We start from the raw sequence: 63,792 nt of genomic DNA, 5'->3' as shown, positions 1-63,792 counted from the left end.
TTTTCTTGCATTCCTCCTGAGCCACATTCCTCAGGAGCAAAGAGTGAAATTTAACCCCTGCATATGGAAAGGGTGTATTTCTAGTATTGTCATAGAAACTTTGTATTTACAGAGTCACAGAATCAATCCATGGGTTAGAAAAGACCTCTGAAATCATCAGGTCTGACCTCTGACCAACCACCACCGTGTCAACTGGACCATGCAATGTCCTGTCTTTCCTTAAACAGCTCCAGGGACATTGATTCTGCAACCTCTCTGGTCAATCCATTCCAGCATTTAATCAGCCTTTCTGTAAAGAAATTCTTCCTAATGTCCAACCTGTCATGTGACCTTTATGTGAAAAAATATGTTAAAGTCAAGTTGTGATAATGCAAATGTCTGGAATTTCTGTCTCATATATTCAGTAATTCAAAATACATCAAGGAATACAAGTTCTAGTGCCATTAGTTTAGGGCTTAAAATAATCACTACAAATCTTTATCTAATTCCTTCTTACAAGAGAAGTAGGCTGTCCTTTATACCTGAACAGAGCAGGGCAGACACTATGGTTATTCAAGAGGAATTTGGAGTCTCAGGTTCAGCACCAAACAGACACATTTTTAGAGGATCTCTTAAGCTTCTGTTAGACTTCATTATCCAACAGATAAAATATAAAATAAAATACAAAATAAAATACAAAATAAAATACAAAATAAAATCCACATACCAGTGGGAAATTCCTAGTGAAAGATTGTGCTCCTGCATTTTGTCATGTAAGCAAAAGGTTATTTTTCCCGGTCCTTGAGGTGCTCATTGCAGCAGTGTAAGGGACTTATTAATGGCTTGGGATTGGTCTGCACAAGGAGGAAAAAGGAAAAGCTCTTTAGCTCAAGGTGATGCCTTGTTAAATGCTGAGAAAGTGTTACACGTTCACAGCTTCTGTTGGGCGTTTTCCACAGGAAGCTCACCCATGGCTATTTAGGCATGGTGTGAAGTTGCATAGTGTGTCATCTATTTGTATGACCCTGTACATCATTTCTGCAGCCCCTGTGCTGACACATGTTATGCTGCCTGGGGTAGACATGCAAAAAGTCTCCCCCTCCCCACAGACTACCACAAAAAATACCAAGAACAAGCAAAACACAGCATCTTTTTGTCCCTTTTCAGGGCCCTGTGATATTCTTCTCCTGCCTTTTGTCCCTCCTCCTCTCTCAAAATGAGCCAAAAACTTCCACCCCCAAAAGCAAAAACACCCAACCCTCAAAAAACTTCACCCCACTCACCACAAAAAAGCTCCAAACTTTTAGGAAGGCATCTCTTAGAGGGAGTAGAACAGTTGATTGAATAAGTCATCCTCCTCCTCCTCATTTGCAGTTTTCTTTTTTCCTTTTTATTTCCCCATTTCCCTCCATTTTAGGTTATCTTTAGTTTAAGTTAATTCAAGAATTTAAATTAGTCTATTTTTTGCCTCATTTCAAAGGATAGTTTTTTTCTAGAAGTGAGAAAAATCAGAACATGAGGCATGTGTGACTGCTCTTTTTCCCAGAGAAAGCAAGTATATCTTCTTGTTATGGATCCATGCACTAAGACACGTTCATTTTAAAATGTCTCCTTAGACTGTAAGAATATTTTATACAGGGTAATTCAGATATCTTTATGTAATGAGTCTGGCTAACATTAACATTCAAGCAGTGATGACAGAACATATACTCTTCTGCATTTTGATATTCATAGATACCTGCTCTGTAAATATTCAGACTCTTCAAGATGGAAGGATGCTATTACCTGTATTTAAGGATTGGATCTTTCACTTGCCTTCAATTTGGGGGAAAGGGGAAAGGAAAGTCACTGCTAACTTCCCAGTTTCAAGAGAGATGAATCAGACATTGTCCCAGCACTTTCCCATGTGGCCACCAAACAAGCATGGGCACAGAGGAGAAACACATATCACCTTTCTTCTGTTGGCAGCTAAAAGCTTCATTCCTGAATCACACAGGGAGAAAAATCTCTATCTTTAGTAATACTCAGCTACGTCTTTGTTGTGTTGATTAGTCATACAAAACACATACAGCACAAAAGCATTGGTGCACTGGGAAAACTGAATTTCTGTGAAAAGAAAGCTCAGGTTATAGTTCATGGTGTTCAACAGTTTCATGGGAGAATGAACAGTGCAGATATCTGAGAAAGAACTGCAGTGTAAGGTACATTTTACAAATATCTATCCTGACATTGCTGGAGTAAGATGATCTGCTAGCAGCCTTGTTTCTGGCTGATTCTTTGCAGGATTTCAATGAGAATAACCATGCAAGTCCCTGTCTTTTTGGTTCTAAAGGCAGCTTACCGATTTACTGCAGCTAAAAGCTCTGATTTAGAGGTATCTTGCCTTTCTGCCTTCTGGGTTTTGTTGCTGGTACCTCAGTGCTCATCCTCACACAGTCTTGCTTCACCATTTGGTGGCCTAATACCAATTTATATAAAAACAATCCTCTACCCCAACATTATACCACAGAAAATATCTCAATATTAAAGAGCTTGAGCTCTAACAGTTGTGTTTATTTTCTAGTGTATTTTCTAGTTCGTGATATAAAATCAGATCCTTGAAAGAGCTCCCTGTCTACAGCATCTTTTTTCTCCATTCAAATCCCTCCCCCTCCACAGACTCTTGCATGTTCCACATAAGACAAGCCATGAAATAATTAACAACAGTTACAGTTTGCTGAATGACTTTGTGCTTCTTCATGTAAAGCCAACTGACTCACTTTTATGTGACCGATTCACCTGAAAATTAAATAGGAAGAATATTACATGTTAAAAAACTCGATGCTCTTCAAACAAGACCAAATTATGCAGCTCTACTTTCAGCAGATATCCTTTGTGGACTATTTACAGAGAAACTTGTTGGTTATATAATCTGTCAACAAGATGTTTGCTTTTTTCCATAAATTTAATTAGGTTTTGATAGATTCATCAGTTTTCATCTAAATTATTTTTGGTGAATTCTAATTGGCTCCTGCTGTGGTTTGGCAGCCACATAACTGATCATATGCCTATTTAATCCACTCATGGGATATTTAACAAATTGTTAGCTATTTCACTGTGCACTGAAGTGTAGCTCTACCAATTCTTTTTTCCTGTCATGCTACTGGGGCTATTATGACAGTCCATTATGTGATTTATTTTGTGAAATAAATGCGAAGTGTTGCAAAAACAACAATACATCATAATCTTTACCCAAAATACAATAAGGTCAAGAGATATCCCTTTGCTTGTACATGCAAAACACTAATACCTTTTTTTTCCAAATCTATGGACAGTAGTTCACTTTTTCTGACATTAATGTACTAAGTAAGACTTATGGCAGTAAAATAGTTATGTGATAATTCATTTTATCCTTCTAAAATAAGTACTTAATTGGTTAAGAGGAAAAGGAATAGACCTATTTATCAGATGTTTAGGCTTGTCTACCTGGGGAAATAGCCTGGAATAGTTATTGCATACTAACTCTTCAGGAGGACATTCTTAATCCATAGTGAAATTGTCCCTGTGTGTTTAGCTTAACCCACATTGGGAATGAGAACAGACTGATTGTTCCACTTTGAATTCACCCCCTGCATTTATTCTACAACAACTCCCCCACACAGACAAATTTCTAATGAAAATAATGTAAGGAGTTCAGAAAAATAGCTGCAAAACTTAGTTTATCTTTTATACAGTAAATTCCCACTCTGCTGCCCATGATGCAGCTTGTTAGGCAGGACTAGAGATTACTTGGAATGTGGAAAGATGTTTCAAATAGAAGTGCCTGAGGTATAGGTCCATATGCTCCCTCTTTTCCCCCAGCTGCCCAAATCATTTATCTTAGGTGGTGTTGATTCTTCTTTTTTCTAGTTCTTTGTTGGGAGGGGTTGTGTTGTTTGGTTTAGGTTTGGTTTTGTTGCTCTGATTTTTTCTGTGGGGTGCAGAGGAGGGTACACATGGTGCTCTGGAATTTATGGTACTTGCTTCTGGTTTTCCTAGAAGAAGGTGAGCTGCTTGTGTGCTTGGTTTGCAGAACAGTCCTGCAATACTTCAGCTCTTGACTGGAGATGTGGCACTCACTCTTCCTTCTGCTAGCACAGAGAGACCTAATCAGTGAAAAAATGGTTTCTGGTCAGACCTGTCAGCATGCAACTTTGGTTCTTGCTCTCTAACATAAATCAGGGTAGTGATGCCTGTAAAATGGTGTGAAATGTTGAAAGACAAACATGATAGATGTGAAATCATAATAAATCACCTTCTCAGTAGAAATATCAAGTTTTCTCAAAATGTGGTAATTTCTGTGTGACGCAATTCACATAATATCAGACTCGAGCAATCCATAACTCAGATGTCAGAAGGCAAGACAGAGCTGTCAATATGCTAGTCCAACAAATGACGTGGTGTTAAACTTTGCTATAATTCACATGCCATCAGAGACATACAGCAGCTTCTGTATATCCATGTTTTTTTAACAGACTGTAGTAGGTGAATACACAACAAGCAGTGTCAAACCTAACCATTAGGGATGACAGACCCCAGCAGATTAAGTCATGATGGCAAGGTCAGTGGGATGTGAAACTTGGCTAATGATGTCATGCCCTTGTCAGCTTGCATTGGCTAAACACGGCAAGGTTTACCAGCAAGCCCTATGGCTTAGTGAGCACTGCTAAAGGGAATTTTGACCTGAAATAGGTCAACGTGAGCAGAATACAAATACTTGTGGTGCAAAGGCTCTTCTTGAAAGCCTGGCACTGCTAAAGGCAATGGGAGCTTGGCCAGTGACCTCCACGGGGCTAGGATTTTGCGGATATGACATTCAATTAAATCCTTTTGCTTCTGTTCTGTAGATTGGGTTTCATCATATGTCATAAGACATTTGTAGATTGCAAGCTGTGTAGCAGGGAACAGCATCTCATTAAAGATTTGTACAGATACCAGATTAACGGGACCCCAATCCTTCCAGGACCACCTCACACATGCTGAGGAACAAAGCAATAAAAGAAAGCCCATCCGCAGTGCAAGAATCATCCTGCTGTAGGAATTAGCTAACTTTTATCATCTGAAAATGACTGCCCAGGATGCTCTGTGCAGCTGAGCTGAGCAGGGTGGGGAGGTGTAGAGGGAGCCACAACCAGCTTCACCCTGTCAGAAAACATTATGGTGAGCAGGGCTCAGAGGGAGGAGATGTCTCCAGCAGTTGGTGCTCCAGGAGCCAGCCAAGTATTTCCAAAGGGGAAGGGGGCACTAAAAGAGGGGCTGGACAACAAGGCAGGGTGAAAGTAGACTGTGTCTCTCTGAGGGACAGAGATCAGTGGTGCATATTATGCTTTAAATAAGCAGCCTATCTTGAAACACATGTCTGTCTCGCAGAGGTGGTGTTTGTATTTTACAGCAGTTTGGTTTGGTTTTGAATCAACACTCAATGAATAAGTACTAAAACTAGTTCCTTCAGACAGAAATTTTGTTTGTTGCAGGTTTTTTTTACTTCTAGGCATAGGCATTGCTAGGTTTACCAGCTGAGGTGAGCAAAAAAATGCCTCCATAGCCAGAGCCACAAAAGCCAAGGAGCAAACATGCTCACCCTTAAGAGGCCATCAGCAGAGATTCTCAGACCATACAGAGCCACATCTGAAACGTTGTACAGGCAGGGTCTCCCCCTGCAATTTCACAGAAGCACAGGTCTGCCTAACTCTGCTTAGCACATCCAAGGGCAGTGGAAGGGAAAGGGTAAAGGCAGTAAATTTAGTCCTTCTTCAGTGTGTTCTGTTGTCCCACCTTTCAAAGCAGACTTCTAAACTTCTCCAAATTTATTTTTAGAAACATTTTGATTCAAGAACCTCGAAGTTCAGCAGAATCCCAATGGCCAGTGGCTATGAAGGAGCTACAAATCTCATTCTGGCACTCAGATCCAAGCTTAGATTCCAATACACTTTGGGTTTGGGTTTTTTTAATTGCAAATACACAACAGTTTAATTTCCAAGAAGGTTAAGTATTTAAATCATATCACATAACTTGCTTTTTTGGAAAAAAAACAAACTATTTTTTTCTCCTAATGAGGTAAACAAAACAGGAGAGGAGGAGATGGAATTGACTAATTCTAGAAAGGTGGGGCCGAATCTTAGATACATTTAGGCAACTAAAACTACAGAAAATTTTAGAAGTGCCCAAAAGGGGAGATGCCTTGCTTCTGCTGATGTCAAAGATTATTTTACTGTCAAACTGACAAAGAATGGCAATCTGAAAGATGAGAAATAGAGTATTATTAGTGTCAGTGTCAGAAAATGTTAACGAGTGATATTATCACAAATTAAATCAGACACAGGCAAGAAGCTAAGAAGAAGCAGAGAAGGAAAATCTTATACTTAACAAAAAATTATTCAATTAAACAATCTAGGTGTGCACATCTCTAATAATATTAATTTAAAATTTCATGGAATACAGTGACCACAAAAGATAGTTAGAGTAGGAAATTAGCCAAGAGAAATAATCTTCTAGTATGAAAGCAGATGTTGTCAATCAGGAAAATCATGAGTGAAAAAAGGAGCATGATAGGACTAAAAAGTGACAGTTTTGTTTGCTGTTTTCTCAGCTTTTCAGGCTGACTATGAACAGACCCATGAGACAGACATGGGACAGAGACACTGTGAAGTTCCTGGGACTGAAATGTGAAGTTCCTTCCCTGAAACATGAAGAGCTGTATTTTGCTACTGACTTAACCCTCCTCCCAGTTTCTGTACATGTGCAGAAAAACCTCCAAAGACAAGAATAACAGTGTAGATAGCATGTTCCAGTAAGACCAAGTTCAGCAAAATTTGAATGATTTTGAGTATCCAAAAGCAAATAGGAAATTCTGGGAATTTACTTAAATTGTAAGCAAAGGAGCAGAAAAGAGCAGAAATAAAGGTGTGAATAGGGAAGATTTCTGGGAATATGAACATTTCAGGAAGGGTAGAGAGAAACATAGAAACTTTCTCTCAACATGTACAAAGATGAAGCTACACAAGAGAGGATTGTTGCCATCAGCAGGCAGAATAGAATCATCCCAAATCACAGTACACCCCTAGCACGGAACAAGAGCCAGGAGATTATTTTAATTCACAACAGAATTAAAGCTCAGAAGCTGAGCAGAGTAGTCAAGTTGCCAACACAGAAATGCTTAAACAAAGGAGATACTAATGACCAGGAACAGTCAAGTCCCCAGACTGGGGACTGGGCAAGTACCAAACCAGAAGTACATAAAGTTAAACAGCAGATACCAGCCAGAAGCCAACATGGGGGTGCAAAGGGGTCTGTGGAAGAACAACAGAGCAACCAACTGGCATAAGCAGAAAGTGAACTACAAGTCAGATGTAAGCAGGTGAGAGAAAGTAGTTTCATCTAGCTAAAGATCCAAGTAGTTTCATCTAGCTAAAGAAAGAGAAGACTAAAATATTACTTCTGTGCATTTTACAGAAGTAATTTGGTACACTTATAAAGAAAAAGGCATCTAGTTATTTAGCATACAAAAACATGTCAGAGGAAATGAAAAAATGTTTTTACACAAAAAACCAGAATATGCTGTACAACTGTTCTTATAGATATGTATGTAGAACCAAAAGAGTAAGAAATTTGGTGTAGAAGAGCCATATATCTTAAGGATTATGAAAATCAATAAGAATTTTCCTTTTTTACTGAAGTACAAATTAAAAAAAAATTAAAAAGAGGATCAAAATGAATGCCTTCAGCGACGTTTCCTTGTTCCTTGTTCCAGGCCAGTAAAAAAGAGTTTGAAGAACAGTTTTCAGAGGGCGTAAAAACCTCATAATTAATCATTTCTTCAAACACATCAGGAGCAGGAAGCTATAGAGTTTGTAGGCCCATTAATTGATCAAAGTACAAAAGGAACTTTCAGAGAAGATGAAGCAGAGGAGGAAAATTAAATGATTTTTTACAGCCTTGAAGGAGTTTGGGGAAATATCTGGGCTGGAACCTTTCTTCATGCATCAGAGGAGATACGTCAAAAGAACTGCTTCAGAGCGAGTTCATTAGAAGAATCTATAGAAGAAATTGTCAAAATTAAGGTAAAAAATTGTCAGGTCCAGATGATTTAAAGTCTGACCTACTAAAGGAAGCTGCAAGGCATTAGAGCTGTCATTGCCCTGCAGGAATGGAGGATGGCAAAAGTGATGACAATTTTTTATGAGTTAAAGGTGTATGTGTAGAGCTGTAGCACCTCTTAGTTTGACAACTGTATCAGGAGCAAGGGTAGGACTTGAATAAGAGGATATTGGGAAAGTGCAGTACCCTGGGGAAGGAGCTTTCAAAGAGGGGAGTCATGTCTTACAAACCAGACAGAATTCTCTGGAGGCATCTGATAATAGGCCCAGCAATAATAAGAACACAGCACAAAAAAGCAGAGGAGTGGCCAGACTGGGTTTGCTAAGAATGCCATCTCCAAAAGTGAATGCCTAGGAAAGAGAAGACAACCAGGACAGATGTACAAGATGCTCCTGATGAATACTCCTAGGGCTTCCAATCACTTAAATTTCCATGAGTGCTTTAGGCAGCCTTTATTTCTCTACATTTAGTAACCTTCAACGAATTTGTGACCTGTGAACTAGACAAGTCTATCCCTTGAATCCACAAGTAACACATTAAGTGTGGCAATGAACTTTGAAAGCTAACTACACATTGCATGAAGAATCTTTTTTTTTATTATTTTTTTTTTTTTTTCCAAATATGCCTTCTAGAAGCATCCTTCAATGTCCCCAACTTTAGGTACAAGCAGAGACAGTGAACAAGCAATTCCCACCCTATCCTGCACACACTGATGGAGATTCAGTCTCTGGAATTCCTGAAAATATTTGACATTGTCCTTCACCAAAAACTCTTCCCAGCACAGTATAGGAAAGTAATGCCTTTGAGGGATAGGTAAAGAGTTAAGGTTTATAAAATGAGGAATAAGAATAAACAACCAATTTTCTCAATGCAGAGAAGGTACAAGTAGAGTCTTACTAGGGTATGTGATAAGTCTGCCCTGTTCAGCACACTTCTAAATTACCTGGAAAAGGAGGTGAATAGTAAGATGGCTATGTTTTCTGTTGATAAGAATTTAGCTCATGGAAAAAAAAAAAAAGAGAGAGAGAGAGAGAGAGAACTGCAGGAAACAAACTGACTGGATGATTAAGTGTCAGATGAAATTCAAAGTAGATAAATGTAAAGTAGCATGTACAAGAAAAACAATCCTAACTTTATATACACAGTGACAGTCTTTAAATTAGCATTCAAGAATAAGGTCTTGGAAATATAATAGACAGTCTATGAAAGTGTCAGAACTCAATGCTCAGGAGTAATAAAAAAATAAAAGCAAATTGAATGCGAGGAATTATTAAGAAAGAAAAAGAGAAGGGAGAGAGAAACCATCATCCCACACTGCATAGATATGGGGCTACCACACTCTGAATACTGTGGGCAGTTCTGATCCACCCATCTCACCCATAGTGTACAGCAGGTCTGAAAAGGGTTCAGAGCTGGAGTATTAGGATAACAAAGTTACTAAGTGGTTTCTGCATCTGAAGTGATTAAATAGATCAGGCTTTTTCAGTCTGAAAAGGGGTGGCTAAACAAGACTGTAAAAAAGGTCTATGTAATCACAAGTCTAAGCCAACATAAACATGGATTTTGTGTTCATTGTCTTTTCTAGAGCAAGAATGAGAAAGTTTCAAAGAAAGACAAAAGACAGCAAATTCAAAACAACAACAAGAAGTAAAACACACTGTCAGCTGCAAAAAATGTTTCCAATGGCTTTCACCAGAGTTTCCCAGGCTTCAGAGAGTGATGAGTCAAAACAGGAAAAGTAAAAAAAAAATATCAATCCAGGTCTATTGAATATGGAGACAAAATGTGTAGCCCAGGAGCCATGGTTCATCAGAAGCTGAGATATTATGCTGGGGAAGGATTTATGGTTTCCCTGGCTTTGTACTCCTCTCAGTGCACCAACACATGGCTACTATCAAAAATAAGATAATGGACTAAACCAATATTTTGGTTGTACAGGTTTAAACTTTCTCATGTGCTCAGTCAAGAACACTCCAGCTTTTAAGATTCACACTTAGTAAAATACTTTTAATTTTTAGTCTAGTACAGTAAACCTATTTGGTATGGGCCACACTGACAGAGTGAGCCTAGAACCCCACTGGACTATGACAATAATGGTATTTTTTAGTGGCACTTTATATTTTCACTCTTGAAAGCTGAAAGATCACAAGTTAAAGACATAAGTGAACAAACTGACACAGGAGGACTGCTTCAATAGGAGGTCTAACTAGCATGTCTTCATGGTTGCTGGAGATGGCCATTTATGCTCACCCTGGCATACTGATTTTGGTGCAAATGGAGTTTGTTTCATTCATTGAAGACATAGTTCAGTGGTGGGTATGGTGGTGGTGCTGGGCTAACAGTGGGACTTGATGACCCTAAAAGTCTTTTCCAACCTTAACAATTCTGTGATTCTACAATACTCCTCAATTTTAACTACATCAGATGTCAAGAGGGTAGCTTAAGTTTTGGTTTGTCGCTTTGTAATAACCACAGACCGATGGTTACAGAGATCAGAGTTCAAACCTTGTTCTGCTTCTGCTGAATTCAGTGATACTGGCTGGCACTATTTCATGGCATTGATGCCAGCAAGTCCTGGCTCTTTTCTGGAGTCCCAGCTGGGAGGAGCAGCCAAGGGGTTTGTAAATGGGCACACCAATGGCAAAAGTGGAGAGCCTGAGAACAGGTCACGGATTTTGTAACATTTTTATATGAACACACATGGGAATATCATTTCTTAATGTCTTCCCCACCAAAGAAATTAAGAGGTACAAAATGTGCCTGGCTTTGCTTTGCTGTGCTGCGCAGGGTGTGACGGAGCAGACACTGCTCTTCATGCCGGTGTAAAAGTGGGGACTGGCTGGGAAGTGTTCAGTGCCACAAGATCAGGACCCCAGTGCACACAAGGGTCTGGTACACCCACATGCGTGCACACATCCCCAGCAAAGAGGAAACAGGCTGCTGCCCCTCCAGGGCAGAGGGCTCTTCCCCACCACCCAACCCCCAATAGGAAACTCATCAGGCTGGGCAGAAGCTCTGTACCTCTTTACTGGGTATTTACTGTACCTACTTGCAAAGTATCTAGAGTACTTTCTTAACCTTAATTCCACAGGGGAGAGGAACAGCCCACAAAATTGTGATCAACCAGATTGCAGACAGAATTTAAAACATAGTCCTACTGTAGGCAGTATGTGCAAAGTCATCCTACCTCACATTGCCAGGCAAGTTTGATAATCCAAAGACCATCCTCCTCAGAAAGACAGCATTGTTTCAAGTTTTCAGGGTTGCAGTGCCCCAGCAGCTCCAATTACCTGCAGCTACAGTTAAAGTTAAGCACTCTGAAAATCAGAGCCTTAAGGGCTTGATTTTCATTGGTTTTACCTGAGATGCAGCTGAAAATGCTCAGCCCATTTATCCCATCAGTGGGAAAAGATACTGAAGTGGTTTGGAAATGAAAGGAAACTTTGCTAGGGCTTCTTGCTAGTACCTTAGTAAACTTCCCAAACTGGAATTTAAGAACACAAACAACTCATGGCTCAGAACTGGCAGCATGTAAAGTCTCAAAGAAAAATGAAATGTAAAAAATCTTCATGTGTCCTCTACCAGAAAATTGAAAAACATCCTGTAAATTGTTCTGGCATGTTTTTGAACTTGTATTTTATTCTGTGAATTTAATGTTAAACTGTGACCCTTTGCTGGGACATTTGCAAATAGAAAGATTGTCACATTAAATCATTCTAAAATACAAGCACATTTACATTCCAATTTTAGTCTGCATCCCCCTAGTGATGCAGACAAAATAAGAGTTTTCTTTAATTGAAGTGATTCCCCAGAATGCTAATGAACACTTGATTGAGTTTGGACATTTTCATAATTCTGATGTTCTTATTTTGCTTACAAAAAAATCCCAAGGACACAGCTGATCTCCTCTAATGTCCTCCTGTTCCATAGCAAGAAGTACACAGGAAATTGTTTTGGGGTTTGGTTTGCTGGTTTTTTTAATTACAAAGGTTGTTTCACTTGTCTGGATATTGACAGAGGGTGATAGGACAAAACAGAAATGAGCAAAGTTAACATGTCTTTGTGCTCATATTTGCCTACTGGTAGGATATTTTTCTGAGAGCACAGACTGTTAAACTTAGAAAGGAGAAATGTAATTTGGTCATTTCTGTAGTGACATAAAGCTGGCCTTCCTTATCTCTCTCTACAACTGCCTGGTTGTAGCCAGGCGGGGTCAGCCTCTTCTCCCAGGTGACCAGTGACAGGACAGGACAACACAGCCTCAAACTGCACCAGGAAGTTTAGGCTAGATATTAGAAAAAAATTCCTCACAGGAGTGGTTCAGCATTGGAATGCGCTGCTAGGGAGGTGGTTGAGTCACCATCCCTGGAGGTGTTTAAAAAAAGGCTTAATGAGACACTCAGTGCCCTGGTTTAGCTGATAAGGTAATGTTAGGTCACAGGTTGGCTTGATGATCTCAAAGGTATTTTCCAATCTGGTTATTCTGTGATTCCTTTCTTTATAAGGCAGACTTCACAATAAACAGAAGCAGAAAACATGAGGGTTTTTCAGTGCAGTATTTTGTCTTTACCACTTGAGAGATTTTGTTTTCAGCAGAAACAGTGATTAGGCCAAATGCTCCCACTTGCATTATATTCAGTAATGCACACTCCTGCAGAGCAGAGCAAGGTACAGCCTAAGAACAGGGGCTTGTGCTCTGCCTTTGCACAGCTGCAAGTGATAACCCACCCTGGGCAGCAGATGAGAACCCATCCAGTGTGTTTGCCTTCTTTGTGGTACAGCCAGCTCAGTCTGAGCTACTCCTCCTGCCAGAGCCTTCATTTCCCCACCATGACAGAGCCAGATTAGCTCCTCTCTCCAAAACCCAAGGTGTATAACCAAAGACGTAATATTACACAATCAACACAAATGAGTATTAAACAAACATTAAGAGTGATAAAATGCAAATAACATGCAAGTCAGATATTATCCAGAGCTTGTCGAGACAAGAGTCATGTCCAGGGTGGATGGTGTCCAGAGACAAAATTTAGAAAAGTCAGGCACCTGGAGAGGGAAACAAGTTGCTGACACCATGGTTGTCTTGAGCAATGGGGACTGGTGAGCATCTGGGCAGGAAGCCCTTCATACACTGGGGAAACTCCTGGAATCCCAGACTGATTTCTCTTTCAGTCTTTGAGCAAAACAGCCATGCTAACATCCTCTTTAGGGAGAGCATGATCTTTAAGCTTTGTTTTAGAAATTTCAAAACAGAGCATTGCTATGAACAATATTTTTCTCTGTTTTAGCATTTCCAATCAATGTATGTAAGTTAAAAAGTTTTAAAAAATGAAACAACAGACAAAACCAAAATATTTTTAGTCAATATTTCAACTATCTGAAGTGCTGATTGGAAAGGAGCACAGAATCATAGAATCACAGAATCATAGAATCACAAAATCATAGAATCATAGAATCATAGAATATGCTGAGTTGGAAGGGACCCATCAGGATCATCAAGTCCTGGCCTTGTGCAGGACAATCCCAAGAATCACACCATGTGCCTGAGAGTGTCTTAACCCTTTTTGAACTCCATCAGATTTGGTGCTGTGACTGCCTCCCTAGGGAGCTGTTCCAGGGCTCAACCACCCTCTGGGTCGAAAACTTTTTCCTGATATTCAATCTAAACCTCCCCTGACTCAGCTTCAGGCCACTCCCTCACATTTTGTCACTGGTCACAAGAGTGAAGAGATGAGTGTCTGGCCCTCCTCTTTGCCTTGTGAGGGTGTTGAAGGCCACAATGAGATCTTCCCTCAGTCTCCTCATCTCCAGGCTGAAAAAACCAATTGACCTCAGCCTCTCCCCATACAGCTTCCCCTCCAGATCCTTCACTATGCTCATGGCCCTCCTTTGGACAGTTTTTTACAGTTGAACATATTTCTTACATTGTGGCACCCAGAACCACCCCCAGCACTCGAGGTGAGGCGGTCCCAGCTCAGAGCAGAGCAGGACAATCCCCTCCCTTGCCTGGCTGGCCATGCTGTGCCTGGTACTCCCCCCAGGACAGGGTTGGCCCTCCTGGCTGCCAGGGCACTGCTGGCTCATGTGCAACTTGCCATGGAGCAGGACCCCCAGGTCCTTTTCCAGTGTTGCTCTCCATGCCTAGAAATAGACATTGACTAGGAAAATCAGTTGTGAGGGCAGCAACAGCATATCTGAATAAACAAGAGCTGACAAAGAATCTTCACTCTATTGCCTAACCGAAGTGCTACAGATTCAGAAAGCTGAGATCTTTCTCTTTGTCATGTCGTTGTATTTCCCTGTTTAATTCGGAAGTAGAAGTCATGAAAAAAACCAGACAGGTGTTATTTCACTTCCCCTCAATCAAAGGACAAGTGAATCTTAGTGGAAAACCTACCTCTTGAGCTGCCAGCTACTGATGTGACAGACAGAGAAGCTCCCCTGAGATTTAAATACATACCCACAAAATTTTGCTAACTGTCCAAACACAGCATTTAAGTGAATGCTGATATTGTACAGAGGTTTTCAGCTGTAAGAATAGTCTCAGTTTAAAAAGGGGAAAAAATAACAAAACAAAGTAAAAAAAAACAAAACAAAAACAAAAACAAAATAAAAACCAAAACAAATTTTAAAAAAACACTGCAACTTTTCCATTATCAACATTTTCTTCAGGCTCTATGATATGACAATATAAATATAAATATAAATATAAATATAAATATAAATATAAATATAAATATAAATATAAATATAAATATAAATATAAATATAAATAAATAAAATATAAAATGTTTTTCCTCTTTACTTAATAAGTCCTCTTACATTAAAACAAGGCAAGCACATAACATTTTACCAACAGAGAAGTGTGCTGGAACAAGGTATTCGTATAGCAAATCATTCTTAGGGCAGAAGAGGAAGAGCTTGCTGGCATCAGCAGGCTCAGCTGTTAGCTCTGCACAGACCTTAACAAACATGTGCAGCCTGCTATAGGTAATTAAATGTTGGAAGTCTTATTTTGGAGAGCAAGACCTGCTAATTCTGTGCCTTGAAAATATGCTTGTAACAATGACAGGGCTTTTTTTAGTTCTAGCTTCATGTTAGCACAAAGTGCAAGGTTATATCACACTTCAGTTGATTAAGTGCTGATCGCCCTGGTAGACAGATTTGATTATATTGCAAGTATGAGTCTGGAGAGAGTAATTAGCAGTTTCATCCTCATTCTGCAACCTCAGTTCCACATTTAGATTATGAACAGAGCCTTTCAGGCTTCTTAATTTATTTTTACAAGGTATCACAGATCCACAGCTGTTTGTCAGCAGACACAGAAGAAGGTGCATTTGTGAAATCTATTGAGCCCTTAATTATTAAGGCACTTCTTGTTTTGGTGACCTCCATCCTTGTTCAACTTATCTGTAGTCACAGTCAGCAATAGCTGTGGAAGAAATGGAGCAAAGACAGCTAAACTGTTTAGGCAGCAGCATTAATGCTGACTTTGATGCCTTTCTTCACCTGTTCACATTCTTCTATTTAAATTTGTCATGTGGCTGGCAAAGCACTCAGGAAAGCTTACATTTGTCCAGTCATGATTTTCAGGACACGGATTTTTGTCCTTGATTTTTTATTCTTCTGTCTTGCAGGGACACAGGCACAAAACCAGGGTGTGAATTGTATGCTAACCTGACATTAATAAGAGATAAGAATAGCCTCTAACATCCAGGCTATCTCTGTAAAATATTTCAGTGCCTAGTACCCAGTAATGCACAGTATAGATGCAATTTAAAGTGGTAATGGGAAGAAAAAAGGTATTTAAATACTTTCATACGTAGCATGCTTATAAGTAGCCCCCAAAAAGGATCAAAGATTTGGAAGGAAGAATTGCTGACCAATATGCAATATGCATAATTAGTAAGTCATTTACCAACCTCAGTAGATTTACTTAAATGTCACAGGTGGAATGGCAAACTGAAATATAGTTTTGGGGATAATACAGAAGTGCATTTCTTTCTGCCAGTATTTTCTTCCAACCAGTTTGGGGCTTTTAGTGCAGAACATTGGGTCATTTCCATATTTCCCAGGCAACAACTCCTACCTGACTGGCAACAGTGATCTATCTTGACTGAGCTATAGCCTCAAGAGAAATGTCTTCTGGATTTTGAACATCTACATTGATAGCAAAATCTCCCTCTAATGATTGCTTAAAATCTAAAAATACATATTCATTTCAGAAATATCTTTCCTGAAAGTAATTTGTCTTTATTGAAAACTTAAGTTGGAAATCACAAAACAGGTTTGAATATTACTTAACATATTCTTGTTTTAAAAAGCCATGTCAGCAATGTGCCACAGTCCTAATTACTGCAGAGAAATTAGCAAAGAATTATATGCAAATAAATGAAGATAATCAACGTTATTAGCACATTTTTCTAGTCAATCATTTCAATTGCTTTAGGCTATGTGACAGTATTGATATGGGAGGATCAGCTAAAAAAAAAAGCCAAGATACCTTTATCATGTGAGTACCCATCATTTGCATGAACATTTCAAATGTAGTGTTGAGCCATGAGGTTTCAAACTGGGCTGGCTCTGGCAATCCACATTACCTACATTACTATTTGGCATAAAAAGTGGGGTTGGCAGTTCAATATAACATATTTTTTGGTTTCTTCTAGTGCGTGTCTATACAGTTAAGATATTTCTATCTTTTTGCTTCAGGCAGTATTTGTTACTGGGACTGTCTGGTTTGAGTGTTGCTGCCTAAATGTTTCTATTATTTCAGGATGCAAGACTTGAAGAAATCTGTTGTTTTACCAGCATTAAAATTTCTGATGGCAGACCAGACAAATCTGGTGCTGCCATGTTTTGACACAATGGCTGGTTTCTGCTTCTGAGCTGCCTCTTTTCTGCCCTGTGATAAACCTCACCACTTCTTGTTTTTTTTATTTTTTTTAATTTCTGGGAAGAAGAATGCAGTTTGTTCTTGTTGGGTGGAGACTACTATTCTCTCAACACAATTTCCAAGAATCCACTTTTCTCTGATCTTGCTCAAACTGCTCCAATGACTGGGAGGGCACTGTTCCCTCAGCGTGATTCACAGCCTCCAGGATACCCAGCCAAGGCAGATTTGTCTTTCATGGGTGTTCTGGGCCTGGTGTTGAAGCAGAGATTACTCAAAGGCTACAGAAAGGAAAAAGATAACCAGTTCCCCAGGAAAGCTGAGGGTTGATGATGGAGGAGAAAAAGACACTGGCTGCCCAAATGGAGTGGGCTGAGCCAGAGAGAAAAGAAGTCTGAAGCAAAAAAGAGGACGTGACCAGCTGGTGAAGGAGGAGTAACTGGGAGCTCAGGAGGGCAGGAGCCAAGTAGAGAGGTAGAGCTTGGGAGATGCAACTCCTGCTCAGAGAGAGGAGGCTGTGGAGAAGGTGGGAGCAGCAGCAGCAGCAGCAAGGTAAGCTGAGGCAGGCACACAGGAGCAGTGCCAGGCAGGCAGGCCGAGGGCAGGAGCAGAGGTATTCATCTGGATATTAATCCTGCTGACACTTGCTTTTTGTTCACCACAAGTACTTGTTCACTTAATTCTCTCCAGAGATTCACTCCCCCCATCCACGGGACCGGGTTCTTGGGGAGTGTGGTTCAAGGGAATGATTGCAGGATTTAAACATACATACTTAAAAAGAAAATACAAATGTAAGACTTTAACTGTGGTACAGTTCTCATACACACCCATACTCAGCTATTATTTTAGGACTGTCTCTCTCATTGTGCCAATACTAGCAAATTAAACAGTTCAAAGGAACAGGCCCAGGCACTGGAGCTGTCAGAGTTGCCTCCAACACAAGGCTGGCCTGTGCCACCTCCTGCTTTCTCAAACCACTCCTAGACACATATTGGGAGTTAGCACAGCCTGGGCTCCTTCCCATCAGATGTGACACCTTACCCCAAGGCCTGAGGGAATTTAGTAGAGGTGGGTCAGCTGCTCTCTGGGTCCAGGTACCATCCTGGGCACACTCAGTTGACAAGTTCAGACACAGCCTTTGCAGACTGCAGTCAACTTCTGATTCATCATTCCTCTTGCTTGGTGGGGATTTTATTATTATCATGTGTTTTTAACGTATGTTATGTCTTAGGAGAGAAAACATTCCAACAGCTAATTTTTCTCAGATTTGCCTAGCTCTAATTAAGCTCCTAAAAGTTGGCTCAGATTGAGAATCCTCAGAAGTTTCTTACAGGTGTTAGAATGTAAGAACCTAGTTTGTAGTGCTGTATGATACAGCTCCAGAATGGTGTCAACGTTCCAGTAGTAATTCCTTCAATTGTTTCCAATATTTGCTCAAATCATTGTCATAATTGCAAAGAATTATGATGTTCACTTTTATCTTTGTAGATTGGATCCTCCTACCCATGACTCAGGTCTATACTTGGAAGATTCCTTTGTTCGTGGGAGCTCTGAATTCATTCATTCATTCATTCATTCATTCATTCATTCATTCATTCAGGCACATCACAAACTCATCCCTCATAATCTTCCACCATTTTTCTTCAGTGGGTCACAACTTCAGGCATTGAAATACTGAACTACTGAATATTCCTTCTCACCTGTGAAAAGAGAAAGACTTGGTTTTTACTGTTTATGGATTATAAATGACAGAGGAATCACTGTTTTCATAGCTGGCAGAATCACCATATATATATATGCAATGTGTAGTGTTTCTAATATTGCAGATATGGAATGGGAAGATTCTCCATTATATTAAAGCAGGTATATCCTGTGGCATTTTTAATTTATTTTATCTTATTATTCCATTAATGAAATTTTTAGTTGTTGCTGGATTAAAAAAAATGTTAGGTGTGTCAACAGTTTTTCTACCACTCAGTGATCTTTTGTCTTTTCATTCATCAGACTTTTAAGAAAAATATTTTCCTTTATACATCTTTTGTCTATTCAAATAAGCTGATTTTGTTCATATTTTTCTAGCAGAAATCACAAGCATATAACTGAATACAGTAAGAATCAGGATACCTTGTAGTTCTTTTTATGTGGAAAAACAACATAAAATTTGGAAAAACAAAAAAAAAACATATACTTAGATGCTACATAAGATATGACCACAATCATATACTGGATCTTTATTTTCCTACTTCTCCTCTTTCTAGACGCAGTTTATAATTTATATACAATAAATTTATTTACATAACAGATTCACTGGGCACATTTAAACTCTAAATAATTGCCTTGAACAACTGGGAAAATGCCTTAGTAAGAACAAGTAGAGGAATTATTCAGAGCATCTTCAAATCCTCGAAAAGGAGAATTATTTACGGCAATTGCCAGATTAAGACAATTACAGTACCAGTATACCACTCTCATATGTCAAAGGAATGTGTATTTTTAAATCAAGTTAAATGGCTGTATAGGCTATTAGGATCATTTTATGATACTGCAGTAACTGAGACAACATCTCACAACAGGTTAAATATATAAGTATAATAATGGTCTGCTTTGTTTAATACATATTTCTGCTAAATTGGTGTGGCCTTTCTATTTTCTAATGTAGATTGGTGGCAATGGGTTTGTTTTAGGAGAGAGACTCTACTCCATAACATTGTTTGTGCAACGTTACCTTCTAAGTGTTTACTACATGGGGCACTAAAACTCAGATTTATGCCACATCTTTAGAGGTGGTAGTCAACTGCAGTTGCTATTACAACAATTCAATTTTTGTATAATGCACAGTAAACCTCCACTGAGAGGTTTTATACTCTTTTAATGCACTCCATATGCTGAAAGAAATAGTTTGAGATTAAGGGAGGCTTATGGTAGATGCTGGCTAAACTTCTTGTTTTCATCTGGAAACCCCAGAGGCCCGAAACAGCCCAGTGCCAGCATCGACCCCAGCTCAGGGGCTGGCTGCCACCTCTCCTCACCATCACATGTAGACCTGCACAGGCATTGTGCAAGCCCCAAGAGATTTGAAGTCAACATCCAGCCTTCTCTGGACCACTGTTTCTCACATTCACCTCAAGTATTTCTTGTGTTTTCTCCTCATGCCCCAGTTTTATACTACCCAATATAAAAAACGTCCATGAAGAAACTTCTCCTTTAGTATTTCTGCTCTTTCTCTTACAATGGCACATTTTTAATGTGTGTGCACAGTTATGGATCTATGCTATCTTTCTTACCCACAGTCCTCCAATTTCTGTCTCATTTTTATGTAACTTAATAATGTGTTTGGCAGTAAAGAAATACAAAATATCCTTTCATATTGAAAGTGAAATTTTGAAAGGAGATAAGCCAAAACAAAATCTGAGTTACAGATGGACTCAGTATTTCAATTACTGACTTCAGAAAAACAACATGTACAGAGGAAGCCAAATGTACCCCTCTGCTGGGCAGATACACGGAGAGCTATGTATCAAACTTAAAAAGCAGTTTCTCATGCAGGTGACCATGAGATATTTATAAGCAGGGACAGAAGAAGATTGGTTTGTGAGGCAGGCTTTGTTCCCAGAAGAAGGGAGCTGTGGTGATTGAGCAGGGTGGATAAAAGTAACTTCAGCTAGGACAGATCCCAAGAATCAGAGCAATATAAAGTCCTCCAGACCTGGAGGGAACAGCATCACCTCTAAAGGTGCAGCATAAATCCAGGTTTTAGTCCCAATCCAGTAAGTACTTGGTCACTAATTTTGTACAGGTTGCATCAACAGACATAGCCACAAATCTACAGCAGAAAATAGGAAAGCCCCAAACATGTATCAAATTTTATATATTGGACAAATCAATAGACCAACAGTCATGGAAAATCCTGAAATAGCATTGTTAAAGGACCAAGACCCTGGCTGCAGCATCCCAGAAATATCAGAGCTAAGACAGCCAAGATTTAGGAGAACCAGAAATGAAAATTGCAATAGCTAAGTCATGTGGTATTTGGACACAGTTAAAGATTTCAAGAGAGCAACAGCTGGCACAGGCAGAGCAGCTCACAGCCCATCAGGCAGAGTTGAGAGAAAGGCAGACGTCAAAGTCAACTCAAGATTTCTGCCTGGAGAATGAAGTAGGAGGCTGATTTAAGGGAAATAAGTACATCCCAGAGAAGAAAATAGTCAAACAAACAAACAAAAATGTTTAAGGGTGGAGGAAGTTCTTTCTGAAAGTGCGATTGTGGTGTAGACTGGAAAGTGAGACAGTGAATTGCAGAGCGAGGGCTGGGTTGGAGAGAGACGCAACTGTGCTGCTCAAAAAACAGTTGGAGCAGTACATTTGGAGACCACTCTGAGCAACATTAAATTGATTGACGTTCCCTAGAGACAGTGAACCTTAGTGAAAAAGCCTGTGTGTAACTCACTTAGAAAAGCAGTGTGCAAATAAATAAATGTTCCTGGAAGAAACTACATTACCACCGGAATTAACTTACTGAAATTTGTCAAGTTAAATGCTTCAGTGATACTGGTTTCACCATATGTTTGTGATTTTTTTCTTGCAGAGCAGCTGGTATTTTTCTGGGATGTTCAGGTCATGCCCCTATTCTCTAACCATGACTAGTAACATTAAAACATTTCTCAACAAATTAAAGTTTGAAAGTTCTTTCTTAACTAGCTGCACATAATTTTGTTTCTTTTTCTTTGTTCTTCAGATGCAGTTCAGAAAAGTGTGGACTCTTTTTCAGGAAATCAATTCCTCTTAAACATTTGCAATTCCTTTTTTTTTAAGCTTAATCACTTTGCTGAGAATGTGACTGGGAATTGAAGACATCATTATCAATGTTTTGCAGGGAAATTAAAATGGGTGAGAAGAAGAGGGTTGCAGTGGGTATTGCTGCTGCAACGGAGCTGGGAAGGCCAGGCACTCTCTCTGCAGCAACATGAGCTTTTGGCTGCTGCAGTTAATAAACAGGCACCTGACAGACTGGCATGACAGCTCCTTCCCTCTTGTCAACAAACTGCTATACACTATCATCAGTGACTGGGAAGAAAATGTAAAGTTTATCCTGAAGCTGAGAGAAATCAGTGAGTAGTAAAGAATGGGGATATGTCAGTAATGCAGAGCGAGAGAGGTGGATCAATTTATAAAGCAGATGGTACCAGGCAACACACATCCTGAAAATGGCCAAAGCAAAATTATACACCTAAAAATAAGAATGGTGGCTTGTATTATGCATTAATATTCTCAGGAAAATAATTGCTCTGCAGGCAACGTTTTGTATAACTGATTGAACATGAGCTCTGAGCATTGTACTGTCATCCAAAGTTATTTTTGGAGGGATAAATACATACATACCTATGAGTCTGTAGAAGTCTTGGTGGGAATTACTTCAAGCTTATTCCTTATCTAGACACATTTGGAGGGTTTTTGCAGCCCTATCCATGACCAAATGGAAGTTGCTTGGTGGCTACAGTCCAGCAGTTATGTTGCACCTGAAAGTTTTGAGCCTACCTGCATGCTGCATGACAAATTTCATGGGCCCCCAAGGTGGAAATTACTTTTCTGTGCCCTGCACATGTATGTGGGTCTGAAGGATCACTGAAATGGTGAAGATGACAAAGCCAGGGGTTGTGCCCTGCAGTTACCAGCACAAGTCCAGATAATGTTCCCTGCATCAGAGTGGCACAGCAGCAACAACTCTACCACAAGACAGGCTTTGTGGTGGAATAGCACAGATAAAGAACATGCAGGTCTCTGTGGATCAGCAGATGTGTCAATTAAATGTCTTTATCTCAAACAGTCCGTCCTTTGCTACACTGTTTCTGTTAGCACACTGTTTTCTTGAGCAGGTTGACTCTGTCGAGCACTTGCTGTTCTGATATTCCAGCTATTGCTCTTTTCTAACCTTATTTTTTTATGCCTCTCAGCTGCTTAATAGGAGCCCAAAACATGCAGTGAGGGGACACCAAAACTGTGGATACAGCTCTCCCTGTGTCCATGGAGATCAGGGAAGACAGCGTGGAAAGTTTTCCAGGAGCTGCTGGCAGTGACAGCGTGTGTCCTACATGGATCTCCTCATGTCCCTGTGATGCCAGGGCTCTCCCAGTACCTGTGCCAGCCTGTGCCCCAGAGCCCACAGCTGCCTCCAGCGCAGAGCAGCTGACAGCTGGGCAGCAGGGAGGAGGTGACTGGAGAAGAGGTGTAAAACTCCAGTCATTTTGGTACTTGTCCATTGGCAGGGCTTATCTAAAACCACGGCCAGTCCTTCCCTGGGGAAGTGCCTTGAAAGAAATCAGGAGGTCCCCAATAAATGTTCTTGCACAAAGTCCCCTGCGTGGACATCTGTGGTGTGTGAAGAGGCCAGGGGACAGATTATCTTTCCTCCCAACTCATTTTCCTCTGCAGTGGTGACTGCCTGCCCAAGTTCATTGCTCACACCTCCATGCAGACACCCTCACATTCTCTGGTCAGAAAAAGGCAGAGTTTACCCCAAAGTTGTGCCAGATGGAACCACCACTGACATTGCTCTGCCTTGAGACCTGTGATGGCTGCAGATTCCAGAACCTCCTTTCCAAGGAGGCAGTGTGTTTCCATCCCACTGCTTGACCCTGTGGCTTATTGAGGAATTCCCATCTCTTGTGAGCAAACCAACCCTGGCAGGAGATAAAGTCCCATTTTAAAGAACTACTGCCTTGTCTTACAAGCACTGAAAATCAATGAAACTTGTCCTCACTCATTTAGACAGCCTGTGTATTCTTTTGATTTTTGTCTTCACGACATTCCTAAATGCCTCTCTGGGCCTAACTGCCACCAATTTGGGATTTGCTGTTTCACAGACGGTATTTCCACATGGACTGGAACAGGGTGTGGTCTCCACAAGTCCTTTAGGGGAACAATAGGGTGTCAATTCTCATGCCCAGGCCTCCCCCTCTCCCCCGTCCTCCCTGCAAAGGCAGGAAGCGCCCAGGAGCGCTGGAGGTCGGGGTGAACGCAGCGCCCAGAGGGGTGGGCTATAGCCCCACAGCCCCCAGGCACAGCGCTGCTCGTCTGGGCCGTGGCAGCTGCCTGGCTTCTCTCTGTGCAGCGCTCAGAGCGGTGTCCGAGGAGAGCAGAGCCCCTGACGCTGCCAGCCGCGGTCCCCAGCCCGCCTCGGTCGCTCCCGGCTGGCGGAGCCGGCAGCTGGAGCGCAGCTGTCTCGCTCTGACCCCGGGAACAGGCAGCACTGCCAGCGCCGAGCTTCTTTCTAGACCACACAGGCGGTAATCTGGAAATTACGCATCTTTTTCTGGACACAGCCCTTCAGCAGAAGAGAGAAAATCCTTCTCCTTGTCCACGCTCACCCTCGACCTGCTGTCTGGCTTCACTGCCTTCCACATGATAACAAACATCTGGATGAATTTGTCTTGCCATCTGGCCTGTTCCTGTGGTTTCCCTGCCCCAGCTGACATTTCCTTCCTCTCCTGCTTCACAAGGAATTCTTATAATCCCTTCTACATGTTTTTCAGAATGAGCAAGAATTAAAGAGCACCTGTCTCCTGTAACTATCTTCCAGCTTAATAGGCCTGGTGCTTCCGGCACCAATTTTGGGGGAAATTAAATAGAAACACGACATACCAGAATCTTGAGGTATCATGCAGAAATTAAAAATGCTAAATGGGTAGGAAAGTCTAACTTTCCTGTGGGGAAGACAAGTTATATTCTCTTTGCTGATGATTGGGGGATTATTTGAACATCTTAGCCTTTAGAAGTACTAAAGTTACAATTCTTTATTTCTTTATTCTCTCTAGAGAAGAACCCTGCTTTTCTAGATTATATGTTAAAACAGGATGAACTATTTATTTATCTTTTAAGATTGCTCTGAAGGCATTTTTCAATAATACAGCTGAGAATATAGGATGTAATATTTAGGGTTTTTTCTGGAATGTTACATAGTATGAGCATCTGGAAGTTATATTTAGGGAACTGAGTGGTATATGAAAGTAAAGGAAAATGTAGGCAACATGGCGTCAGAGAACAGCCAAATATTAGAAAGGCTTCAAGAATTTAGCAAGAAAAGAAAGGTGACTGTGGTTTCTAACCTGCAAGATTAGCAATAAGGATTTAGTGATATGGATGCTCTTGAGACCATTATAGGAGCACACCGACAAAATGAAAGATACTTTGATCTACAGTTCCCATTTAGGAAACCCTAAAATTAGCAACAGTATATCTGAGGTGCTGAGTGTATCTCATAGACCACTGAGCAGATCTGTAATTAACTTTGGTTCTTTGAGTGCTAAAGGACATGTGATTGATTATCATTCAGACAACAGGCCTAGAAAATGCAGCTCTGTCATGGATATATGAATATATAATGCTCCCTGCTAATTCTAGTTCAGCTATGTTGTTAATATTTGGACAAATGGCTCAGTTTTGGGAAACACTTTTTAATTTCAGATTTTAATATTAGGGTACACTGGATAAAAGTGCTCTGGAGAATGAAAGCTATCAGCAAGTGCTGAAGACACAAGGCAAAGCTCAGGATCAGAGTCAGGGGTTTCCATTCATAATCCTGACTCCAGTGAAAGAATATTTTGGAGAATCCTCTCAAACCAGCTCTGGCTAAGGGTCAGAAAGTGGCATGGCCCAAGGTTGCCCAGGCTTGTGTCTCCAGTGCAAAAGAGGCGACGGGCTGAGGTTAGGGAGGCACTAAATGCACCCTTCTGCCACATCTGCCAACCACCACTTGAACACCTGGTGAGTTAAACGTGGCCTGAAACAACTTCAGCAGAGTCTTGGAGCACCCCATTGACAGGAAAAATCTGAGGGAATGTTTTAACTCCTTGTTATTAGGCAGCATTGAAAGTTTTATTGTGTTTCTAACAAAAAATTCTTTAGCAAAAAGGACAAAACATTGAGGTTTCAATTCACTTTACTGAGCTTAGTCCCATTAAATTAAAAATAGTTGCCGAGGAAGGTTCACAGCTCTTCAGCACAGAAATCTTATTTATATTACCACTAGGTGGCTCAAAATGAAAGCAAAAAATACACCACTCATTGCTCAATCCATGACCAGAATGAACACACATGACTTAAAGACTCTTACAAGCTGTCTCATAATTGTCATGCTTCAAAAATTTCTATAAATCATCAAGTTCCTCAGGTTAGTGATAAATACTCACTTGAGAGAGCAGAGCTGTCACAGCCTCAGACATGTTATAGCTCTTAAAGACAGATGTTGCTTGTGAATGTGTGGGAGAGCAACTTCCAAAAGAATAATTTGCATTTTTCTCCTTCTTAAAATCAATTGCTATTGAATGAAGTTACCAAGTGACAGAGAGTGATAGAAGTTGTTTAAATGCATTATCACATTACTGTATTTTTATTTTAACAAATCATTGGAACAAGTAACTTGTTATTTTTTCATAGTGATTGCCTTTATTTATAACAGCAGCTTATGACTTGGGGTTTAGCTACCCATTACACATTGGTTTAGATTAAGGGCAAAGCCTGCAAATCAAACCCATCTTTACTTGAAAGTAACTTACTGATAAGCAAGACTCCTGGGTATAGATATATATCTGCAATCAATCAAACCCGCTGGCTTAACAGCACTTTGCTCTTTCCAGGTCAAGTAAAATAAATAGGAAGGATAGTTTCTGTAGAATTCAAGAGGCAGATTATGTTATCTACTACCTTACAGCCAGCCATTATCCTACCACTGACATATGAATTGCCTCCTATTGAAGATAATGGGACTTGTTAAATAGGAGGGTGTCAGACAGAGTGAGAGAGGGACATAGGAAGGATTTTATTTTCTCATAACTCAAGTACAGTTAGTGTTTCATGCAGATCTCCCATTTCTTACATGAGGCAAGACAGGGTATGAGCCACAATGAGTATCTCCTCACAACCATCCGCACATTTCCCGTGCAAATAAATCACTCTCACAGAAGCTGTACTCTGGGCAGTTAAAATGCTCTTGGACAATAAACTTGCTTTCATGTGGTGGCTCACTGAGGAAGATTTTGGTACCCACATGTGATTATCAGGGCTATAACAGAGAACTATTGAAAGAAAGAACTCTCCAAGGGGGCAATATCCAGGCTGATACCAGATTCCCACCTACACAGTCTTCCTTGGCATCTCTAGAAAAAATACATGTGCTTGCTTTGTTCATCTTTCCTGTTTGACCTGGCACATTCAGATCTAGGGCACTGTTGAGTCAGAAGCTGAGATGAAGCTGAGGGCCTTAAAACCTGCATCAGGCTGAGGGATGCAGTTTTTAATCTTCAAATGGATGTTTCCCTGGGAAGCTCCCCAGAGCACACACCATAAGACCTCCAGCCATGGAAGGATAAAAACTCCCTCTGTCCTACTAAAATAATGGAAGGATCTTGTCTTTTCCCTCCTACAGCGAAAGATATCCAGAGAGCAGCAATGCCATCATGAAGGAAACACACAGAACAACACCCCTCCCTTACAACAGACCCCTCAGTTGGAGGCATCACTCTGTTAAATCAGACACACCTTCAGAATCTCCACAAGTGCTTTGCAAGTTGCCTTCTGGGACAGCACCACACTTTCTAGCAGGATTGAGTTGTCCACAGCAGAGCATACCAACTTCACCCCCAGGCTCAGAGGCACAGCATGTTCACATACTCTGGGTCCTGGAACAAAGACCCTGCCCAAAGATACCCCTCATGGCTCTGAACAGCACGCCCTGCTCCACAGCAGAGGTTAGAGGCAAGAAGGTAGGGATGGCTCTTGCTTTAGGGATGCCGAGCAATCCACACAGCTCGATTCACCCTGCCAAAGCCTTTCCTTGGCATTTTTCCTTCAGAATGAAATTTAGCACTGGCAAAATGCAAGAGCTTAACTTCTATGGTACAAACCTTGTAGTAATGTCGTAGGAGGCGAGTGCAGACTTTGTGCAAACCTGTTACGAGAGGTAATAAGCTACAAGGTGCAGAAATTTGCTACAAGAAATAATAAGTTCCCCTAGATACTAGATACCTAGATGTTTTTTACTAGCTCTTACAAGCCTTTCCTAGCTTTCATGTGTGTGAAACCTCTCCAGTCCTTGCTGGGGATGTCACTGGCTGTCCCCAGATCCATAGAGGCAGGCATGGGGTGTCCTGGGCTGCACACCAAAGCAGCACACAGGAAAACCAGGTATCCTCCACATAATGACTGTACTTTTTGGCTTCCAGCATACACATCTAAAAACTCTCATGTCATCGGTAGTAACTTGATAAGGAATAACGTATGCTGGTCTTGTTTTGTATGCTATTGTTCTCTTGAACTTCCATTGTGCTATGTGCATGTGTGCACACACTCAGCTCTGCTGTACTTTTTGGTTGTACTCCAGCTCACCAGTGCTGGAGCTGCTGTTGGTTGAAGATCTGTCTCATTTTGATGCGCCACAAAATGGGGCGCTGCTCAGCACCCTGCTCCTGATGCAGAGCCCACTTCAAGGTGCCTTTCCTGATTTTCAAAGCCTCCATGCCTGCTTATTCCTACAATGACAAATTATTTCTTCTTCTCATGAAAACAAAACAAAACAATAAAGCCTGCGCTAATTTGCTGAGCTCTAGGAGCAAAGTTGTGACCAAAGAAGGCTGAACCTTCAGACAAGATCCAAAACAAAGTAGAAATAGACACTAACTGCACCAAATCCTAACAAAATCTGAAACCCACCCCTGTGCTCTCACTGCTGGAGCTGGCTCCTGGACCAGGTCACTTTTCTGCTTCCCAACATGAGTCTGGTTCTTGTGGCTGAGTGCAAAGGCAGATCCCTGTCTTAGAAAGCTTTTGAATACAGTGAAACAGCACTATGATAAATGCAGATACTGGCTGTAACCCACAAGTTTCCTTCTGAAATGTGTGCATCTGGCCAGTAATATTTGCAAAATGAAGCCTTTACTGTGCAGTGAAGTGGTATGCAGGCTGTGCAGACACCCAGGATATTGTACTCACTGTGTGTCCCTAAAGCAGGTGCTGGATACCTCTGGAGCTCTAGGCCATAGTTTCTGAATCCAAAAACCTCTCTGCAACATAACCATGACTTCTCATAGAAAGAAGGGGCTGATCTTGGAAAGTCTTCCTGCCTGGAGGCCAGCAGGGCCATCACCTTCAGCAGAGTGAGAACAAAGGGGCAAAGTAAAGGATCGAGGATTAGTTTAGGCAAAGGTAGTAGGAAGGTTTGACTGGAATTAAGAGTTGCAGGGCTGAGTAATAACCCTCAGCATTTTGTGTAAAGACTGGTTGGTTTAGATGTGTCTCTCTCTGTGTCCTTCTAGTGAGCACTGGGGGTAGATCTGGGAAAAGTAAATATCCTGTCACAGGCCAGACCCATCTGGGAAAAAAAGTGCTGTAGTTCATGACTCCTCAGCCTAGCATCAAAGTGGCTGGACTTTCACATCCAGCTGACTGCCCTGCCTGTGGTGTGGACAGTCTGCCCACTGCGGGCAGACGTGTGTCTGCTCTGCTGGAAAGGACAAGGAAAGTCCTAGTGCTCTCTTCAGTCCTCCCACTCTGAGGGAGGAGGAGGAAAAGCAAAACAAGAGAAAATACATGGGAAAATAAGGTTCATGGATTACAACCATACCTTTTTTTTCTTTCTCTTTCTTTCTCTTTTTCTTTTCCTTTGTCTTTTTTTTCTTTTTCTTGTTTCAAAGAGAAAGACTAAGCAGGAATTTACCACCTTTCTTTTCTGAAAAGGGAAATGTCTGTTCCTACAGTGCCACCTTCAGTCCTTTTTTGCTTATGGTCTTAATTTTACCTAGACTGTTTCATTTTTTGAAATTCTATTATTTCTACTGGTAAAGGCTCAAATAAAAGAATTTCTGTGTGTTTCTCTTTAACAGTAGCTCACATTGCTAAAACATAACAATCTTCAGATCCAGGAGAATATATGAAATATATCTAAACATTTCTTAAGAGTGGCAAATGAGTCTCTTGCATCCAAACATTTTCTGGACTGACAAAGCAATCAAAGCAATCAGTTCTTTGCTGAGAAGGTGATGGGTAAGTAGGAATGGGGGGTGGGGGGGTGGTACATGGAGCCAGTGTATTGCTAAGAAGGTGGGGCTTTGCCCAAGAAAATGCAGTAGGTTCAGTGTATGTAAGATATGGACCCATGGATATGAATGTCTACAGTGATAACAGGAATTAATATAAACAACAACAAATGCAGGTGCTTCTGTCAGAGGATCAAACAATGAAGTTATCAAAAAATTATGGCAAACATACACTGGCATGGTCATGTACAACTTAACATTTTGCTGAGCATGCTTTTCCTCTGAATTAATATATTTTATACCCAGACCATTCAGTGCAACTACAGCAACTGTTTTGTTAACAAATGCATAAATAGAATCTACAAGGAATGGGAAATACATTCTTAATAGTTTTTGTAATTGGAGCTCATTTTTACATGGGGATATCTAGTCAATAGCTATATTAAGTATTGTGTTCTTTCCAGGATATAACGCTGGTGTCACACTCTTCTCCACACCACATACTGACAAAGGGGTCTGTTGTTAGCTCCTTGGAAAACAGAATTTTATGAAGTTCATTAAGTAGAAATGTTTGTGTCAGCACTTCACAGGGTTTGTCCCCAGGCACTGAAGGTGATGTTGCATGTTCACAGTCTGCATCAAAGGCCATGGCTGACAGGGACCACGTGGCCATCAGGAGGTCACAACATAAGGAAAGCAGAAGTTCCCACTTCATTGCAGACCTTCACTGAAATGTTTTGTGCCTGAGCCTGACCATTTATAGAGCCTCTGTCTTCCCTGTTGTGATGAAAGGACCAACTCTTCAACACCCTGGGCTCTCAAAGGCAGCACAAATGTTCTCTCATTTGTCTCTCAACACAAATGTTCTCAGCACAGTCCTGTGCTGGCATAAGGGGCTGAGGCCAGGGCTGTCAGACTCCCCCAGCCAAGCACTAAGGGTAAGGGTGGAAAGGAGCTGTTGTTTACTCACCTGTGAAAAAGGAGGTAGAAGGAGCTTTCCAAGACAGCTGAGATGGACTGCAGCCCCATGCCTTGGGAATTCCTAAGGACAGAGAAGAGAGAAGTCAAGGGGATGCTGGTTTGGTAGCTGGCTGCAAGAACTGTCTTCATTTTATCTTGTGTGTGTACATACCTGTGTGTGTCTGTGTGCCTGTGTGTATTATGGATGTAAATTTATTCAGAGTGCAAAAATATCTCCTGGTTCTTGCCAGAAACAAAGGTAGGATTCAGTCAGAGACTGAGGTACCTAAATTTAAGCACCTAATTGCAAAGATTTATTTGTGAGCTGGACATCTCAGCTCCTACTGTAGTCAGTAGAGATCAGCCATGATTCAGCTGCAAAGCATTGCCATCTAGTGACATTAAGATGCCCTGGAGTTTTTTGGCTGGCCTCCAGCTGCTGCTCCAGAGGACCTAATGTCTCCTGCAGGTCCTGTGTCACATCTGCAAGCCCCATCTTGATGCCTAAAGTATCCTCAGGCACCTCAGTTACCATTTACTGTGGTAGTAAGAGGGAAACTAAAGGGAAGCTCTCAGTGTCTGCTTCAGTGTGGGCAGACTCAGCCTCCAGACTCCACCATCTCTGCTGAATATCCCTCCCCTGAGATTTGCAGGCTGGTTCTTCACCCTCAATAATGGGAGCTTAGAAATTTCATCTACAAATACATCAGAGGACTAATTTTAGTGTCCTAGGCTGAGTCCTGCCCAAAGTGTTGGTCACTTGGCAACACAGTTGCAGCACGCACAGGGGAAGGGTCTCACCTTCCCCATCTCCAAAGGGTCTATGCTGCCAAGTGCCTGGAGCCACTCCTGCAACTAAGGTCCAGGGAGAGAGTGAGCCTGAGATGAGCAGAGCGAGAGGGAAGGCATGGCCCGCTGCCTGTCCTGGGATCAGAGAACCCTCTGGAGGCTCAGCCAGCAGGGCTTTGCTTGCTTCCAGCTCTAGACAAGGTCTGGGGAAGCAGTGGGACCAGCTGGGAATCCATCCAGGCAAATTTCAAAAGGCTCTTTACCTGCCTTTGCCACTGGCAACCATGGACAGGCAAGAGGGGCCAGTTGGGCAGAGATAAATGGTTGGTCACCTAAATAGCACCTCTCTTGCTGACAATGCCTAAAGCACTATAGGATAGGAGATTCCAAGGACACTCAGTGCTACTTTGTGTGGACACATCTGGGCCATGTAGGAAGTATGGTAAAGACACAAACTGTAGATGTGAACTCCAGCCTGGGATGCTTTCCTGGGTCTGTCCCCTGGAGCAATCTGATAAAGCAGTACACACATGGCCAGTGAGACTCTGACTTCAAACCTCATGCATGTGGGTTTGTTCTAGCTAGTAAATTCATGCCTTATTTGTCTCCTGCCTTGAAGCAAACATAGCTCTGTTCATGTGCAAATGAATGTGACACACTGTGATTTCTATTTACTAGCATTTTATGCCTACACTACCCAGCATAAGTGGTTGAAAATGGTTTCTGGCACTGTTACTTCAAACCTTAATGTAACTGCATCAAAGCCGACTTCTTCTAATGGACTGAAACACTGAAGTACTTATTTTAATTTAAATAAGTAAGGAAATGAACCTAGAAAAAAAAGCACTTCCCCCAAATGCAGCACATATTGCCAGAAGAGCTGCCGAGGCTCAGTAGCTTCCTACGAGCAGTGAGGGTCAATGTACCAGGGGATATAGCCTCAAATGTGTGTCCACAATCCCTGAACAGTCCCCACCACAGCTTCCCAAGCACAATTCTATATTTTATTCCATTGAGTTGTAAGGAAATGACTTCACATGGATTCTACTAATGATTTTATGAAAAAGCTAAGATTTTTTGCCTGCCAATAAAAAGGACTTTCCCACAGTATATTACTACCAATGTTCCACACTCAGGATGGGGCTCCTAAAAAGTGCATCTAACTCTCATCAGCTTCCAGAGGAGTGACCTTTCTCTTACTTTGCTTCTCTGTACCATAAGAAAAAAGTAGAACATATTATTGTTTGTGTCTCCAAAATACGTCATCAAAATATCCACATATTTGCTATGAAAGTGAAGTTCTGTTCTAATATTTTTATCTAAAACACGAGAATAACAAAGTGTCATTCATAGATGGCATCTGGTGTAAACTATTTTAAGATCATATTTAGAAAAGGGAATTAAATGCCTCTACTGCTTTAAGGCTCTCTCATTGATAAAAGGTTTATTTGCATTTATTCTGCCAAGTACATTTTGAACTCCACAGTACAAAACCCTTGCCTGTTAATTGATGTGGTATTTGAGCTTCAGATTAATATCCTTTTGATTGTTCTCCTGACAGGACTCCAATGAGCCAAACAGAGCAGCTTTGCCTGGGAGGAAACTCATAAAACATGAATCGGAGAGTCAGTCCATAAATAGAAGTAGCTCAGATTGTATATCCAGTCCTTCACTGTATTAAAGAAGTTCTCATCCAGGAAAAATGAGCACACCCACTTCCTGCTGGAGACATTCATCCACCTTCAACTCAGCCCACTTGCTTCTCGGAACTGACATTAGTTCTAAACCAAACTGATGATCTGAAGTGGGGTGATTGCTTGAGTTTCATTTGATTTAGGGATTTTTTTCAAGGAGGGGAATACGACAATGACATGGTGGGAGAACATAAGCCAAAAGTTATTTCCTCAGTTTCTCAGTTAAAAGTCAAATGAGTAGAGTAAACACAGGCAAACCCATGTAAGCACAAAAGCAAGACATCCCAGGAGAGCAAAAATGAGAGCTTATATAAGAGACATTACACACCTCATTATGGAATTCAAAATATTTGACAAGGCAAAGCCTGTTGAGATCTGTAAATAAAGTATGAATGTTGGTGCTTCAAGGCAAAAAACTAGAATAAGCAGATACCAAAGGATACAAAGGTGAGTTTAAGCTCATCCATCTAAAGTCTTTTAAAACACTCTAGAGGTGCCCAACTTTTTCAGTGACATCCTGTTCATTCAGTGCAGCAAAATGCTGAGCAAGTAAGAAGCAAACCCGATTGTTCAGAGTGTAGAAACACTGCGGTAAAACAATTACCTTGGTATGTTAAATATCATTGTAGAACATAAAGCTATTTGGCTGGTGCTTAAATGAATGCAAGAGGAATTTATTAACATTTTTATGAAGAATAAATATGTTCTTGCTTATAATTTAGCAGCAAGGTGATATTGATAAAGGTCTAGTGGATGGAAGTGTCTCATCACTGAACCTTGTTTGTGCAAGGTTGCTAAAACAGGCTGTGCAGTCCTTAGTCCTGCAAGCAGATCAGCTCCCTTTGGTGGGATAGCAAAGGTCTGCATCCCTTCCACTTTTACATACATTCAAAGCTCAGAACCCCCAGCTATGTCAGCAAGGAGAGACGGCAGCACACTCAAGAACGGAGCACTTACACCCGTGCTACAGCCTGGTGTTGTCATTCCCAAAGACACCATAAACAGCTCCTAATCTCTCAAAATGTAATCAGAGATGAGTTTCAAGAGAGATTAGTTGAATGCTCAGCTCAAGGGCACTTTTTGAAGGTGAAGGGCTCAATAAAACTCCCTTGCTTGCAAAATTCAAACCTGCTGCAGTATAATATGGGCAACAATTTTAAAGCACTGAAAAAGGGCAAACTAACTGATGAAACTGCCTGTTTCAATATTAGAAGAGAAAAACAGGCCATGTCTTTACTTGTAACAGAGTTTTTGCTTTTCATTTTGTGAAAGTACATGTTTGTCTAGTAGAACATAACTTAGTATTCTATTTCTATACCAATCACAGAACTAGACAACAGAGCAGTCAGTAATGGTAAAACAGCACATTATCAGATACCATACAGATTTGCCTTAATTTGCCAGATTTTACCAGATTTACCAGAATTTATCAGATACCATAAAGATTTACATTAGCTAATGTAATAACTTTACATTACACTCACACAGTTCATCCATTTGGATCATTAGCAATCTAATATTTCTTGATTCATCATGCTTTTAAAAGAGGTTACCAGTGATTCTAATGCCAAAATTAAACACACTCACAGCCCTCTAGATAAATAGATAATAAACAAGATAATCTAATATTCTCATAAAATAATAAAATAATGCAATAAGTTAATCTCTAAATAAAAAAAAAAGAACTTTGATGTTATATTGGGTATACAGTACAGACTTACTGTAATTGGTTCTGTGCAATAGCAACCAAAGAAACATTCCCTGCAAAGCTTGTTATAGTTATACAAATTAAAATATAGAAAGATATATGCACTAGGCAGCAGAATAAACTGAACAAACCTTTTTTTCTGCAGGAAGTGTGTGAGAGAAGTGCTTGAATGTCATTGCTAACTTGGATTTGGAAGCCCAGCTCATCCCTCTTGGCATAGGTCAAACAGCTCAGAAGTGTGATCCTGATGGGAAGAGGAAATGAGTATACATTGAACAGGTTGCTTTGTCCTCCTTTCCCTCCCCAAGGCAAGAGAAACACCAAAAAAGTTTCATCTTATCATGAGATCAGAAGACCACATACAGAGGAGAGAAAGTTTCACTAAAAAGCCACTTTCTTTGGTCTCAGCAGCAATTGCACGTCAAAGGCTTGACTGCAGTTTGGGTATGTAACTGAGCTGTCCGCCAAGAATGGGGACTGTCTCTGTATTCCTGCCTGTAACAGCACCTGCAGTGAAACTGGTCACAGGACTTTGCATGCAGTGTTTCTCCTAAGGTAGAGCCACAGACATATCCACTGAACCAATTTTAAAAAATTTCAGAAATCAGCTACATATGCAGAGGTTGATACAGGAGACCAAAGGTATAAATTTAAAACCAAGTCATTCCCTACAGGCAGCCAGGCACCCTCCTCCTGCTTTGGCTTTAGTCTCACCCAGGTTTGGCAGACCAGGGCTGCCAATCCTGGGGCCTCATCCACAGCACTCCAGTGGCAATTCTTTGCAGTTTTGCACTGGAGCATAATCATACACTCTGGTTTTTTTGTGAGTTCCTTTCCTAGCAGCTTGTCTGCTTCAATCTCTCTTTGACTCTGAACAACCATTGAACTGATGCCTGTAGAAAACTATCCACATTAACTCTTATGCCTCCTTTCTGAGTGGTACTAGGGACTAGGTACTGAGTGGTGCTTACTGTCAATGTTTATACTTAGTGGGTTGCACTTTTTTTCTGCATTATGCATTACCTCACAACTATTGACATTGAATTTCATGTGCCTTTTCATTAACCAGTCGTCTCTGAAAATCTGCTCACACAACTTCAGGGCAGACTACTCTGAGAAAATGCTCTGGTTTAACATCCACATTGCTGTCGCTTATTTCATTTTTCAAATTTTCTTACCATATCCTTTATGCCTTAAATGGCATAGTCACAAGCACAAATCAGGTGATAAGCCACCAATAACCTCCTGTTTTTACCAACGTACAGCCATGGAACATCTGAACATGAAGGAGGTCAGAGTCCTTCAAAAGCCTATGCTCTACATGCTCCTCCCCACCGTGCAGTGTCCCTGCCCTTTGCACTGTGCCCTCCTGCAGGCTGTGACTCTCCTTTCTCCTGGGTGCCATGGGCTGCAAACTGGGGGGACACAGCAGGGTGAGCTGAGGCACAGAGCCCTCATCAACACACACCAAAACTACACCCATGACATTTCCAAACAGCAGCAAGAGGTGACAGGGGCAAAGCTGGCCCAGGCCAGTTGAACAACATCTTTGAAAAACAGAGGAGCACTTCACTCTGACTCTCCCTATGACTCTGTCCTTAGGGATACCTTTGGTATCAGGTTCTTGGGTTTTTGTCTTGGGCCAAGGATCCATGGAAAGAGCCTTCTTATGAGTGAGAAAATTGCTCCTGTCTCCCACTGTCTTTTCAAATCTACTGACTTTCTTGGTATGGATGTCAGACTTCTTAATCTGTAGTCTTTCAGATAATTCCTCAACCTTTTTTTTGAAGACCTGTGTCCCTTTTGCAGGCTTCCATTATTTTGTCCTTAAGTGCTTTAAAATCTATCTCAAAGAGGACAATTTCAGTTACCCAAGACTCCTGCATGACTTTGTTCTGGTCCTGGGGAGAGGTTAGATTCAGTTTTGCTGATTTATGCAAATCAGTTTCTCATACTCATCCCCTGCAAAGAATGGCTCCAGTGGGAGCATCACTGACCTGTCCTGTAACCACCACTAATAGAAACACATAATTTAGCTCTGCTGCAAGGTCCTGTCTTCATAGGGTCCTTTTCTACCCCTTCATCATCTGTTGGTCCAGCTGATTTTCTGGGCAACTTTCCTCTGTGATGTTTTTAAAGCAGGTTTTATAGCAGCTTTCACACCTTTATACTCATTTCCTCTCTAAACCCTCTTTGGCTTATTTTACCCTAAAAAATTGCAACTTTTTTCATGTTGTCTTTTGTGCCTACCTCCCACTTGATTTTGGATAGTTGCACACCATAATGATAATTTTAATTTAAATTAGGTACAGCCTTTTTTTCAAACTTATGGAATACTTATTCTTAAGGAATTTTAATTTAAAAATTGTTATATAAAAGAAAGACATGTAATTAAGAAGGAAATTTAATCTCTTTCTAAAGAGTAAATCTTTTCCATACACTACTGAAAGTTGTGTCTACTACACACAATCTGAATTTCTGCTTTCAAATAACTCTTTAAAGAGCTCATTAATTGTCATCTCCACAGGATACAAAAGGTTGCTGTGGAATGGAAGAGAAAAAAGGTTTAATGAGGCCTGCCTTTTACTCCCATGACTCACTTCCTAACATGCATGAAGGCAACGGCCACTTGAGCTGCTGTACAAATAGAGGGTAGCAGCATCCTACAGCAGAATGTGAACTGCTGATGTGTTCAGCTTTGCCTCTTGGGATTCTGACTTTCAGAACCATGCCTGTGAAAGATAAGAGGCAATTTCTATCTTCTGAGGGAGCACAGGACAGAGGCTGTATCTGAACTCCCGTGCCCTCATGTCTCAGGTTGTTGGAGTCTGGGATACAGAGTGTGTGCCTTTGTTTCTGATACTTAACTCTAAGATCCAGAAAAACACTGAATTTCATATAACATGAAATTCACGAGCATGTTTTCATGGTGGTACATGAAAACAACTGTTAAAGTTAGATAGAAAAGCTAAAAGTGTAAGTGTGTAGATTAGAGAGTTTTCTTAAGTCACTGCGTGAAAAAGTTAGTTTAGAAAGCAGAAGACAAGATGGAGGATTTAGGGTGTTGTCTCTTGTCCTTCTTTCTTCGTCATATTCTTCTTCTAGAGGTTTTTGGGTAATAGTAAGTGATTGGTTAGAAAATGCCGCAGTGCAGCACACAGGTGATGGGTCATTGGGTCATTAAGGAAAATAATATACGTGTCTATAGTTAATTGGGTAAGAATAGGTATAAAGATTAAAGAACTGCGTAATTCAGGGCCATTTTGTGCTTTCAAACAAAAAGTGAGCCACAAGGCCCTGTTGTACCATCAGAAGAAAGAAATGTACCAGATTGCAAAGAATTAAGCTTGTGCAGCTAGTCTGGAGAGACCTGCCAAGTTTTGTGATGACCTTCTAATAAACACAGGAAATAAGATTCTAACAAGCTCAGGAGTTTTCTTCAAGCCCAAAGAACTGAGATAAGCAGGGCTCCCCACAAGGGAGAATCCCAAAAGAATCCAGCCCAAAGGAGACTGAGAAAACCAGGAAGAGAAAGAAAATTACAGAAGAAATGCAGCAGAATCAGAGAAAGAGAAAAATAATTTTTTAGAGAAAAGTTACACAGGTGACTCCTGTGGGAAGATGATGAATGGCAGCTCAGGTTCCCTTTGGCCCACAGGCTCCAACCACCTTCCTGCAGAATTCCAGACCCTGGAGAGGGGCAGTGCAGACTTGCATCTTCATTCAGTGGAATGTTGGGACACACTAAGGCATATAGAGAGTCTCAGATTCTGCAAGACACTCTCAGGTGGTGTGTTTGGGACCTAACCTGAGCACAGGATCAAAGATAGGCTGGAGCTGCTCTACTTCACATCACTGCTACAGCACAGCCTGGAACATCACCCACCCAGCACACAGGAAAAGGAGCCCAAAACTGATCCACCATCCTGTCCCCAGGCATGAGGTCCTGCAGGAAGAGCAGAGTCACCCCAGCAGCTCAAGGACACACAGGCAGTTTGTGCTGAAAGCAGTCCTGAGTAAGGAGACACTGGTTTTGTGGCTCTTCCAGGTCAATAAATCAAGTGCAGAACCCACTCTCCTGATTTTCTTACCACATTGGTGTAACTATGATGTGATTTGTCTGAAACCAGTGAAGTGTCTGAAACAGATAAGCCAGAAGAACTGGAAAGTCACTTTTCTTTTGTAAGCCTTAATTGATCTTTCCTCCATGCAGCTAATGGTTCCCATACACTTTGTAGTGTGTTGTTGGTTGTCACCTTTCTGTGAGCTGTTCTTCATGGTGGTCTCTGTCTTCTATTGTTTCAACAGAAGCAGAGTAAAATCTGGTCTGTGTGCTGGTTCCCACGTTTTTTTTTGAAAATAAAATCTGAAATAGCAGCCAATGTCCCAATGACCATGTGCAGCAATGAGCAAACTTCAACTCCTGTTTCAAAATCAACATTGAAACCAGAATAACCACCTCAAGATCAGGAATGTAAGTTCATCTGCATAGGAGAGGTTTGCTTCTTTTTTCACAGATGTGCGAAGGTGGCTCATGACAACCAGGTGTGTGACTTCCATCAACTGTGACACAACAGATTTTCGGGTGTATGGTCAGGTTCCCAAGAGTCCCCACGAATCTGGGCTTCAGCTTGCAATGACACCTGCTTTTCAAAAAGAAAGTGGTTTCAGCTGCTCACATGAGGCAGTACCAAAAGTGTGCCAAAGAGGATTCCAGACAATGTCACTGCATTCCTGCACATCCCTCAGGTCTCTCTCAAGTAGGCTTTTTTGTTTCTTTTGAAATTTATCTCAGTCTTCTACAGAGATAAGAATGGGACACAACATTACCAGGAGGTGGTGATTTTGCTCAGTTTAAGATCTAAGTAGAGAGGAAAATAAAATTTATTTGTCAGCTCAACCTTTAATGCTTTAGTCCCTAACACAGCACTAAAATTACTCTATTAGGGAAGGGAAAAAAATTTTCACAGCATTGAAAATTTGAGCTCTCCCAATGTACAAGCAACAGAAGTTTAAACTCGGATGCATTTCAAACAAGGACAGAAAACAAAATAGCCCAACAAAGTTCTTAAAACAAGGCTGAGTAAGAAGTCTAGCAACCACAACAGATTACTTAATATTTATCCTGAAAATTCCTTCAGTAATTTTATTCCCCCACAAAAAGAAGCTCCATTAGAGATGCCCTGAGAACATACTTTTAGCTTTTAATCACATTTTCACGATCATGCTGCAAGTAGATTGTCAGGTGGTTTTAAGATTAAGTTGCTTTTGAACACCAAATCTATGTGACTTACAGGACTGAAAGATGCTACCAGTTACAACACTTTGGCTATACATTTCCCAGAACAAAACAAAATTGCACAACAGTAATATTTTCAAAGATCTGTAAATATTAAGTCTCAGTAAGCAAATCACACAATTCAAGTTTCAGTGGAAAAGAACCACCTTGTGCTCAAAACTTACAGGTATACTCCAATGAGTTAAATATCTCTGCTCAGAAATTACAACCATGTTTTGCTTTCTGTGGCTATCCTGTTCTTTACTAGGTCTGGCAGGAGTTTTGAATAAAAAATATTAGTGATAAATTTTATCAGAAATGTCAACAGAAGGAAAGGGATTTATAAATGTCTTTACAACAGGAAAAGCAGTCCTTCAATATATCATCCAATTATTTGACCATGATGTTCTATAGAGCTGGTTTATGAAAATATTTACTCAGTATTTATGTTTCATTCCTGTTTGGCATTTTCTGGAATACTTGCAGCACTTCTGGAGAATAAGGACATTTATTACAAATACATGTCTGTGATCATATTATATTGAAATTTTGTACAGTTCTTCTACATAAATCTTTTTTTTCTCATCCAGCTTACTCCCCACTAAATGAGAGAGGGAAGAAAAAGATACAAGTTTTATTCTAAAGATACCTTCACAAAGGAGGTGTTACATGTTTCTTCATCTAGCTGAGCACAGATTTTTCTGCTGATGAACGAGCCCTTAATTGACTTCATTCAAACCACCCCAGGTGGGTGATTAAAAGATTGATTAGGGATTTGTCCCCTGCCTGTGAAGCCTGACTGCAGCTCACTTAGATTAATAGTGCATCTCTCCTCGAGCTTGAAATGATAATGCACTGCTTGATTGACTGAAGTGTCCCTGGGTCAAATCAAATAGGACAAACTGAGCCACAGAACATCTCCTTGGCTGCCATACAATATTAGCTACTTTTCAATGCACAATATATTTATCTTCCATTGCCCTACAGCATTCCATGACCATTGAATCAGAGAAAGAAATTCCATCTCTTTAGAGGTGGGGAAGTGAAAAGGGAGGAAAGAAAGTAATCAACAAAAAAGATGGGTTTATTAACACTTGCTTACCCATCAAGAACCAATTTTCCCCTGGAAAGATTTTTCTCTAAACACCCACTGGGTTTCTGCTCTCCTCACAGAAGTTTGGCATCTTTAACTAGCAGTTTCTGTCAGGACCACATGAAAGGTCATCACCTTCCATACCCTAGTGTTCATCTAAACCTTTCTGGGAATAAAACATTTGAAACTAATGTGGTTCCTTTATTGCCTAGAATCCAAAACAGGATATTGCAGCAGCAGGGAAGGTAGGAGGTTGGTAGGATTAATTTGAACACAGTAAATCAAAGACTTTCTCCCAGGAGGAGATTCCCAACTATCTGTTACCTGCCTTCTGGGGTGAGGCAATATGATGCCTGTTACCCAAAATGAAAAACTAGGAAACGATGAGAAAAGACTTTTAATGAGTGGAGGCAATCAAAAAGTGGAATAAAAATACTCCTTGAAAAAAAGATACCTTTCAAGTGAGATTCTGATTTCAGTTGGTGAAAAAAGGTCAGTGTCAGCAAGGATGGCTGCAGCAGTTTTTATGGCTGGTACCATGAGCTCTAGTACCAAAGATGACTGCATAGAGATTTCCACATCCCAGTGAAACATAGTATCTAAAAGTTGAAAATAAGGATTGAGATGAGAAGGTTTTGGTTGGAAGAGAAAATTTATGGACAGTATCAGAGCAAACTCAGAGTGAATTGTAACCAACTCAAAGTGGAGAGCACTTAGTTTGCTGGTAGCCAAGGGGTAAAGCAGACCTGGACTGAAGGAGTGTTTGCAGAGCCAGAGGTGGGGATGAAGGGCCACTGCAGAGGCTGGTGCTCAGGAGTAGCTGAAGAACAATGATCATTAGAGAAAACCCTGTGCTGAATCTCAGACTCTGAATAAAGCTTTTTCCTCTTCTCCACAGACAGCAGGCCTGGCTGACTGGGTTGTAGAAAGCCACAGCTCAGTTTTCAGAAATCCCAGTTACAATTTGAGCCATCTTGATCCCCTGGGCAGCTGAACTGACCTCTCTTGTGCTGGGATCATTGCTCATCTGCAGCTCTGTCAAGAGACAAGCTGAGTCCTTTCTCATAGGAATTTCTGAAATACAGCCAGCCATCACTGACCTTTCTATTAAAAACAACATTAAACTGATTTCTCAGGCTCAGTGCTCCTTGAGAAAGAAATGCAAACTGCACATTTCTCAGGGAAGTGGCCACAAATAAAAACTTGTATTTTAACATTTGTCATTTGCGGATCCATCTCCCAGAGTGGAATGGTATTCGAACCACTGCCTAAATACTCAAGCAGAGCTTATAGCACAAGTTTTCTAGAACTGACTCATTACTGAAATATGAAACAAGGCAAAAAAAAATGAGTGGTCTAACAAGTAACATGACAAAATACCACTGGACATCACAAGCTGCCCTCTCACGTTGCCAGGCAGTAGAAAGCAGCAGCCATCAGAAAAGCAGGGCAAAGAGCATCCAGTATTGCAGGATGAGAAAGTCCATTCACACCATCATATCCCATCCCACCATCCCAACTCTCTCTGCACCATCCCACTGAGTAGAGCCCACTGCATTCTTGGGGAATGCTAATGAGTAGGCAGGCTGCCAAATCAAGGCACTCTAAAGAACAAATAATCATTAAGAACAGGAAGAGATTTATTTCTCATCATTCATTTCCTACCAAAAACTTTGCTCTGCTTTCTACAGCAGATATTCTCTGCACATAAATTGGCAAAGCACAGCTCCACTGCTGGGAGAGGCCTTAAAAGACAGGCATGAAAGGACAGGACTGGGATGGGATTTTTATCCCTGTAATCAAATCCTGATAACACTTTGGTGCATACCATGCTACACACAGCAGTCCTTGAAGTATCAGGGATTGTGTTGCAAAATCTCACAGTCCTGAATCTTTCTGTGTTAAAACCTTCATGTTTTCTAGCATCTGCAATGAGCTGAAGCCACTGCACTAGCTTGGGAAGCCTCAGGTACTTCAGCAGTTGAAGAAAAACATTGCAGCAGCTGCTCTGTTTGTTTTTTGGTTGTTTTTTTTTTCTTTCTTTTGTAAGGAGGACAAGTGGTTTCATTTTTTAAACCTTGTAGTATTTTTGCTTTTAATGTTAACTTATTTTGTTTAAGAAGGTTTTCTTTAAATGTTGTCCAGATTTAATCCCAGCTGGCAAATAAGTACCGCCCAATGGGGAGAATTGATCAGCTGATCATCTGGAAACCTTAAGAATATTAGCTTTAGAAGGGTCCTTCTAAAACAAATTGTCTTAATGACCTGTTACTCTAGGTTCACCAGAGACCAGGTTAAAACAGCTCTCTCAATGTGAAGCTATGGCTTTATCTCTCTGTTCTAATTAAGGCATACTTCATGCCCAGTACACTGCCTATGCTTTTGTAAAGGCAGATATGAAAAGTAAAATGATTAATGATTCATGACTGACATTTCTCTCTACTCTCCCAATTAAAAACATTTCCAATCATTTGTTCAATTTAGCCTAATGGTAGTAAGACCTAAGGCCATTAAGTATTATAAATTAAAGAGGGAGTCACAATGTGTAGCAGCTTCTTTACATTACTCTAAAAGCTCATAACTTTAATAGACCTTGAATGTTCCATTAAAAAATTAACTCAGTCTTTTTTTTGTCCTGTGAATTTTATATACAATGCTTAATGATTTATTCTGCTTAAGAATGTCTGTAAATAAAGGTTCTGTGGTATCAGACTAATTCTAGAAGCAGGGTTCTTTAAAATTAAAATGCAGTTATGAACAGATGATAAGGATAGAAATGTAACAATTTACTTTCTTTGCTGATGGAATTATTTCTTTGTGGAAAAAAGGTTCCTCTTATATCTTCCTCAATTTGAGGAACCCCAGGACAGCTCTCTATTTACTGATTTATTCTGGTTCTTGTTCTTGATGCATGTTTTTGTTTAAAGGGGGAAGCAAGTATCTGAATCTGAAACTGACCTTAGTTTTCCTAATACTAATTCATTATGCAGCACTTCCATGTGTCTGTTGTGGCCTTTTGTTCAAACAGCTAAGTTAGAGAGATCTTTAATGTTAATATAAATTTATTTGTGTTGTTTTGGTCCTGTCTTAAACTACAATGTTATTGCAGTCAAAATGACATTTTATAAAGAATGTCTATTCTATTTCAATTTTATTTCTCTTTTATCCAGCACTGCCTCCAGGCTGGGAGAGACCTTCAAGCTAAAGGTTAATGCTGACATTTATGGTTCAAGATTTTTGTTTATACCCATAACCACATAAAAACAAATTAATCCCATTTCCATATACACTTGGTAGCAACAATTTTCACCACCATTTTGTATGTAGAAGACAATTGTTTTACTGCTTTTACTCAAAAAATTATGATAATGAGTTAAGCAACCTTTTGAGCAGAGGCCAACTCCAGAGTTCTCACAGCATTATGAAAACTTTGAAAATGTAATTTGGTTACCAAAAATCACATTAAGCTGTCATACATATTATTTCCTCTCACAATATAGTTGATTATTTAAATATTTTCCAAATATATGATCTTTTATGATTCACTTTTTCAATTTCCTCATATACTTATCAACTTTAAACTTCAAATCATAACTTTGCTAGTTGGCGATGCCAAATGTTGAAATACACTTGACCACATTGAAGAGAACAACCTGAAACAATTCCCTGCCAAATTAAGAGTCAAATAGAATGCTTTGTGTATTTTCTGTTTCCTGTTCAAAATCCAGTAAATACAAGCTGCTTCTTTATTTTAAATCATACATTACCTCAATATTGTTCCTTTCTGTAATTAGACCTTTACTACAACTCTTGTGTGCACATTAGAATAAGAGGCTTTATTACCAGAATAGCATTTCATCCTTTTTCAGTCTGCAAATATGTGCAGGCTTCAATTCAGAGTCCTCTAAATTGAACAGACATGCCACAAACTCACTTATTCCATCAGGATTAGCCTCCCTTCATATGTAAATGCAATAAAGAAAATAGTGAAATTATTATTTTTCTATGGTTAGCTTGGTATGTCCAGCTCTTTTTGGATGGTAAATAGGATTCATTGCCTTCTAGAAACATCAAGAAAAAACTTGAAAAGAAGCAAGTTTAATTCATAAATCAGTTACTATTGCATTCTCTGCCCAGTGTCCAGCTGCTGGATGTGGCTGATCTGCTCAGTCCAACATACGGCTTCAGTCAGTCAAGGGCTTCCCAGGGGCAACATCAATCACAGAGGCAGAAGAGAGCAGCAAAAGGAGAGAAGAGGCTGTATAATTTTATGATTTTGCTGCTGCTCTTCTTTCTTTCCTTTCCCTCACCTCAGCTGCTGTGCTTGTGTTGACTGTCTGCCTGCTATGCAAGAGGGAGCCAAACAGGGGGATGCCATGCCCAGCTACTCTTCGCAAACACTTTGCACAGTCCACGGTCACCCAGGTTGTTTTTCAATAGGATTTGGATGACTGCACTAGGCACTGGACCTGGAGAATCCATTTCTCCTTCTCACTGCCCTTCCCAGAGCCCCTGTGGTTGTGCTTCTGCAGCTGTTTCAGGAACTTGTACCGTGTTCAACCCCCTGTTTGGAAAATATAAAGCTGGCATTAGGGAAGAATTAGAGCTGATAGGTGTCATTTCTACATTCAGAGAGCTGAGGATTAAAAAAATTATTTTGCAAGAGAAAAGTATAACAGTCTAAATAAGTTTGGATTTCCTCACTGTGTGATGGAAGAAAATCACACACTGCTTTGCCCTGTGTGCTTCTCTTCTGTTAGAGTGAAGCACTGCACTGCTTAGAGATTACAAGTCACTGGGAGTCATCCAAAGAGGAAACAAGACTTCCACAATAACATTTCATTTCCACAGTGAAATGCAGAGCCACCTAGTAAGAAGCAGAGTCTGTCCAAGCAACACCACCAATACTTAGGTTTATTAATTACCTTACCTTCCTGGCAGGCTCAAATCCTCTTGGAAACCTCACCTTGTCTTTTCAGAATTATCAACGTGCTGCTTATTTTTCACATAAAGGAGTGATAGCATTTAACTATAACTCCCTTATGTTTTTTCTTTTAAAGGAAGAAAAAATTTCCTTTAAAACATTATTTTCCTCAAAAAGCTATAAATGGAAGCATAAATGAAGTTTCAGCAGAGAAGCAAAAAGCCCCAACCCCAACTTTGCAGGGAGAACAGCACAAAGGAGTTGGAAACCCCAAGCCTGCCCCAATTCAATGCACATTTGGAGTTCATGTGCAAACTTACAAGCCTAGCTGGAAACACACCAGCCTCTTGCATAACCTCAGAGGCAATGGTTAGCTGGATAAAATAGTTCTTACTGCTGAATCCTTTGAACTCCATAGGGTGTGAAAAATTCAGGTGAAACATGCCTTACTAGTCATGCAGGATACCTTTCAATTCATGACAAAGTAGCAGACATGGAGAATTTTTAAGATGAAATTTTAGAAATTGTCAGCTCTGACAAATGGAAATATCATATAAAGCTTGTATTTCATTTGGCTCATGGCTCTACTAAGTTAAAGAATCACATTGTTATTTCTGAACCTGTAGTAACTGTCACAAACATATTTTGACCTATGATAATGAACTATTTGTGCATGTGTGTGTATGTGTGTGTGTGTGTACATTACTTAAATGCTTTGTTTTCAAAAGGTTGCATGCCACAATATTAACTTTAAAGTATACCCCCAAGCAGCAAGCTGGTACTCTGACTAAACTACTCACATCATTATTCTGATCTCCTCAGAACATGGAAAATCATCTAGCTTACTTTATTTATCTGCAACAACTTTTTTTGCATTTTTGCAAGCTTTCTGACAGGCAAAATGGGCTTGTTTATCTGTTTATTGAATGCTTAAAACAATCTTTGTCAGGGCTCCTGTTGTTACTACCATACAAAGTATGTAAAAGCATGTAAACCACCAATTTATTTGAGGCTGTGTTTAGGCATACATCCACCCTGTAGGTCCTGATCAACCCTGCAGAGTTTGTGTTTATCTTAAAGAGAAAAATACACTTGCAAAATAAAAGGAAGAACAGGTTTTTTTACTTGGAAATATTATCCCTTTGAGAACTGAATGAACCCCACAATTTCTGGTTTATGAAAAGGAGAAAAAAAAAAGAAGAATCTTCCAATGAAATCAAACCACCATATGCAGTTTTGGCTTTCAGGTTGAAGACCAGCACCTTCTGTGGTTCTAGGAAGCCTCAGAGGCTGTGCAGCATTCCATAGCTCGATAGTTTAAAATCAAAGGACCCTCTCACAATCCAATTAGGGCAGCAGGAAGAGAAGTTGATACAGGATAACACAGATAACACAAAAGCTGACATCCATCAGCCAACTCTGAGACTAATATTCAAGCTGTAAGTTCTTCAGGAAAGAATCTCAGGGACAAGGACATAGCCTTTGCTACTGACTCTTCTTACTTTAATTTCTAGCATAATGTGGTCAGAAAAAGAAAATACCAGCAATAGAGAGAAAGCAGAATGGAGTTCTTTGAAAGTTTCCCTCATGGCAAAGCTGCACCCATTTTTGTAATTGTCAGAACGCTTTCTACTCATGTGTCTGTGGTGCTTTGCATTTGCATGCCCCACCAGGAAAAAGTGACATTTACAGAAGAACATCTTCCACTTTGAGACAAAGTGCAGGAAAGATTCAGGAGAATTATTAGCCTATGGACAACCTGACCTGCATCCTACTTGGAACCAGACAGTCTATTCTACAGAGGCTGGCCTAGACACAATGTCACCTAGACTTCTGTACTAGAAGGAGATGGAGTGAAGAGCCCAAGCACAAGAGACATAAATCCTAAAATACTAGAAGAAGAGACATTGAAAGAAAGCCAAAAACGACATTTCACCTGGAATTTCTCCACTGCTGAGCACAGTCTGTGTGCAAATATAAATCATATATGCACTAAACTGCTAACCATGTCATTTTCTTTAAAATCCCTTTTTAGTCAAGTCAGCTGCAGGATGTTTCACCTTGAATGTATTGCTGGTTAAGCTTTTCATCTATTTCCATTTGATTAATTTCAGTTTTGGGCTATCAGTGCTCATTCAGTATCACTCACTGTATAATATTCCATTTTACTAATGCCATTTACTTCATCCTTTTTGCATCAAAAAGCAGTGATCCCTCCCCATTGCTATAATTTAATTCTAACTTATATGACTGCAACAATATTTAACAGAGTGCTGCTGTTTCTCATAGTTTGTCCTAAGAAAATGATCACTGACAAAATATAGAACAGAGAACTCAAGCAGGATAACTTTGGCCATTTATTGCTTCTACTAATTATCCTAACCTTCTTATCATAATTACTTATTGGCCTACTTACCCAGTTATCCTAACCCCGCAGCCCTGACTTCCGCTATCCTCAAGATTCAGTGCTAGGAAAGCTTAAGTCTTTGTTACTGACACTAAATAGAAACTGAAAATGGAACACAGCAAGCAGTAATTCAAAAAACACCATTGCTTCAACAGCTGTTTTCTTAGCTGTGACCACCATGAACTTTCAATGGCACAGGAAAGGGAGAGTTTGTGAGAAAATCTCTGACAGACCAATTGTTACAGAGGGGAAAAAAAGGCTTCCAGACAGTGAACCCTTTCTTCAAACATGGCAGTGATATTCCAAGCTAAATACAAGTTGAAGAAATCCCTGTGATTTTAGATTGGCATGCTAATTACTGAGAGAAGAGGTAACTGGAGTCTCCTGGACAGTGCTAATGAGACCAGAAGGTGAGATGTTTATCTCCCACAGGGAAACAGGAGCTCCAGGTCATTACTGCCTGTGGAACTTGATGGAAAGCCTTTTTCTCTGTTTACACTGACAGTTGTGGTTCTTCTGACAGTTCAGCCTCATCTTTTTAACAGGTTCTTTTGCTCAGGACTGAGAGGCCCAAGAGGACAGCAGCTGATGGTACCAGAGAAATTCTGGTAGCAGGCAGCCAGGAATTCCTGCCTGAGTACAGGAGTGATTCTGTTTAATCTATGCAGATTCCCTGAGGACTGTGATGTGTGGGGTGAGATGCAAGATGTAGAAGGGTGCCCTGAACAGCCAAAGGAAGCTGTAGATGCAAGGGCATTCATGGGAGACTGTCCATTGCTTGGGACACCTTGCAAGAGAAAGGGTTACAAAACAGACCAACCCAACAGACAATCCCCTTAGCTGTGAGCAATCACCTTCGGGGAAAATTTCAGGGGGAAATATCACATATGCTTGGCCTGTCCTTAGTGTTCCATCCAGGTGTCTACTTCCAGCCACTACAGACAAGAGAGGACAGGAGCTGCTGACCGCTCTGATTCAATAAAGCTACTCCTATGTTCCCCTGCAGAATGTGAGCACAGCATCCTGACTGTCACAGCTGTGTGCTGCTCTCTTTGCTGCTGAGGCAAAACTGCATCCCTTCCCTGCAGATATTTATTTTTTTCTTAATGGCAAGTTAAATGACACAGGAGTGTTTGAAGATGAAAGGACAATTCTTGGAAGGACAGGGAAAAATCCTGGAATGGATTTTTTCTGATATAGGTTATAAAACTTAAATTACTTTCTGAACAGGTTCCAAGCTAGCAAGAATGTACAATTATTATGAGTATAGCTCAGTATTGAATTCATAGCTCTAAAAAATACAATCATTTCAAAAGGGTGTTTTTACTGGTGAAAAAACTTTTTTTTACATTGTAGAACTGAATATTTAAAAGGTTAAGCTCGGCTGTCACTCACTTGGATCCAAGGGCTCAACTGTTTGCTGCAAACCTGTTAGGTTTCCTTGAAGTGACTGTTGTTGCAGCAACTATCTTGCAGGCACTGCCACACTGACTGCCACTATCCAAACACATCCATCATGAGAGGAATGGAGTTGCTTAGTCTTAACTATATGAATGAGAAGTTTAAAAACATTCAAGTTTTACATTACAATGTCATTTTTACAACATGAACATTACAAGAAGCACACTTTCACATAGCTTTCAGCAAATCCATGACCTTTAGAAGCCATACCATACATATGACATTAAAAGCACACTGCTCAGTAAAATCCTATTGCCTTCTTTTAATTAATGTATAATCGAAAATAACTCAAAAAATGTTTTCCATGTAAATTCCAATATTTGTTGAAATAAATGTTGTATTAAAAATACTTCACCACACCAGTGGTTTTTTTTCAATATCTTGTAAATCTAAACCTTGATTTTCCCCCTCCCTAGCAGCAACAGTAGGTTCTCTCAGGGTGTTTATAATACATGTTCTGGGTGTGTTAGGAATTCTGGCACCAATAATACTTTCCAAATTAGCCAAAACCACATCTACTCCTAGGCTGGAAAATGCAAACCCACACACCTATATCTTTGCAAATCAAGCAATGTAACACCTTAGACTGCTTGTGTTTTCAGTTGTTAAGAGAGGCTTCTAATCCTTTAATAATGCTCCCCTCAAACTGTAATGTAATCTCTTAATCACTTTAAGAAGCTACTGAATTCCTCTGTCATAAGCATCTGTTTGTAGTGACATATGTAACACATGAAGATGGTGTCTGTTTTCTGTGGACTTTTGTGGCATGTTAACTGAAGGCCACAAAAATGGAAGGTAACAAGGTTTAGCCAAAAGCACACCTAGCTCACACTGGCTGTTAGGATTGAGCTGCAGTTCTGCTTGACTGAAAAACCTGTGAGGAGCTCCAAAGAGTAATGAAACACAAGACACATCACAAACAACATAACTATTATTCTTGTTCCCATTATTTAGGTGTCTGATTCATTTATTTACAGGTTCAGCACTGTAAGGAACAGGAGTTCTGATCATTGGAGAAGTAAGCAAGAATTGTTATTACAATGATGTGCAACCCTGTGCGTGACACTTATTTACAGGGGACCAATTTTTCCACAGGGTTGAAATAGCACAGCAGCACATTATTTCAATATATATCAGTACTGGTATAACTAAAAGTCAAAGGTACATGGTACAGCTCACTTTTTCCTTTCTATTTTTAAAGGTATTTGTGTTGAAGATTATGCACCTACTGCTCGAGAGAACAACATATCATGATACTGCTGTGTTCCTACAAAATTGTTTACCCAGTTACATGACATAAAAAGACTCAATCTCATCTGTCAGTGGAATCTAACATACTGAGGGGGATTAATCTTGTGTTTTTCAGAGGCATTAAAAGAGATGCTATAATAAACAACACATAAGTTTAGGGACACAAAGGTTTGTGAACTTGTTTCTATCTCTAATAATGTTTGGGAGATAAAATATTTCATATAGCAAAGTAAATGGAGTTAGTGATATGAAATAGCCTGAGAGGAGGACTAATTTTGCAAATTATTATTAATCAAAAATCTGGCACATTTTTCTGTCTTCACCAAAGTACAAACAGCATGACTGGCCCTACCAGAAATAGATGGCAAGTGTCTGTCTCTTTGAAAGCTGAGAATTTCACTGAAACAAATGTGGGTTTAATGATAATTATATGAATTAGTTTTAATATAAATTGAGTTAAAGACACCATTCTGTTAAAATGCAAGACATTGTTATGGTATTATGTTCATTAAGGCATTTTATTTGTTACATATTTGAACATAATATACTTTTTTTGGCTTTTATAAAGTGTTTTCAGCATCCATTTAGTAACTGGATCTATTCTGTATGTTTTCTCTTTAATCTGAAAAGATCCATGAGGAAATGCTATATTTCTCTCTTACTAAATTTTTGAAAATGAGTGCTCTGTTTTGGTATATAAATAGACAAATGCATAAATATGTATTCAAAAACAAATGCAAAGCAAGTTTGACAGAAAAGGGTTACAGCCTAAAGGAAAACAGCAAAAGGAACCTAACAGAATCAAAAACTAGAAATGCCAAATGTTTCATTCGCATCTATCATGAGTTAGAAATTTACAAGCATAGAAAAATAAGGAAAAATAAAGCGCATGTATTCTATCTATCATGACTCATAGCAACTCTATTGTACTTTCTGCTGTTTATACACCCTGTTAGTTGTAACTCATAAAATCATAAAATCATAGACTCATAGAATGATTTGGGTTGGAAGGAACCTTAAAGATAACCTAGCTGCAAACTGCCCATCCCCAAGGGCTGGGACACTTTCCACTAGATCAGTTTTCTCAAAGACCCATCCAGTCTAGCTTCCCAGGGATGGGGCATCTACAACTTCTCTGGGAAACCTGTGCCAATGTCTCACCACATTCTTAAGAATTTATTCCTAATATTTCACCGAAACCTACTCTCTTTCAGTTTCAAGCCATTGCCCCTTGCCCTGTCACGACATGCCCTTGTAAAAAGTTCATCTTTCTTGTGCGCCCCCTTTATGTACTGGGAGGCTGCTACATAACATCCCAGGAGCCTTCTCCAGGCTGAAGAGCCCCAGCTCTCTCAGCCTGTCCTCATATGGGAGCTATTCCAGCCCTCTGATAACATTTGTCAACCTCTTCCAGATTCATTCCAGCAGGGCCACGTCCTTCTTATGTTGGGGACCCCAGAGCTGGAGGCAATACCTGAGATGGGGTCTCATGAGAGTGGAGTAGAGGGGCAGAATCACCTCCCTCCACCTGCCTGCCACAGTCCTTGGGATGCAGCCCAGGACACGTTTGGCTTTCTGGGCTGGGAGTGCCCATTGCTGGCTCATTCCCAGCCTCTCATCCACCAGCACCCCCAAGTCCTTCCCAGGGATGCTTTCTCCAACCTGTGTTCATGCTTGGGATTGTTCCAGCCCAGGTGCAGGACTTTGCACTTCATGAGGTTCTCACCTCATGTCAAGCTAATTCTGTGACAAAGTTGTTCCTTGCTTCTCTAATATGCATTAATTGAGCAAAAGCAGTTGCCTGACCATCACAGCCATGAGCCACTGATGAAGTTGTGGATAAAGCTGTGATACTGCAGGAATCATAAGCTACAGTTCCCAGTCAGGATGAAAATTATATAGGGCACCATGTAGACTACAAAATTATTCAAATTAAGAAGAATTTTCCACATAACGCAGTTTTCAAAACCATAAAATAATACACACCTCACGAAATACCACATTTCCAAGGGGAGGACAGGCATCATATCCTGTCAGGCCTCATGTTTCCAGGGAATGATAACTAAGACACAAGTAAGCTCCCCTGTTACCGCTGAAGATGAATAGATCACATGGACACAGGTCGAGGTGTGGTGAAGGAAAGAGCAGAGTTTATTTTTCCTCCCAGGATTTATAGGCTTCTTACCATGGCCAGGGATTGGATGGTCAGGATAACACTTTCTCACTGCACTGGCCATGAGAGGTGCCCATTACAAGACGTGTAACAGAAAGAATGTACACATATCTATGTTTACAGTTACTGTCCTGGGAAAGTCCTTAGAAAACTATGTTAGCAAGCTCAGAAGCTGAGTTTTCAGGGCGACACTCCCCAACAGCTCAGTTTACTCAGGTGTCTCACTCACCTCCTTTCAGATCAAGCTGCAGGCTCTGCACCGTCAGGATATCTGGTGGGCTGATTTGTCTGCAGTGTCTACAGCTCTGATCTCTTTGGCAATGCTAGCAAAGCAGAACATGATGCTAAAATCACCTTTGTTACAGCTTTTGGCAGTTACCAGTGACTATGCAATGAACTGAAGTAATTTAGAACTGCAGAGTTTTAGAAAAAGCAGGACTTAAAATAAGAAAAAAGTCATCAGACCTTTCCGCTGCTGCCTAAGCCTCCTTGGCCCCGAATCAGAACAGACCTAGGCTCTGTCAGACCTGTGCAGAACCAGCCCTGCCACAGCAGCTCCTCTGCTCTGCCTACTCCCTGCCTTCCACTACAGCCTTTCTGCCAGCAGCACTGAGATTTGTAGTGCTGTGAGGGTTTGTGGTTGCACTCAAACTCGTAATTTGTTAAACCTGCTCATGAAAACAATGGGAAGACAACTTTGTTCCAAATGACTACTAGACCCCATCATTAACAAGGAATCTAGTTCCTACTAAGATATCACAAATAAAAACAAGGCTTGTTAATAAGAAGTGTTGCTATGTCCTCTTGAAAAACAGCTGTCACTATGTGACTCAGGGGCTTTTGATCCAACACTAGTAGGACACATGCTGTGAAAAGTGGTAATCACCACTGGGAGTGATGCATGCTGCAAGGGAGAGGGCAGAGCTCTGGGATCAGACCACAAGGATAGGTTAGCAGAAGGACAGGGAGAAGGGGCTGAGAGGGTGTTGTGGTTTAACACCAGCCAGCAACAGAGTACCACGCAGCCATTCGCTCACTCCCCCACCAGCAGGATGTGGGAGAGAATCGGAAGAGTAAAAGTGAGAAAACTCGTGGGTTGATACAAAGACAGTTTTACAGGAAAAGCAGAAGCCCTACATGCAAGCAAAGCAAAACAGGGAATTAATTCACTGTTTCCCATGGGCAGGCAGGTGTTCAGCCACCTCCAGGAGAGCAGGGCCCTATCACGTGTAATGGTGACTTGGGAAAACAAACACCATCCTTCCAAACACTCACCCCTTCATCCTTCTTCCCCCCACTTTATACACTGAGCATGATGTGCTACAGTAGGGGATGTCCCTTTGGTCAGCTGGGGTCACCTGTCCTGGCTGTATCTCCTCCCAGCTTCCCAAGCACCCCCAGCTCCCTCCCTCACGTGGCAGTACAAGAAGTACAAAAGGCCTTGAAGCTGTGGGAGCACTGCTCTCCAACAACAAATATCTCTATATTATCAACCTTGTTTTCAGTACAAACCTAAAACACAGCCCCATATGAGTCACTCTGAAGAAAATTAACTCTATCCTAGCCAAAAGCACCTGCACTAAGAGCAAAGTTAGAGGTAATGCAGCAGAGGGAGGTGGGAATACAAACTGGCCGGACAGTGACAGCCCTGTCTGGGACAATGGGGAGCAAAAGACAAATTTGTTAATTAGCCAGAGGAAATAAAACATTGTTTGCATGTGCATTGGGGCTGCATTTTGACCTTTCGAGTTTACACATGATTACAATTCCTCCTAACCCTTGGGGGAGGTGGGGAGGAAACATCCAAAAAAAACCCGAACAGAACCAAGTTTGCATGTTTCACAGAAATATGACTGTGGAGCATCCATTATTTTAAACCCCCCTTCTGCACTCTGCAGCTGTAGTGTAGGTGGGAGGTGACAATTCAGATCTTTGAGTCCCAAGAACTGGCAAAGCGGGCAAGTCATATTGGCTTGGGGCTAGAAAGCATCTGTTATGTAATTCCCTCTCATCTCCATCAGAACTGCTGAGAAGTGCTTTATGTTATTTACAACTGCTATAACATTTTCCTGCTTGTAGTCTTCCTATTAAAAAGCAGTTGTGTTATATATGGAAGTTTTATATGTAATATAGTATCTTTAACTCTCTCCCAGGACTCCACATTCCTCATACAATTATTACAGCTTGATATTGCAAGATTGTTGCATGGCAGCTATGCACCAAGTAATGCCTTCAAACCAAGTCTATAGAGTTAAATCCTTAAAAATACTGACCTACGCTCCTGAGTGTTGACAGTGAACCTTGTCAGAGTGCCCAGGACCCTGTGCATGCACTGGGGAGAGAGCAAAACCACTCTGGGACTCAGGATCCTACTCACCTCCTTCAGAGACCTGCTTTTTCCTTCTACCTAACAAGGACCATTCTGTGATGCTGCTGCCCCTGCCGAGCTCGATGGCACCTCTGCACAGCACTGTGCTCTGCAGAGCAAACATTTCCTGAAGGACTAGCACAGTAATTTTCTTTCTTCATCTCACTGGGCAGCATTGAAGGAAGACAAGTCAAAAATGGCATTTCAAACACGGTACAGGTGATGATTAACCTTCCATACAGCAGGAGCTATTACATTCTCCCTTTCAAAGGTTTTCTTTCAAGAATCTGTATAAACAGACTATGTATTTAATTCCTCGTCTGCAATAACTAGAGGCAAGGGCTGATCTTTCAAGATGGTGACAAAGTTCAGGGTTTTGCTGGGATGAACTTGCCCAGCAGCACAGCAGCAAAGAGCCCAAATAAGCTCAATTCTCAATTATTTTTCCCCCTGAAGAAATTAAATCTGGAAATTTACAATAAAGCACATAAGAAAAAGAAATGTCATATTTTTATAATATCCTATGCACATATTTCCCATTCAGAATTCCTTTACTATTTATCAAAGTTAACCCAGCTGTAAACACTTACTTTAAAAGCCTATAAAGGTGAAATTAATACTCCTTTACAAACATACTTTTCACAGCCCTGTGCTTGAATTATACCATAAAGGTTGTAAAACTGAAAACACATAAATCATGTTTTATCAAATGAAAATTTCTAAAATACATTTTGGACCTGACTCCCAAGAAACAGGATCTCTGTTCATATTTAATCTCAAGGTAGGAAAAGGAAATATGTTGCAAAAACATATAGAAAGCATTTTTTATGCCAGTGAAACAAGGACAAAGTTATGAGATAGAAAACACACAGGTCAGGCCAACAGAAAGTAAAGCTGCCTCACATGCTGCACTTTCATCTCAGACACATCACTTCCACTTTTGCTGGCACATTTTTGTTGGCCCTCTCCTCAGCACATTTAGCAAATGCATCAGCACATACCCAACACAAGAAATATTTAACAAGAATAAGGCTCTCTAAAAAAAGGAAGTTAAAATGCCCATGTCAAGACCAAATTTCAGGTGCTTTTTCCTTGGTTTTAAGTAGTCATGGAACATTCCCTACCAAAAGGCGCTACCCTCCCTTCCTCTGATGGTATTCACTAATATTAGAAACAGCTCCTATTATTTCCTCCCCATGCTATGGGAATAAACATCAAAGTTAATGAGGGTATTAAATACATAATGGTGATACCAGACAGAATGAACTAAATATTTGAGCAGAAGATAAATCTGAATCCAGAATTGAATTTGGTAGAAAACCTGTGGCATCCCACTGAAGATTTCCATGCAACCAAATGTCTGTAGCATTTTTTGAGCTGTAAAATGCCTCAGTGGCTAGTTATAAACTCCTTGGGATATATTTACAGTTCATGGAAAAAGTAAATAAATAAAAAAGTAAATATAACTGACTTGGCACAAGTTTGTATTTTTTTTCAGTGAGAACTTCTGAGTGAACAGAGAGATAGAACTGATTCCACATTCCAGTGGTGCACAATTTCTTTTTTCTCACACTTCATACTTGACAGGAGTGATATAAGACACCAAAGGGTTATGATGGAGCACAGGATTCTCTATGCCAAGGCAGTACCTGACTCTTGTCTACCTCCTCTATCAGTATCAAGTGACCCAAAGAGAAATGATACAGCTGCTGGCTGGCAAGAGCTTAATCCAGAGAGCATTGAGATAAAGCTCAAGGCTTGAGGAAGCACCAAAAGTCTTAGCAGAGATTAACTCAATCCCTTGACTGAAGTAGAGCATCGACTATTACCTACTTGGTCTCCCAGGGTAGAACCTCATTGGCAGAATGATTTCCTGTAGATGTTAGAGCTGAAGCTGCCGCCAGTGTTCACATTATATAACCAGTCTCTGTGACAATGGTTCCTCACAAGTACTGCCTACCCAGAGCAGCTTCCCTTGGGTTTTTGGTAGTAAAAGTTTACATTCTTGTGGGATTTTATTTGCCATTTTTGTTTGGGGGATTTTTTCAGGTTTTGTTTGTTTGAAATTGTCACAATCTCGGTGTGACAATAAAGAGTTTTGAAGAGCATGTGAACTACTATATCCCAACAGCCCTCTTTGCAATAACATGCTTGGTGAAGCTTTCCACAGTTATTATTTCTCTGCAAATGCTTCTTTAATTTACCTAACAGAGCCCAGAGCTCCTAGACAAGGAGGAGAAGCTGATTACATAAATGCTGTCAAATAACTGAATTTTTTACTGTTTGCTATAATTTCTAGCAAGTTAAGATGTTGCATAGCCTCTTCAGGGCAACTGCTGTAAAATATTAACTGAAAATGGAAATCTACCAGGAATCACAGTCATGTCAATGGTTCATATGAATTATCATGAATATATCCAAAAGGACAGCTACCTAATTGACAAAATATCCATAAATATTTGCTTCCTGATGTGCAAGATAACATGCACGCAAAAAAATTTAAAAATTAAAAGCAAAATTACTAAATGAAGATTAAGTTTTCAGCTACCTGTAAAGCATGTGCTGTTATAACGCTGCTTCCCATCCAAGCCCCAGTGGGACTGCAGCTTTGCTGAGCCAAATGCTCTACAGCACAGGTTTTTAGCCAACTGTTTATTCACTACTTTTATGGGTAGTAATCTAAAGTAAAAAAACTTATTCTACATGTATTCAATTTACCAGTTCAGGGAGAGCACAGGCCACATGCACAAATATTCCTTACTTAAAGCCAAAGCTATATTTCACTGGATATTAGAGTGGTGGGAGATAAATGGGGAAAAAAGCAACTACTTCTAAAAGCAAAACATTATTGTCTTTCTAATCTAGCAGTATTAGTCTCCTGTGCAGCAAAGAGATCTTGAGTGGAGTAAAAATGTAACTTGTTGTGAGGTAACATTATTACTTTTTTAAGTAATAATAAACGCAAGTGCATTAAAGCTTTTACATCAGCAGTCACAATGCTGATCTATAAGCTGACATAAACAGCTTTCAGAGCAAAAAAAGTCCTTTCACAACGACTTAATTTTGGGCACCACCTTTCCCTTGATTATACATAAACAGCAAAACAACTGTCAGCTCCTAAACTCACTCAAATGTCCTATTTAATTAGGTTTTGGTTTACAGCATAGCTACTTTCTAAGGTTAATCCTGAATAGGCATATGATTGACAATCAACAAAAATAACCATGAAAATAAATTTTAAAATTGCAGATGGAGTTTGCAGAAGTGATAGGAATTGTGTTAGCAATTACTGAGACAAAAATTCTATCTTTGTTCATACCTTAAACCACAAAAGGCAAGGTCAGTCCTTGTGAGTAACCTATTCCAGTGGAGCTGAAGTTTGTGAGGAAAGCAAGCAAATCCACATTAGTTAAATGCTTCATTTCTTGGTCATATCTCAATCTTTAAGTCATATGGAAGACAGTCAACGTAGACATAAAACATAGCGGGTTTTTTATTTACTAAGGGAGAACATTTTGACCACAAGCTCTCCCTAAAAAATAACAAAAGAAGCTCAGTTGGAGTTCCAACAATCATGTTATTTCTAAAAGCAGACATCTAAACTCAAGTACAGCATCAGCAATGGGAACAACTATTGCGCTTAGTGATACTGGGTTAAATTGACAGACTTTATCAAATTCCAAATCACACCCAGAGATCTGAAATCGTTATTTTCTTGCCTGGGTATGTTGGTTAGTTAAACAGCTGGAAAATTAAGTTTTACAGTCAGCAAAAATGGAAGTTTTGAGCAGGAAAAATGCTGGATCCTTGTACCTGTGAAAATAATATGGTTTTGCTAATATACTTATGGATTAATAATACAAAAAAAAGGTATTTCAGCATACTTCAGCATTTGACTCTCAAAAATCTGTTAACATGCTTTATGTGATTTTTAAAACTGCACTGACCTTTGGAAACCATTTTGATGTTCAACCATGCTTTAAGTATTTGAAATTCAATAATAGAAGTTCACAGGCAAGAAAAACACCATGTCTTTGCCCGTGAAATCCTTCCCATTTTTTCATGAGCATTCCATCCCTTCCTCCATCTGCATACCCCAAAAGCTCAGCAGTCCAAGTCCCCAAGGAGCAGCAGCAATGATCCTGAAGCTGTCACCAGACCAGTGGCACAGCAAGTCAGGATCTCCCTGCTGGGGATGTGGGTGAACAAGGGACATGAAAGGATAGAAGGTGTCTTGGGCCCCTTCACAGCCAGATCCCAGTTCCAACTTTCCTCCTACCATTGCCTTCTTCCCTGCAGATGCCACTCTGTACTCAGCTTAACTGCTGAAGCTTCAAACACTATTAACCAACCATGCCGTCTAAGAAGAACTCAATAGTTCGTTTTCTACAATTTCCAGTAAAACTTCTACGAAATAAAATAAGGAATAAAAGCATGATGGTTTAAAAATACACACTAAAAATGCAGGAAATGCCATTTTTTAAGATCACACAAGAAAGGTGAGTCCACCCGTGTGTACATGCCTCATGCTATTGCAATTGCACACTCACCTTTTCTCCAGAGAAGCCTGATCTTAGTCAGTAATTAGGACAAATTTATGAGAAGATGGAGTAATAACCACTCGTGCCACAGAAACCTGGAACGTGACAGTGGTTTATTTCCATTGATTTGCAATCTGAATACCATGTACTGGGTTTCCTTGTATAAACAGATTTTAAATACTAACTCCAGGAATAAATGGCTGAAGTACAATATATTACTGCATTGATGTATCTTTTTATCCATTAATAATATAAACTTGCTATAAAAAAGACAGATTATAAATTAAAACTGAACAGGATATATAAAAGCCACTTTTTTTGTAAACTGAAACACACATGTACATGTTACAAATCAGCCTGTATGTTAGCAAAAAATCAAAGTTTGAATTTTTCTGCTTTTTTAAAAGGTTCTGATGACTACACAATTGCATTTGGCAGAGCTGATGTCCTTGTAAACAGTTACTGTCTCACTGTATGCTGCGTATTTTCACACAATCATGCAATTCTGAAATGGGACAATCTTTTTAAGACTGAGGCTCAGGAAATTTTTAATTTCACACAATTTTGCACCAACATCCTAGGAACACTTATCACTGCACATCAATAAACTGTTGAATAAAAATAACCGAGTATAAGCAAATCATAAGCAAAAAACAGTTATTGCCAGGTACTTGCCTCTGTTGTAAGATGTCTGTCATCATTTTCTGCTTGGATTCAGAAGCTATGCATGAGCACACTGACAAATCACTAAAACAAAATTGAAATTTTATCCTCAAAAATCCTACCAAGTAATTCCAACATCATAAAAGCAAAAGCAGGCAGTAGAAATATTTGTATTCAGGTGATTTTGTAGATGTAAAACAAGTACTGAAACACATCTTTATTTACAAGTGCATTAATGTAAAATATTTATGTAACATGTAACGTATCAACCAAATACAACAGGACAGATAATCTGCAGTAGCTGGCATTAGACTACTTCTATGTGTCCTAAGAAAGTTGCTAAGCACAAAGTGTCATCCACTAAACTTTTTGAAGAGCAAGCCCTTGACTGAGATGGAAAACAGTGATACATAGATCTTCCCTTTCCTACTTGCCCATCACCCTTATTTTTGGGATTCCTTCATCACAAACCAATTCAGCTCTTGCAAGCCTTGCTTCATGTAACCAAGTCTGTTCAACACACATGACAATTTTAACATATCCTTTGCACATTCAGTGATAGACTGTCATAATCTTGGCAACCTAAGGAACTCCCGAAATGCAGCATCCAACATGTCAACTATTTCACAATTGTGTTATAAAATACAAGCAAAGATGGTATCACAAAGCTTATGCTCCCACTGACTGAAGTTCACACTAGCCCAATTTAGAATTAAAGCATTTTCTACCTGACTTATAAAACCACACAAGTGGCATACTGAAAAATCAAGCTCTTTTTCTGACTTACTGACAATAATAAAAAGTCTGTTGACCAGTCCCCAGACAGGTCTAAGGATTAGCTGGGTTATGCAACTGATTAGCCAAGGTTAAAATAATCAGGCACTGAAATTATGATCCAGAACAATATCTGCCCTTCCCTTGTTACTGGAATTGTTGAACAGAGGACAGTAAAGGAAAACGTGCCTCTACCTCTGCTTTTCCTGGGGGCAAGAGTAGTGTTATAAGCAGTTTTGTAAAGCCCCACATTAGGATCACTGCTTCCATAAAATTTCTCCATTGAACCGCTTCTACTCCTGTTCAAGCAAGACACCACTAGCTTGAATCTGAACCTAGTGTCTCAGCTGAACTTCAAACAGCACAGCTATTAAAAAAAAAAACAAAAACTTTCCATGTGCCCAAAACATCCAAAATGCCATTTTTGTAATTTCCTTTTAGACACAGTATGTAACGCAAGCTGCAAAAACAAGTGCCTCGTTACACACTTCAGCAATACACCCTCAGTGTCTTTGCAAACTAGTTCAACAAGTAACCTAGTTTTTTAAATTCCTTAAAGTTATCTGCATGCCCCTGTGACTCATGCAGTAGATAAATTGCTGAGGAACTCTGTGGGAACCCATCCCAGGGTCCTGCATGGTTGGTTTTTAACACTACTTTATTTATTTGTGATATTTTAGTATCACTTTAATGGCACAGAGTGAACACTATGCAGTACCAATCCTTTTCACTTAGCTTACTGAGCATTTCTAAGGCTTGTGTTGCAAAACACACACAAAATTTCTGATCACAATTCATTACACAGCTGAAAAGGATAATTTTAGAAGACCTAAAATTGGGTTTTTGGGTTTTGGGTTTCTGGGCATTTGGGCTTTTTTTTTGAAGTTTGGGACAGTCACAACTCTGAATGAATTAATCACATCCAACCAAACACCTAGGCAGCCTTGGAAACAATATTTTTAACCAGTCAACACATTACCAATGTTTAGTGATGCTGTATTAGTATCTTCACTTTTAGAGTCATGTGAGTAGCCATTTTCCCCATAAGCTACCTCTCTTCCTTATGAACACATCCATGACTGCATCCTTGCTGTGCTCTCAGAACTCAGCTTGCCAAAGATTCATGGGTTAAAGTAGTAGTGGACTAGAACTAGAACAACTGGCAGGGTTTTTCCATCATTGTTTGCACTTTAAAGAAAAAGCACAACCGGGTTTAAAGAGAACCAGAAAAATATTGTATTTACCAGTATTTTGAAAATAACGTAGTATTTAAATCTACTCTGTACCACATAAACCAGTAACCAATATATCCACCAGTCCAGCAGCTCTTTATCACATGTGCTCAACTAAGAGCGATGCATTTCAGCTATTTAGTTACTTTCTAATCCTCACTTTAACCCAGTACCCTTCTGCTGTTTAAGGACAGGGCTTTTACTATTCTGAGATCAGGGACTGATTCGTAAACACACGTTTGTAAACACGTTTTAACAACTTGCAAGGCATTTCCATCTTGTGAGGGGAGTAAAAAGCTGTATCTCCCTATGACATTACTTCTATTTGAGTAACAAAAGGGTGCCAAGGTATCACTACTGACAGGACAAATCTTAAGCAAGTTTGGGGCTAACTGCAGAATGGAGGTTCCCAAAGACCAAGGTCCAAGCCCAAGTGTGCACAGTCCAGCAGAGAGCTGGCTCACCAC

The 63,792-nt window shown here is 40.3% G+C and overlaps 1 long non-coding RNA gene across 1 annotated transcript; it reads right to left on the bottom strand.

Moving 5' to 3' along the window:
• Positions 1-3,573: 3,573 nt before the first annotated feature.
• On the bottom strand, positions 3,574-11,435 carry LOC148185231 (uncharacterized). Its single transcript, XR_015773595.1, has 2 exons — positions 11,282-11,435; positions 3,574-4,103 (listed from the first exon to the last, which is right to left on the bottom strand). It is a non-coding gene; the product is annotated as an uncharacterized LOC148185231 (long non-coding RNA).
• Positions 11,436-63,792: the final 52,357 nt, after the last annotated feature.

Source organism: Pseudopodoces humilis, chromosome 1 (genome assembly GCF_049639895.1).
Source record: "Pseudopodoces humilis isolate 2021_Gansu_Grassland_sample_001 chromosome 1, ASM4963989v1, whole genome shotgun sequence".
NCBI lineage: Eukaryota > Metazoa > Chordata > Aves > Passeriformes > Paridae > Pseudopodoces > Pseudopodoces humilis.
Note: the sequence above shows the minus strand (reverse complement) of the source record. Positions and strands in the feature narration are given on the sequence as shown.